Source organism: Scyliorhinus canicula, chromosome 15 (genome assembly GCF_902713615.1).
Source record: "Scyliorhinus canicula chromosome 15, sScyCan1.1, whole genome shotgun sequence".
NCBI lineage: Eukaryota > Metazoa > Chordata > Chondrichthyes > Carcharhiniformes > Scyliorhinidae > Scyliorhinus > Scyliorhinus canicula.
The window spans coordinates 36,743,803-36,815,891 of record NC_052160.1 but is presented as its reverse complement, the minus strand read 5'-3'; the positions used below and the strand labels follow the sequence as shown (position 1 = coordinate 36,815,891).

The 72,089-nt window shown below is 44.1% G+C and overlaps 1 protein-coding gene across 1 annotated transcript; it reads right to left on the bottom strand.

Moving 5' to 3' along the window:
- Positions 1 to 30,459: 30,459 nt before the first annotated feature.
- drg2 (developmentally regulated GTP binding protein 2) lies at positions 30,460 to 70,184 on the bottom strand. The gene is made up of 13 exons (XM_038820911.1): positions 70,178 to 70,184; positions 66,821 to 66,981; positions 57,745 to 57,834; positions 54,613 to 54,673; positions 54,006 to 54,096; positions 48,762 to 48,834; positions 44,698 to 44,788; positions 40,151 to 40,248; positions 38,895 to 38,971; positions 36,502 to 36,590; positions 36,358 to 36,416; positions 32,768 to 32,821; positions 30,460 to 32,657 (listed from the first exon to the last, which is right to left on the bottom strand). The coding sequence occupies exons 1-13, from the start codon at positions 70,182 to 70,184 to the stop codon at positions 32,571 to 32,573; spliced, it is 1,038 nt and encodes a 345-aa protein (XP_038676839.1). The 3' UTR covers positions 30,460 to 32,570.
- Between the last annotated feature and the right edge of the window lie 1,905 nt (positions 70,185 to 72,089).

Genomic DNA, 72,089 nt, shown 5'->3' with positions numbered 1-72,089 from the left:
TCATTGGGAAGGAAATCAGCTGTCCTTACCTCGTCTGGCTTAAATGTGACTCCAGACACACGGCAATGCAGTTGCCTCTTAATTGCCCTCTGAAATGGCCCAGCAAACCACTCAGTTCAAGGGAAATTAGGGATGGGAAACGAATGCTGTTTTTTCCAGTGAGTGAATTTTTAAAAAAACCTTCTCTAGAGGAAGCAAGGTGAATCACAAAGAGAGGTAGAGCAAAGTAATTAGGAAAGCTAATAGAGTTATTGTTCTAAAGTGATGGGAAATTATTACAAAAGTAGGGAATTTGTGACAAAAGTAGGGATCTCATGCTTCAGTAGTACAGGCCATTGGTGGGATTTTGTACAGTATTGGTCACCTCTTTCATGGAAAGGTGTTTGTAAATGTGTTAGAAGCAGTTCAGAAATGGTTTACTAGACCAATACCAGGAATGGGCGAGTTGTATTAGGAGGAAGGGTTGGACAGGTTAGGATTGTATCCACTGGAACAGGAAGAGTAAGAAGCGACTTGAAAACCGTTCTAAAAATAAATTTAGAGTACCCAATTATTTTTTTTCCAATTAAGGGGCAGTTTAGCATGGCCAATCCACCTAATCTGCACATTTTTGGGTTAAACCCACGCAGACATGGGGAGAATGTGCAAACGCCACACGGACAGTGACCCAGAGCCGGGATTCGAACCCGGGTCCTCAGCGCCGCAGTCCCAGTGCTAACCACTGCACCACATGCCGCCCATGCGACTTGAAAACCTGAGGGGTATTGACAAGGTGGATGTGGAGAGGATGTGTTTCCTCTTCGGAGAGAATCTAGAACTAGGCATCACTGTTGGTGAGGGGGGGGGGGGGGGGGGGAGCATGGTAGCACAGCGGTTAGCACTGTTGCTTCATAGCGCCAGGGACCCGTATTCAATTCCTGGCTTGGGTCACTGTCTGTACGGAGTCTGCACGTTCTCCCCATGTCTGTGTGGGTTTCCTCCTGGTGCTCCGGTTTTCTCCCACATGTCCCGAAAGACGTGCAGGTTAGGTGAAATGGACATTCTGAATTCTCCCTCAATGTACCCGAGCAAGCGTCAAAGTGTGGCGACTAGGGGATTTTCAAGTAACTGAATTGCAGTGTTAATGTAAGCCTACTTGTCACACTAATAATGATTTTTATTATTTAAAAATAAGAGGTCACTCATTTAAAACAAAAATTAGGAGAAATTATTTTCTCTTACAGGGCTGTGAGCCTCTGGAACTCTCTTCCTCAAAAGGCGGTGGAAGGAGAGTTTTTGAATATTTTTAAGGCAGAGTCTATTCAACCTCAATTTGGTTCCATTCTTATCTATCCAGTTCTAGCCAGAGAATCATCTGAAATGGCATCTCTTCCTGCTCCCACGCCGTTACCTCTGGTGTCCTCACAGAATCATTGTTTGACTACCACCTACTACTTCTCATCTATGCTACTTTTCAGTGACATCAACCGAAAACACAGAGTGAATTTTCACATGTATGCCGGTGACCACCACCTCTCTCGACTCCTTTACTGTTGCCGAGTATATGATTTGTTTTTCCACTCAGGGTTGTAAGGTTAGGAATGCATTCTTAGAATTAGTGATTGAAGGAGCGGCAAAAAGGTAACATGGAAAGGTAAGATTGGCGGTTGAAGGAAAATGGAGTAAAAAGAATTAGAACAGGGCAGATACATCGAAGCTCTGCTCATGTGGAAGATAAACACCGGTACAGGCTGTCTGCATTCTGCTCGTTGGCTTGTTTCCATGTTTGTGATGCATGAACGTTCATCAACAATGGACAGGGAAAAGATCAATAGGCTGACAAAACCTGTCCCATATTGTCATAGTGTAACATCTACACCATGAACTAGACCTGCCTCCCCACGCAGGGCGCACCAGTCCCCTGGGAGGGACAGCGGTCACAAACAACACAGCTCTTATAAAGAAATTCTATTTAATTCAATATAAAGAGCATGCATTATTCATATCGCCATGTACAAGTGGCATGATGTACCGAGCCAATTTATTCCGTTGCTCTACAAAGAAGCAAAGTTTAAAAAAAACTTGTTGAAATGTATTTATTAATGAAGGCAATGTGCCTCTAATTAATAGTAATCCTATTGATATGGTGAAGCTTGATCTTAGTTACCGCTGATGTTAATTTAAGGTTTCCAGAGGAGTACAAACCCATATAAAACAGGTCTTCTGTAACATCTATCATAAAGAACCTGTTTCACACACCTTCCAGACTTTAGCTAGCTATCCCATTTCAGTGTGATACAGTCAATCTGCTTGCTTAAATATATGTTAACCTCAAAGATTCATTCAATATATTACACCCTCCATCAATAAAACTTCACGCAGAGCACAACAGGTGCCAGCCTTACTGCCTGTACACACTGTGCCATGTTGAAGCAGCCTGAGATAGCGACAATATGGCAGAGAATTGTATAATAGCTGCATTGCTGAACTCCCTACCTCGTTATCCCCTGTCACCCATTGAGGGCTCCAACATCTTGCCTGTGTTGTTTTCTGCTCTCGAGATACCTTAATGTGAAAACGACCTACATTTCCAAAGTTTCATTTTCAGTCAGCGAAGCAACGAGGAATCAGCTGAATACTTTACTCGTTCGCATTGCTCATGCCACGCAAACCATATTTGATCACTATTGTGGCAGCCTTCTGGCTCCAAATGCATATTTGATGACCATCATTATTCTCATTTTCACTCATGAATGGAAAGGGAGAACATCTAATCTCTCGCTGTCATTAACTGAACACATTAGCATTCCTTTCAACAACTTTACGACTTCACAGTAGTAGCCTGACGGACTTCCTTCTCCTTATTTGACATAATTCTTTCCATATCTTTACCATTCTGCTTTTATGCGTTAAAAACAGTTTTCCTATGTTCTAAGTGTTTTTGACATTTGCACGGTCCAGTGAGCACTCTGTTGTTAGCAACAGTCAGGAAAGGTTCATTACAAAACTCACCGTAAAGCTTTTGACTGTATTTATTCCCCAGAAGACTCATCATTTATTTATTGGTCATTCAGTTTCAATAAATGAGGCCAGAATATTGAAGGTGTTGGGAAACTCCCTGTAATATGTAAATTTGGTCTAATATAAGAATTCTTAATTTCTTCCCACCGATTGCTTCAGTTTCCAGATTGTGAAGTCATCGATAGAGGAGATATTCTGGGTAGCTTGATCTGTCAGGAGTTACAGTATGCTGTAATTTCCACAACTCTCCCCACCATCCCTTGTGATGGTGGTGATTTTAGTGGTACAGATCCAGGTCTGCTGGAATAGAATCATTGCTGATGTAGCACAGAAGGAGGCCATTCAGCCCATGCCAGCACTTTATGCATCCATCCACACACATGTACTTTCCAGCAGAACGTATTGGAAAGTAAGGATTCCCAGCTCTTTCTTCCTCACCTCCCTTACCCAGGAACAGTAGAGCCAATTGTAATAAGGGTCGTGAACTGAGAACAGACCAGGGAGTCTCCTGGGGCCTTTGCAAGGCTTGGTATTGCACCAAGTCATTGAGGCTCGGGGAGAATTCCAGCAGAAGAGTGTCCAGGAACATCCTCATGGGCTCACTCTATCAAGCACCTTTGGAGAAAGATTAGCAGAAAACCCAGATATACAGGTAAATACGTTTCTGCCAAAGTTACGACAGCAAGGGCAGCACGGTGGCCTAGTGGTTAGCACAACCGCCTCACGGCGCTGAGGTCCCAGGTTCGATCCCGGCTCTGGGTCACTGTACGTGTGGAGTTTGCACATTCTCCCCGTGTCTGTGTGGGTTTCGCCCCCACAACCCAAAAATGTGCAGAGTAGGTGGATTGGCCACGCTAAATTTCCCCTTAATTGGAAAAAATAATTGGGTAATCTAAATTTTTTAAAAAAAGTTACGACAGCTGAGCAGGAGAACACAAGGAAATTCCCAACAAAGCTGTTTTATCCTCAACACTAGTTTACGCTTGGAAACCAACTGATGACTTACCACAGATTCTGCTTGCTCCTCCACCTTGTTGCTGTGTGGCACCATTTGGAGAAAGGATATCTGAATTTATCCACACGGTTCACTGTTTCCAGTCCTGTATACGGAAACAAACAGTCAATGGGAGTTCAGAATAATAAATACACTAAAGTATTTGTGGGTTTCATCTTAAACATGATGCCAGTAATTTTAAATCTGTGCATGCATCAGAACAATAATAATAATCTTTATTGTCACAAGTAGACTTATATCAACACTGCAATTAAGTTACTGTAAAAAGCTCCTAGTCACCACATTCCAGTGCCTGGTCAGGTACACAGAGGAGAATTCCGAACGTCCAAATTACCTAACAGCACATCTTTCGAGACTTGTGGGAGGAAACCGGAGCACCCGGAGGAAACCCAAAATTGAAAGGCTGAGTAGAAATGCATGGTCTTTAATATATTATCAGTCAACCTCCAAGGTTTTGAACATAGTGACTTTGAGAATATAGTCTCTCTGTTTTTCTCTCCTAACGTCGTGTCGCTGTTCCTCTTTTCTTATCTGGTTCTGTATCTCTCTACGTTGCTTCTCTTCCATTGACACTTATTTCCGCTTCTATTTCATATTTACCTCTTTCCTCTCTGGTGGGAGGTGTTGGTGGTGTTGTGCTGTGGGTAGTTTGGTGCGTAGTGTTTAGTGTTATGTGGTTGTTAATGTTGTGTGACATGGTGGATGCTGTGGTCTAGTAGGCAGTGTGATGTGGTCTGGAGGTGTGTAGTCTGGAAGGTGCAGGAAGGAGGCAGACAGAACTGCCAGTTTCTTTTTGGGTGGGGCCAACAGGAAAATGTGGCCTTCAGAGGTTCTCCTTCCATCCTCCTCCTCCTCACTAATACTTTTCCTCATCACTGATTCCCAATTCTAATTCCTATCCTTACGCCATCACACTACCCATAGGCCTACCTATTAGAACCTTTTTTTCTGTATTTTGTCACAAACGTTTATAGGAAGTTCCAACACAGGTGGCTGGGAGAACAGGGAGGTGAGCGGGTGGTGAAGATGAACACAAACAATGCGGGAAACAAACTTCCCACCAAGCAACTATACATTTTGTCCAAATTTTCCCCTTTTTCAACCCCCCCCCCCCCCCCCCCCCCCCTCCCCGGCGCCAAACAACTCCTCAAATACGGTCATGAACATCTCCCACTTCGTCTCAAAACCCTCTGCTGAACCCCTTAACTCATATTTCATCTTTTCCAGCCAAAGAAAGTCATATGCGCCCCCCAGCCAGGCTGCTACCCCTGGTGGCATCGCTGACCTCCGCTCCCATAAAATTTGTTACCGGGCAATCAGAGAGGCGAAGGCCACAACATCAGCCTTCCTCCCCTCCATCAGCTCCGGCTTCTCCGATACCCCAAATATCGTCATTCCGGCTCAACCTCCTCCCCCGCTATCCATGTAAGTGCTGCAAACACTTCTGCCCAGAATCTCTCCAACTTTCCACAGCCTTAGAACATTTATGCATGATTCGCTGGTCCCCACCCACACTTCTCACATTCACCTGCCACCCCCGAAAGAACCCACTCATTCTTGCCCGAGTCATATTGACCCTGTGTACCACCACCAGGCTCATCCTTGCACATGAGCAGGTCGCATTTACCCTTCATGGAACCTCACTCCACACTCCCCAGTTTATCTCCTCTCCCAGCTCCACTTCCCATTTCTCCTTAATCCTCATTACCCGCTCACCTCCCTGTTCTCCCAGACACCTGATTTAGTCTCCGATTTTACCCTCACTTCCACATCCGGAAGCAGCAGTTGCTCCAGCAGTGTGTACCTCGGCAATCTGGGGAATTCCTTTCAAACCTTTCGCGTAAAGTCCCTTACTTGCAGGCACCAAAACTCACTTACTCTCGGGAGCTCTACCCTCGCCTTCAATTCCTCTATACTGGCAAACTCTTCTTCCAGGTACAAATCTCTCACCTTAATCAGCCCCACTTCCTATACATGCCATCCATCCCCACCCACAGCTCAAACCCATGATTTTCACACAACGGCGTTCACACTGACATCCCCTCTATCATAAAGTGCCTCCTCAGTTGGTTCCAGATCTTCACTGTGGACTGCACCACCGGACTCTGAGTATCATCATAGATTATCATAGAATTTACAGGGCAGCACGGTGGCCTAGTGGTTAGCACAACCGCCTCATGGCGCTGAGGTCCCAGGTTCGATCCCGGCTCTGGCTCACTGTCCGTGTGGAGTTTGCACATTCTCCCCGTGTCTGCGTGGTCTTGGCCCCCACAACCCAAAAATGTGCAGAGTAGGTGGATTGGCCATGCTAAATTGCCCCTTAATTAGAAAAAATAATTGGGTAATCTAAATTTAAAAAAAAACATTGAATTTACAGTGCAGAAGGAGGCCATTCAGCCCATCAAGTCTGCACCGGCTCCTGGAAAAAGCACCCTACCCAAGGTCAACACCTCTACCCTTTCCCCATAACCCAGTAACCCCACCCAATACCAAGGACAATTTTGGACACTAAGGATAATTTATCATGGCCAATCCACCTAACCTGCACATCTTTGGACCTTTGGAGTATCTGCTCACCACCATTGGCAACACTGCCATCACCATAGCCCTTAAGTTGGACCCCTTACAGGATTCCTCCTCAATCCTAACCTATTCTACCACCTCTCCTTCCCACCATCACCTCACCTCCTCCATGTTCGCCACCCAATAGTAATGAAGCAGGTTCTGCAATGCCAACTCTCCCTGCTGCCTCTGCCTCTGTAGCAGGGTCCTCTTAACCCTTGGCACCTTCCCCGGCCTTACAAAATCCAAAATAATTGTGTCCAGTTTCCGAAAGAAGGATTTCGGTATAAAGAACGGGAGTGTCTGGAAAATGAACAGGAACCTCGGCAGAATGTTCATCTTCACCACTTGGACCCTCCCCGCCAAAGTCAATTGAAATGTGTCTCACCTCTTAAGGTGCTCCCTAGCCTCCTCCACCAGCTTTGTTGAATTCGGGGTCATAATCACATTTAACAGCTTCCTTACATTGCTGGAGAGCTGCCTGCCTTTTACGAAGCCTGTTTGGTCTTCCACAACCACCCCCGGGACACAACCTTCCATCCTTCCCACCACTAACTTAGCCAGTACTTTCACGTCTGTATTTAACAGCGATATGGGCCTATACGACCGATATTCCAACGGGTCCTTCCCCTTTTTTGGTATTAATGTGATTGTTGCCTGTGTCATCGTCTCTGGTAGCTCACCCTTTTCCAACACCTCATTAAACTCCCCTAAGAGATATGGTGCCAGGTCCATCACAAACCCCTTTAAAAATTCCGCTGGATAGCCATCAGGCCCCGGAGCCTTCCCCGACTTCATACCCCTTATACTGTCCAACACCTCCCTCAGCACCAGGGGCTCCTCTAGCGCCCGCCTCTTCTCTACCTCCGGCTGTAGAAAGTCCAGTTCATCTAAGAACCATCCCATGCACCCTCCCCGGGCTCCGCCCTGTGTAGCTCCTTATATTAATCCCTAAATGCCTCATTTATCTTCCCTGGCTCCGACACCACATCCCCAGGCCCAGTCCGTATCTTCAATATTTCCCTGGACGCGGCCTGCCTCCGTAGCTGATGTGCTAACATTCGACTTGCCTTCCCCCGGTATTGGTTACTACCCCTCTTGCCCTGCGCAGCTGCCGTACCATCCTCCCTTTGTCAGCCTATCAAATTACCCTTGTAATTTTTTCCTCCTCGTCAATCGCTCCATGGTGGGCACCCTCAAGTACTTCCTATCTACCTCCACAATCTCGTTCATGGGTTGTTCATATTCCTCCCTCCTTTTCCTATTCGCATGTGCCTTGAATGGGATACCTCTCCTCGGACCACCGCCTACATCTCCTCATTTTGGTTCAATTCTACATAATCTTTAACTACAGCCCGCATTGTCACAAAACCCTCTATCTGCCAACAACCCCGAATTGAGCCTCCACCCCGGCCTCTGCTCCCCGCCCGATTGAAGCCAAATATCCAGTACCCTACCCTCTCCACCTCGACCAAAATCTCCCGGCTCACCACAAAAAAGTCAATTCTGTAAACATGGAAAAACAAGGACTACTCCCTTCCCCCTGGGTTCTTGAAGTGCCACGGGTCCACCATACTCATCTTTTCCATAACCCACCCAGTCCCTTTGCCATTTGTATCCTAACCATTGACCTGTCCACCCTCGGCTCTAGGACACAGTTAAAATCTCCTCCCATAATCAACTGGTGCGTGGCTAAGGCTGCCAGCAACCCCCTAATAAAACCTACATCATCCCAATTTGGTGCATACACATTCACCAACACCACCGGCATCCCTTCTGATGCCCCACTCACCATCCCGTATCTCCCACCCGGGTCCTTCACCTCCTTTGTGCTCACAAACCCCGCTTTCTTATTCATCAAAATCGCCAGCCCCCGTGACTTTGAATCAAACCTGGCCAGCCCACCCCTTCCTTAGCCTAACCTGGTCCTTCATGCGGAGGTGCGCCTCCTGCAGTAAGACCACCTCCGTTTACAAGTTCCTGAGGTGCGCAAAAACCTGAGATCTTTTAACCGGTCCATTGAGCCCTCGCACATTCCACATTATCAGCTTCTTCTGCCTTCATTCCTCTCTATCGTCCGCGTTCCTCCTCTTTTGGCTCTGGTCCTGTTAATTTCACCCTCTACCTGGCACATCCAAGATGTCCCCTTTCTCCGCCCCAACCATGTTTCTTCTCCACCTTGCCTCGTCACTCCACCCTCCATATTCCCCCCCCCCCCCAGCCCGCCCCCTCCCTCCAACCCTCCCCCTCCCTCCCCACTAAGGGCACCTCTCTCGGCCTTCTCCCCCACCTCAGTTCCGTTCACCAGCACTATTTGCCAGCGTGGCAGCCCCTACCCAAAGGCTTCTCCCACTGCACTCACCCTCCCCCGCCCCACCCTTACCTTTCTGCTCAGTGAAGGCGGCTCCCTGCTGACCTTACCCTCCCCCATCCAAACAAAGACTCATTTTGAATCACAGGCCATCTTCCCCAAGAACAAACAAATAGGAAAAAAAAACACAGCCCCAGGCAACAGGAGGGGGAATGGGGACAGCCATCCCCGTATACACTTTTCACCCCTGCTACACTTTGTCAACCCAGCAGTAAATAAACACAAAAAACCCCCTCCATATCGGAGGAAACAAAAGCCCCCCACTCCCTACACCCACTCTACCTGTATTCCCAATTATTTCAAAGTGCCAGCACCTCAATATCCCAGAATTGCTCAATTCAGTTCTCCCCCAGTTTATGCTCCTTGATAAAGCCATTGGCCACTTCTGGGGTCTCAAAATGGTGTTCCCGGCCTTCATGCGTCACCCATAGTTTCGGCAGTAGAGCACCCCAAACCTGACCCGCCATCAATATAGCACCGCCTTGACCTTGTTGAACCTTGCACGCCATTTTGCCAGCTCAGCTGCAACGTCCTGATATATTCGGACCTTGTTCCCCTCCCATTCGCAGTTGCGCCTCTCCCTGGTCCACTGCAGAATCTTCTCTTTCTCCACAAACCTATGGAGTCTCAGGATCACCGCCCGCGGCGGCTCCCCCGCTTGAGGCTTCTGCCTCAGAGATCTGTGTGCTCTGTCCACTTCAGGGGCCTTATCCAGCACCCCCTCCACCACCAGCATCCTCGAAACGTACATCATGGCACTCGCATCTTCCACTCCTTCAGGCAGGCCCACTATCCGCAGATTCTGCCTTCTCAAACTATTTTCCTGCTCCTCCATCTTTGATCTCAATGTCTTGCAAAGGTCTCCTAAGAGTCCCACCTCGCCTCCAATGACACCACCCGATCGCTGTGATCCTACATCACCCTCTCAATCTCTCAGACCTGTGCCTCCAAGCATTTCTCCACTCTCTCCATCGAGCCCTTCAGGGGTGTCACAGCCCCTTTTGATGGCCTTCGAGCAATCCTCCTGCATTTCCTCCCCCTGCTGGCAGAACTCTTCCTTGATGAAAGCCATCAACTGTTCCATCTGGGGCTTTCTGACTTGCACAAGCCCTATCCCATCAGCCATCCTTCCACTGGCTGCTGCGCCACAGGTCCTTTCCAACTCATTGGCCAGGTCTTTCACCTTCTTCTGCCAGGTCTGGTAACCAGCAGACATACCATTCCTGGAGGGGAATACTCCTCTGACCCTCAACTGCAGCTTTTTTTTTAAGACATAGAATTTACAGTGCAGAAGGAGGCCATTCGGCCCATCGAGTCTGCAATAGGCTCCTGGAAAGAGCTCCCTACCCAAGCTTAACACCTCCACCCTATCCCCATAACCCAGTAACCCCATAACCCAGTAACCCCATAACCCAGTAACCCCACCCAACACTAAGGGCAATTTTGGACACTAAGGGCAATTTATCATGGCCAATCCACCTAACCTGCACATCTTTGGACTGTGGGAGGAAACCAGAGCACCCGGAGGAAACCCACGCACACACGGGGAGGATGTGCAGACTCCGCACAGACAGTGACCCAAGCCGGAATCGAACCTGGGACCCTGGAGCTGTGAAGCGATTGTGCTGTCCACAATGCTACCGTGCTGCCAACTTTCTGTCGAAGTTGCACTTAATTTGGGTAAAAAGAGCTCTTTTCTATGCCTTCTAGCAGGAGCTGCCCTGTGTGTGACACACCATGGCCACCACCGGAAGTCAGAATTGTAGCTACTTAGTCCTGCATCACAAACCAGCTGTCCAGCCAACTGAGCTAAAGCAGCCCCCAATATAGCTGATGGAAAGATCCTGGTGAATCCTGGAAAGGTGTTCAGGACAATTCCAAATGTAGTTCTCAGTCAAAAATATAAATTCCACACCCAGTCTTTCAGGAGAGGCTGAGGCTTTCAAGTAATGAATACTTTAAAATATTAAAACCAATGGATAGATGCAATCATTGTCTTGTGAAATATAGTGTTATAGTTTTATATTTTAGACAATAGACATTTCTGTTCCGAAAACGGAATAGGAGCTTATAAATAAATTTGAGAAAATATTTTCAGAGATTTATGGGACCCCTGCGCCACATTGTGAAATCCAGTGGCCAGATGTAAAGTGAATGTTCACATAGATGTTTTCCATTATAAATGTGTACAGGGGAATTTAGAATCGAAACTACAGAACATAAGGCACGAATCAAACTTCAGAGCAAGTGCCTGCAGAAGTAAGATTTTTAACACACTATAATCTCTCCAATCTGGAAATGTAATGATCGGAAACATCAGTTATCGGAAATATTTTCAGAAGATCCAAGAATCTGAAGGGGCTTGCCAATAAACTGTTTAGGTTCAGTACCTTGGAAGCAGAAACACTGGAGATACAGTATTTGGATAAGTAAGACTACATTGCAATGTTTCATCACTGTTTTATGTCTCAGGTGTGGTATTTTCCAGTTCTCACAGTTGTGCTTGGGCTCTCTAATGTCATCGTACAATCCAGAAAATTCCAAATTCCAAAAGTGACTTGGTCGCAAGCATTTTGGACTGGAGAGGTTACAGTGTATATTGTAGACATATTTATATAAACATACTAGTGAGTTGTGTGGCATTAATCAACGGCATAGGATGTGCTGCTTTATAGCAGAAGACAGGGTAGGGCAGCACGGTGGAGCAGTGGGTTAGCCCTTATGCCTCACGGTGCTGAGGTCCCAGGTTCGATCCCGGCTCTGGGTCAATGCCTGTGTGCAGTTTGCATATTCTCCCCGTGTTTGTGTGGGTCTCGCCCCCACAACCCAAAGATGTGCAGAGTAGGTGGATTGGTCACGCTAAATTGCCCCTTAATTGGAAAAAATGAATTGGATACTCTAAAATTTAAAAAAAAAAGAAAAAAGGCAGGGGAACCTTCCTAGGTTCCACAAGAGGTTGTGGAATTCACAGGTGTAGTGGTTGAGACAGATACAACCAACATACAAGATTAGATTGGAGTAGCAGTAGGCCACTAACTCCTTTGAGCATGATGCAGAGATGCTGGCGTTGGACTGGGGTGAGCACAGTAAGAAGTCTTACAACACCAGGTTAAAGTCCAACAGGTTTGTTTCAAATCACTAGCTTTCGGAGCACAGCTCCTTCCTCAGGTGAGGAAGGAGATGCGCTCCGAAAGCTAGTGATTTGAAACAAACCTGTTGGACTTTAACCTGGTGTTGTAAGACTTCTTACTGTCCTTTGAGCATGTTACACCTTTCAATCTTCTACCTCAATCCACCTTCCTGCACTATCCTCATATTCCTCGATTCCCTCAGTATCCAAAATATATTGATCTCTATCCAGAATATACTTAATGACTAGGTATTCACAGCCTTCTTTGGTAGAACTTTAAAATGTTCACACTCATTTGAATGAAGAATTTTCTAATTTCAGTCTTAAATGGCCAACCCCCGTTCCCAAGACTGTGACCCCCTTGTTCTAGACTCCCGAGCCAGGGAAACAGGGTGTGATTTGGACGATATGATTTTGTGGAGGTTAAATACGAATATGTTAGAGCTGAATGATCTGTTTCTTTATTGTAGCTTCTAAGAATTTCAGTGTGCATCACGTCTGCCTTCCACACTTGCCAGCCCCCTTATTGGGCAAATGGCATGCAGCATTTCCATGATTATAGGATTCAATTATAGAGGGGCTGCTTACAAAATACTAAGCATGCCAGGTATTTTGGGCAGTTCTTAAGACCATAAGAAATAGGAACAGGAGTAGGCCATTCAGCCCATCAAGTCTGCTCCACTATGTAATAAGATCATGGCTGATCTTAACACTCACCAAGTCCATTTTGCTGCCATATCTCCACAACTCTCAATTCCCCTGCTGATTAAAAACATATCGATCTCAGCCTTGAAATTGTTCAAGGACTCGGCCTCTACAGCTTCCTGGGAAGAATGCCAAAGATTCACCACTCTTTCAGAGAAGAAATTCTTCCTCAAATCCATCTTAAATCCCCTTATTCTGCGACTACGCCCTCTGGTCCTACACTCTTCCATGTCATTGCACTTGTACTGTGTACCTACTGATTTCCAATCTCAGCTGATCTCAAACAAACTCGGGTCTTCAAGAAGCATCAATCAGCTTTTAGCACCACGTTAAAGTGTAATGAATTTAGTGGTGAGATTCTTAGTATTGGTATTGACTTGAATGTAGTTGCTAATAATTATGAGAGACGGTTGAAAAATGAAGATTCTGTATCAAATATGAAATCCAGATGCAATGCTTCCACAATGTGCAGGACAGAATAGCCAGGCCAGTCTCTCAGTGGAATTGCGCTGCTGGTTCCATTAGACCAAGGTATGCTGTTACACTATTGCAACATATTACCATCCACCTATAGTGGGAAAATCAAATTAACATGTGTGCGCCCACTACAACTGGTGCGGATTACAGACTGACGGAACAATGTAAACAGAATGAAGCTGTGTTCTTTTGAGGTAGGAGGTTGAATTACTCTCTATATTACTCTCTATTCTTGAGATGAATAGTTGATCAGGTTGTAGATGAGAACGCTGGGTTTAATTGACTAAGAATTAGCACAAGTGGATACACTATGACTTCACAGCGCCAGGGTCCCAGGTTCGATTCCCCGCTGGGTCACTGTCTGTGCGGAGTCTGCACGTTCTCCCCATGTCTGTGTGGGTTTCCTCCCACAGTCCAAAGACGTGCAGGTCTCTCACCGCTGCCTTTAACGCCTTTCTTACCGTAGCTGCCAAGACCTCCCCGTATCATTTATCTCCACATAATGGCATCCCTCACCCACACACACACCTCCTCCTCCGCTAATAGCCCTACATCTAACCTGGCCCCCTCGTTACTCACCCGTAAGTACACCCAGCACGGGGCATGATCCGACACTATCGGCGAGTACTCAACACTCCATCACCCTGCCAACAACGTCCGATCTATAATGGAAAAGTCAATCCGGGAGTGCACTTTGTGTACACGAGTACTCTTTCGCTCTCGGCCGCCCAAGCAGATCTATCCGCACCCCCCTCCCCCAACACCCCCAATCTGTTCCATAAACCCCCTTAGCTCCTTCACAGCCGCCAACACCTTCCCTATCCTCAAACTCGACCGATCCAGCTTTGGATCGCTAACCGTATTAAAGATCCCCCCACAATCAGCCGTCGCGAGTCCAGATCAGGGTTCTTCCCCAATATCTGCCTCATGAACTCTACATCATCCCAGTTCAGTGCATTGATGTTCACCAGCACCACCGGCATCCCCTCCAATTTCCCGCTCACCATAATGTATCTTCCCCCCACTATACTTCCCACTTCAAATGACACCCGCTTATTAATCAGAATCACCACTCCCCTTGTTTTGGAACCTAGCACCGAAAGGAGCACCTGCCCGACCCACCCCTTCCTCAGCCTAGTCTGATCCACCGTCCTCAGGTATGTCTCCTGTATCATTGCCACATCCGCTTTTAAGCTTTTCAGATGTGCGAACACATGGGCCCTCTTGACTGGCCCGTTCAGCCCTCTCACATTCCATGTGATCAGCTTGGCCGGGGACACACCACCCCTTCCCCCCCACCTGTTGATCAACCATAGCCCGTCCTGGGCCAGCCTCCAGCCCGTGCCCCGCACCTCCTCAGGCTTGCCCTCAGGCACCCACCGTCAGCGACCCTTGCCATGTCACCCTTCAACAGTCCCTCACTTGTCAGACTTTGACCCCCCTCCCTCCCCCACCCCATAACAAAATAACAAGCCCAACCCCCATCAACACACTAACTACCTGCTCACTCCCCACTGCGCTTCTGTGAGGTACCTCGCATAGCTAGCCTGGTAGCCCCCCCACCCATGGCACCTAGCATCTTACCCTGATACCCTCCCCCACCCCCCAACCATCCTTCCAGTGCAAACTTTACAATCCCCACCACTGGGCCAGCAAGCTCAGACCCTGACCCTCCGCCATCTTCCCCTATGTCGCAGGCTCCACACCAGCTTTCAACAATTGTTCCCTCCTTTTTCGACCACTTCTGGTCCTTGATTCCATACACCGGTGGGATACTCTCTTCTTCCACCTCTCCTGCACCTTTTACAATCACTCAGCTCCAAAGTTAGCCGGGGAAAAGGTCCAAAAGGTTACCACAAACTTTGGGGCAGGCATCGATTTCCCTGTTACTTAAGAAAGAGAAGGATCCGACGGAGTGTGGGTCGTGTAGGCCCATATCACTTTAAAACGTGGACGCAAAGATATTGGCGAAGGTACTGGCAGGTAGGCTGGAGGAGTGCCTCCCGAAGGTGATAGGTGAAGATCAGATGGGGTTCATGAAAGGGAGGCAGCTCTTTTCGAACATTAGGAGGGTATTGAATGTCGTTATGGTATCGGCGGAGGGGAAGGAAACAGAGGTGGTTGTGGCATTGGACGCTGAGAAAGCGTTTGACCGTGTAGAATGAGGGTACCTGATGGCGGTTCTAGAGCGGTTTGGGATTGGACTCAGATTTGTGGACTGGGTAAAGCTGCTATATAAGGAGCCGAGGGCGAGTGTCCGCACAAATAACATCAGTTCGAGGTACTTCCCTCTCCACCGTGGGACTAGGCAGGGGTGTCCTATGTCCCCCCTGCTGTTTGCACTCGCGATTGAGCCATTGGCCAGTTTGGGGGTATTGAAAGAGAGAGTGGGGGGTGGGGGATAGAGTATAGGGTGTCCTTATATGCCGATGACTTGTTATTATACTTGTCAGAACCCAGTGTGTCAATAGGGGGAATACAGGAGCTGCTTTGGGTGTTTGGGTCTCTCTCAGGGTACAAATTAAATCTAGACAAGAATGAATATTTTGTGGTGTCACGGCCAGGGGTGGGGGCCATTCCGTAGGGCAGGGACACACTTTAGGTACTTGGGGGTGCAGGTTGTTCGAGACTGGGGAGGGGGGCTCCGTAGGTGCAACATTTCTAGTTTGTTGGGGAGGGTGAAAGTGGATCTGGCAAGGTGGGATGGTCTCCCTCTGTCACTAGCGGGTCGGGCACAGGAGGTTAAAATGAACGTGTTCCCACGATTCCTGTTTATTTTTCAATGCCTGCCGATTTTCCTGCCAAAGGCATTTTTTAGAGAGACTGAGGGAAGGATTACGTCGTTCATATGGGGAGGGAAGGTGACCAGAATGAAAAAGGTGTTACTACAGAGAGGAAGGCAGGCAGGGGGTTTGGGTCTCCCGAACCTGATATATTATTACTGGGCGGCGAATGTGGAGATGATACGGAGCTGGATCAGGGGGGTTGACTCCCAATGGGTCAGAATGGAGGAGAGTTTGGGTAGGGGGTCGGGATTGATTGCGCTAGCGACAGCACCGCTCCCGACGGCCCTCGGGGAGATACTCCGGGAGTAATAGCTTCGTTGAGAATTTGGGGGCAGTTTCGACAGCACTTTGGGCTGGGGGCAGGGTCAAGGGAAATGCCGATTCGGGGGAACCATAGATTTGAGCCAGGGAAGTGGGATGGAAATTTTCGGAGATGGGAGGAGAAAGGAATTAGGACATTAAAAGATTTGTTTCTTGGGGGTCGTTTTGCGGGACTGAAGGAGCTGGGAGCGAAGTATGGGCTGGAGCAGGGGGAAATATTTAGTAACATGCAGTTTCGAGACTTTGCCTGAAAGGAGATACAGAGCTTCCCAGTAGAGCCGGCTTCCACATTGCAGGAGGAGGTGCTGACAACAGGGGCACTGGAGAAGCAGGTCGTCTCGGTGGTTTACGGGGCTATTTTGGAGGAGAAGGCGTCGCTAGAAGGGATCAAGGCAAAGTGGGAGGAAGAGTTGGGAGAGGGTATGGAGGAGAGGTTCTGGTGTGAGGTGCTCCGGACCTGCTGGAATTCTTGACGTTTGAAAAGGTCACATTTGAACTGAGGGGAAGGATGGAGGGGTTCTACAATTCATGGGCGTTATTCATTATGCACTTTCGAGAATTGGATCACATCGAACATTAGGGGGTTTGGGAGCTGGGAGGGTTGGGGGGAGAAGGACAGTGTGTGTTAAAGGTGATTATGGGTGATTCCTGATTCCTTTTTGACATTTATTTATGTTAACATGCGGGGTTTGGTGGGAGGATGGGATCGTTGTTATTGATATGGGGATTGACATTACATTTGTTACTGATTATTGGGTGTAAATCTGGGAGAAAATGTGAAAAAGGAGAAAGGTCTAATTGACTAAATAAGGGGCTACAAGCTTAACAACTTCTGTTGACCTCAAGTAAGTGCTACATTGTTGGAGTTACTGCCCTGAGGACAAAGCCCATCCACCATGATTCAGGTAGGTGTTACAAATTCCAAAACACTACATTTGACGATGAGCAGGGGGTTTCTTTTAATCTACTGACCATAATTCTACCTGCAATCATTGCCAAAGTTAGATTATCATTCATCACATTGCTGTTTGAGATTTAGCTGGATTTGCAGCATGGTAACATAGTGGTTAGCACGGTTGCTTCATAGTTCCAGGGTCCCAGGTTCGATTCCAGGCTTGGGTCCCTGTCTGTGCGGAGTCGGCACATTCTCCCTGTGTCTGCGTTGGTTTCCTCCGACAGTCCAAAGATGTGCAGGTTCGGTGGATTGGCCATGCTAAATTGTCCTTCGGTTGGATGGGGTTACGGGGAAAGGGTGGACTTAAGTAGCGTTCTTTTCAAGAGCCGGTGCAGACGCGATGGGCTGAATAGCCTCCTTCTGCACTGTAAATTCTATGAAAACCTGCTGCCATCAGCTACATAACACCGTGTACTTGAAATTAATTTGTTACTGTGGTGTGTTCTGGGACCATTTTGACATGTTTCTAAGGTGCTGGAGAAACCCACTCTGTATTTTCTTTTATTGTTTTCAGCTACTTTACGCAGGGAGGTTTTCAGTGGAGGGAACGTTGTCACTAACTCACTGCTCCATGTTTCCTGACAAGCGATGTTTGGGACACTGGGAGTATGTGGGGCATGGAAATTCTCAAATGTACAAAAGGCATGAGTGAGGAAGTCTAGAAGAATAATTGAACAATCAGAAAGAACTGAAACTGGACTATTGCAGATTTTCTTCCATAATCATTGTGCAGTCATTTACATCTTTCATTTTCGTTGAGCTTACTGCCCAGTTTAAACATTGTTTCAGCCAGTTTCATTGTGCAAATTGTAACTCTGCTTCTGCCCAAACTGCAGAAGTACCGCTTTTACATAATGTAAAACCCGGCAAACAAAATTAATAACTACTGCAACAATTGGTTTGTGGTTTCAGAAGCATTCTGCAGTTCATCCAAATGTTGATAAAGTTGTCTGTCTATTCAAATCCACCCCTTCCTTATCATACACATTCAACCCAATCAGTAATTGAAATTCACAACATATCTAAATCCATACCCCCGAATTCAGTGGCTAGTCTTAACTAACCAGCTCTGAACTCAGTGGCTTTTCTCAATTAACCGAGTGCTTTGATATAAAACAAAATCAAAATAGCCTTCAATATGTATCAAATATTCAAGCCTCTCTGAATTTTATCATTTTAACTGATATTTTATTCAGTGTTCAAATAATCTCCAACATCAACAAACTATAGATTGATGTTCCCAGTGGCTGAATAATCAAGAATTTGAAATCCCAACAGATTATACAATTTCTTTCAGTTTATTCAACATTTCTTGTTGATTTTTTCGTTTGTACCCTACTTCCCTGAGGATTATGAATTAACAATCAGAAAGAAAACATGCTCAATCGGATTTCATTCTGAACAGTATTGGTGGACTTAAGCCTCCTGCCAGGAGTGTGCAATGTCTGAGCTTCCTACTTATTTAGCAAGAGTCCGAAACTTTATGCAGGAATGTTTTTTAAACAAATGAATCTCAGCTGAGCCAGCACTCAGGCTGCCATGAGAAATACAGTAAGAAGTCTGACAACACCAGCTTAAAAGTCCAACAGGTTTGTTTCAAATCACTCGCTTTTGGAGCACTGCTCCTTCCTCAGGTGAGGAAGTGCATTCACCTGAGGAAGGAGCAGTGCTCCGAAAGCTAGTGATTTGAAACAAACCTGTTGGACTTTAACCTGGTGTTGTAAGACTTCTTACTGTGATCACCCCAGTCCAACGCCGGGATCTCCGCATCCTGAGAATACAAGCCATGGTTCCCATTCCTGATCACTGTGCAGCAACCATGATCCAGTGTGTAAATAAATACAATGTAGGACAGAATCAGGATCAACTATGATGGCTCTCAGTGGTTGTTGTTTTAATGGATACTTGAATAAAGTCAGAGGTCTGACAATACCCGTGGACCTGTATCCCAGAAGTGTCAGTATCTCTGGAACTGTAACCCAGAAGTGGCAGAAAATGTAGACTGTACCCGCAAAGCGTAATTTTTGTAAAATATTTTTATTGACCATTTTAAATATATAAATACAAAAATACAAACCAAATAAAAACAACCCCCCCCCCCCCCACCAACCCAACCCCCTAGCTTTTGACACTGACCAGTTCTTAGAAATACATGACAAATAGCTGCCACCTTATGTTAAACTTCCCAATCAAACATCTCAACGTGTATTTATTTTTTTCATGATACAAAAACTGCAAAGGCACTGGGTGAGAAAGTGGACCTCCACATCAACAGAACCTGCCTGCGAGCAATCAGCAAAGCAAAGGCTAAAACTTATCCCCTGGCGCCGGTCTGCAGCTCCGGCAGGCCTGAGCTGCAGACCGAAACTCTGCCAGCTCAGGACAGGCCCAAAATATATGCACGTGATTCGCTGGGCCCTTCCACATGGCTCACACCCATCCTCTGCCCCCTCAAAGACTCAACTCCCAGCCCTTGTTAAGTGTGCCCGATGTACCACCTTTAATTGCATGAGACCGAGCCTTGTACACGGCGAGGTGGGATTCACCCTCCGCAGGGCTTCACACCACAGCCCCTCCTCCACTTCGCCCCCTAGCTGTTCCTCCCACTTGGCCTTAATCCCCTCGTGTTGCTATGTCCTCTGCCAGAATCCTCCCAAAAATTCCTGAAGTACTCCCCTCCTCCACCCCGCCAATGACAGTACCCTCTCCACCAACAACAATGGCGACCGGGAAGGTCAGAAAAATCCTCCAAGCAAAATTCCAAAACTCCAAGAATCTGAACACCTCCAACTGCACAAACCCGTACTTCTCCGCTAACTAACCCAGACTCCCAAAAGTCCCCTCCAGGAATAAATTCCCCCATTACTGCCACCTCCTTGTCTTCCCAACCCGTAAACCTAGCCTCCAATCTAGCTGGTTCAAACATGTGATTGTCCCGAATCGGGGTCACCTTTGACCCCCCCCCCCCCCCGCGCCTTAAAATGTTGCTGTAATTGCCTCCATAATTTCAATGTGGCCACCACCATCAGATTCACTGAATATTTCCCTGGAGCAAACGGAAGCAGAGCCATCACTAACGCCTGCAGACCTGTCCCCTTGCACAACCTGGCCTCCATCTTCGCTCAGACGGCCTCTTGATTGCCAACTAGTTATAGCACATCAGGTTCGGCAGCGCCATACCCCCAGACCCCTGGTCCCTCTGTCAGGCTCTTTTCCGAAACCTCACCACCTTACTCGCCCATATAATAATAATCTTTATTGTCACAAGTAGGCTTACATTTATACGACAATGAAGGTCCTGTGAAAAGCTCCTAGTCGCCACATTCCGGCGCCTGCTCAGGTACACAGAGAAAGAATTCAGAATATCCAATTCACCCAACAGCACGTCTTTCGAGACTTGTGGGAGGAAACTGGAGCACCCGGAGGAAACCCACGCAGACTAGGGGAGAACATGCAGACTCCGCACAGACAGGGACCCAAACTGAGAATCGATCCTGGGACCCGGGAGCTGTGAAGCAACAGCGCTACTCACTTTGCTACCATGCCAGCGAGATCAATCCTTCCACACCAACAAAAAATATCTTTGGTAGAAACACTGGTAGGCATTGGAATAAAAACAAAATCGGGGTAAAATATTCATCTTTACTGATTGCACTCGCCCAGCAAAAGACAGAGGGTGACTGTCCCACCTCTGTAAATCCACCTTAACCGTACTATCTAAATTCATCAAATTTAACTTTCGGAGCCGTGCCCAATCTCAAACCACTTGCACACCTAAGTATCTAAAATGGTAGCTCAACAAACAAAACGGCAAGAACCCCAAGCTAACCTCCTTCCCGGCAGAGCAAGCAGAAAACACTCGTTTTCTTCCCCAACCATCTGCGGGAGACACCCCTCCAATCTGAACGGCAGCACCTTCACCAAAATCTTTGCATCCACATTTAACAATGAGACAACCCACACACCACCGGGTCCTTGTCCTTTTTCAATAAAAGTGAAAAGGACACCTGACTGATCAAGGACCATCGAGTCATCAAATGCCTCCACCAATAACGGCACCAATCGGTCTGCAAACATTTTATAAATTTCCACCGGAAACCCATTTGGCCTCGGTGCCTTTCCTGACTGCATACTCCCTAATTCCTTTCGAACTTCCTCCACCCCCAACAGCTCCTCCACTTCTCGATCTTCCTCCTCCACCCTGGAACACTCCAAAACCTCCACCATGTTCGAATCATCCTCCGGCTGCTCCGAACTATACAACTTCTTATAATATGCTTCAAACACTCTGTTCACCTTCTCTGGCTGACACAAGCCACCTCCCTCACTCTCGCACCTGGATAATTTCCCGGGGAGTCGCTGCCACCTCGCCTGGCACACCAGAAAACGTCTGGCCTTCTACCCCAAAGTGTTAGCAAATGTGGAACTGTAACCTAGAAGTGTCATCTGTGAAACTGTACACCAGAAGGGGGCTGGTTTAGCTCACTTGGCTAGACAGCCGGTTCGTGATGCACAGCAAGGACAGCAGCGCGGGTTCAATTCCCATACCAGTTGAAGCTATTCATGAAGGCCTTGCCCCACGCCCGAGGTGTGTCAGGTCAAATCACCATCAGTCAGCTCTCTCCTTCAAAGGGGAAAACAGCCTCTGGTCATCTGGGACTATGGACTTTGCCTAGAAGTAGCAGCAAGTGTGGAACTGTATCCCAGAAGTGTTAGCAAATGTGAAACTGTACCCCAACAAGTGGCAACATTGAAGGACTTGTACCACAGCAAATGTCTGCACCTGTGGAGCTGCATCCCAACAAGTGGGAGCAGCTGTGGAAGTGTATCCTAGTAAATGTCTGCACCTGTGGAACTATACCCCAGCAAGTGGCAGTATCTCAGGAGAAAAGATAAACTGGAGGAAAACACTTAAGTTTGATATTGTCCCACAAAATAAAAATAACACTAAAACAGGTGGTTTAATTACTATGGTTTAAGAAAAACTTAATATCCTACCTGTGTCAGAAGAACGCAGTTGTTGTTTAATGATCATACGAAACAAAAATGTGCCTGGGTGTTTGTGTAGGGAGGTACCACATGTGAGGAAAAGAGCATATTTAAACATTCATCTAAACAATGCAATGCTATCTGTTTGAAATAGTAGAGGCCTCGGAATAAAAAGCAAATCTGGTTATCAATGTGTCAGCGCTTTCATACATATGCAGTGTGCTGAAGACTTGTCACCTTATCAAGCTGAAAAGCAGCATATCCTGTTCCCAGATATGTACACTAGTTCTGTGTGTTCTCACCCTTCATTAATGGCTAAGTACATAAAAGCAACACACGGTGTAGTACTTAAACCTATAGAGGTTTCTAGGTTAACTTCCTCCTTTACTCCATTCATTTCATAATAAATTGGAGCAAGAATAGGCCCTTCAAGCCTGTTGCATTATTCAATAAAATCACGGTTGATTCTGCCCAATCATCATATCTCAATTCCCTTTTACCCAAAAATCTATTAATCTCTTTCTTGATTATACTGAACAACTGAGCGTCTACAGCTTTCTGGGCCAGGGATTTCCATCGAGCACAATACTTTGAGTGAAGACATTCCTCCTTGTTGCACTTCTAAGAGGCCAAATTCTTATTTGGAGACTGTGGCCTCATGTCGACTCCCAAGTCAGGAAAAACATCCTTCCAGCATTTATACGATCAAGTCTCTTAAAAGTTTACATGTTTCAATTAGATCACCTCTCATAATTCTAGGGATTGGAAATTTGTATCAACAAAAAAATTGGATACATTGTATTCAGTCTTTTCATCTATGTCATTGGCCCAAACACTGATACTTGAGGGACTCTTCTAAATATAGCTTGGTGACCCAAAAATTGATTTGTTTATTCCTACTCTTCCTTTGTGTCCATTAACCAATCCTCAATGCAGTTAATATATTACCCAATCCCAAGCGTCCTAAACTTGTGCAATAACCTTGTGTTATTAGAGGTGATTTCCACCTATCTATCCTGTCAGTTATGCCAAAAATTTCATAACAGATGTCAAACATTATTTCATTATAAATCCATGACTCTGCCTAATCATGTTATAATTCTCTAAGTGCTCTGTTACAATGCCCCCAATAATAGATCTTAGGTTAGGTGGATTGGCCATGCTAAAGTGCCCGTAGTGTCCTAATAAAAGTAAGGTTAAGGGGGGGGGGGGGTTGTTGGGTTACGGGTATAGGGTGGATACGTGGGTTTGAGTAGGGTGATCATGGCTCGGCACAACATTGAGGGCCGAAGGGCCTGTTCTGTGCTGTACTGTTCTATGTTCTATTAGCCTGTTTTCTACTACTGATATCAGACTAACTAGCTTAACATCCCCCATTTTCTCTTTATCTTCCTTATTCAATAGTAGGCAGGATGGCAGCATGGTAGCACAGTGGTCAGCACAGTTGCTTCACAGAACCAGGGTCCCAGGTTCAATTCCCGGCTTGGGTCTCTGTCTATGCGAAGTCTGCATGTTTTTCCCATGTCTGTGTGGGTTTCCTCCCACAAGTCCCGAAAGACACGCTGGAATTTAGAGAGGCAAGGACTGATTAAGGACAGTCAGCATAACTTTGTGAATGGAAAGCCATATCTCACGAATTTGATTTTCATAGTAACTCCATTGCAGTGTTAATGTAAGCCTACTTGTGACAATAAAGATTATTATAATATAATATATACAGGAATGATGTTTCCCTTGGCTGGAGGCCATGGAGAACCAGGGCGCATGGTCTCAGACTAAGGGGCAGGCCATTTAGGACTGAGCTGAGGAAGGATTTCTTCATTCAGAGAATGGTGAATCGAGGAATTCTCTTCCCCAGAGGCAGCTGTGGCAAGCTCCGTTGTTGAGTATGCTGAAGACAGAAATCAATAGATTTCTACATCTTAAAAACAGATAATACAGGAAAATGGTGTTGAAATGTCATCCGTGAGCTCATTGAATGGTGGGGCAGGCTCCAATGGCTGGATGGCCTACTCCTGCTCCTATTTCTCATGTTCTTATGCTCTTGTGTTCTCAGGATTATATTTACTATCTTCCAATCGAAGAACTGTTCTCGAGTTGAGGGAATTCTGATCAACGACAGTGCATCCATTATTTCTGTAACTAACTCTTTGACATAGGCCATCAGGTCCACTGAAATTGTAAATTTTTCATGCTATTAATTTTTCCAGTAATATTTCTTCATTGATACCAACTTCTTTAAGTTCCTCACTTTCACTAGATCTTTGGTTCCCCATTATTTCCAGAATGTTTTTTGAATTTTCTGCAATAAGATGTAAATTATTTGTTTCACGTCTCTGCCATTTCCTTATTCTCCATTATAATTTCTCCTGTCCTCGTCTCCAATAGGTCCACAAGTACCTTTGCTAATTTCTTTCTGTTTACATATCTATACCGTTCACAGGCCTTGTCAATTACTTATTTACTCTCATAATCTCTATCAATTTCTTGAATTCAAAAATGATCCCAAACCTCTGGCTTACTCTTTTGGGCAATGATTTTTATTGACGTTTTCCATTTTATCAATTAACCCAACAGAACCATAGGAATGGTACAGTACCAATGGTACAGTATAGTAAACATGTCTCAACATACATAGGGAGGAATGCCCGGATTAACCAAAGAACATCAGACACAGACCATCACTGTACACCATTACAAAGAGGATATTAGGAGACAAAGCAGCACTGCCTCGACAGTGACAAAAACACTACCTCCCATGGAAGACTCAACTACAATGAGGGAACTCAGGAAGCCACTATATAAGACCACTTGGAGGAGGGTGCCTGTCTCCCCCGTCTAGCCTACCCTCAAACCTAAGTAGGGCTCCAACAATGCAGATCAACGGCATACACTCTCACTGGACTGCACAGTAGCAGTTGTTAGCATTGTTGCTTCACAGCGCCAGGGTCCCCAGGTTCGATTCCTGCTTGGGTCACTGTCTGTGCACAGTTTGCACATTCTCCCAGTGTCTGCGTAGGTTTCCTCCGGGTACTCCGGTTTCTTCCTACAAGTCCTGAAAGATGTGCTTTTTAGATGAATTGGACATTCTGAATTCTCCCTCTATGTACCCAAGCAGACGTTGGAGTGTGGCGACTAGGGGATTTTCACAGTAACTTCATTGCAGTGTTAATATCAGCCTACTAGTGACAATAATAAAGATTATTATTACAAATTGAGCAAAGAACAACCGACCACACCCAGGCGCATGCACCCACACCTGTCCCCATCTCTATCCAACAACTGTAGCCACCTGGGGTGGCCACTGCCCAACACAAAATGGAAGATTGCAAGGAATGCAGGGAAAATGGACATGTTGTAAAGCAAGCAGCTTGCAAAGTGCTTGGATATTGGGACGGCTGCAGAAACCAGTTTTGACTGCTGCAGAAACCAGACAGCACTGTGAAAAGAAACCAGTTAACATACTAATGAGGCGATACCGGGCGATCCCCAGATACAATGGAAACAAGTTAAACACAGATCGATACATTGAATGGAAGGCCAGACCTTTCGGCACCAGAGAAGCCCAAACCAATAAGTCCCAAGAACCGCCCCAGTGACCGAGGAACTGCCCCATGATTGGGGGGTTCAAACATATCGATTGGGAAGAGACCCAATCGATTCCAAGCAGGTAAGGGAGTCCGCCCAAAGGGGCGCGGATCCCCTGGGACCTATAAAAGACAGGTCCCACACATGGTTCAGTCTTCTGATCCAGCCCTTCTCTCTCTTTGACCAACACTCCTCCGTGGACCAGCTTTTGCCAAGAAGATCTTGAACGAGAGAGAGAAGAGGGTTCGGACAGCAGCCACCAACAAGTGCCTCACAACGATCGCTACCAGAGATAGGCATTCCTGACCCCTTTTTAACTTATACCAACCTGAAGTCTGCAGACCAGAGCAGAGCAAGAGGCCTTGTTCCCTGACCCAGCAGTTCCTTCGAGATAAGTATTAGTTTTAGCGGTAGGAATAAGTTTAATCCTTTTAGCGTGTGCATGGGTAGTTATTATAATTGTATTATAATAAACTCAGTTGTTTGGACTTACTAATTGGTGTATGGTTTTATTGCTTTGAACTTCACCTTGAAGCTTGTGGCTGTCTCTTAACGACACCTGGCGACTCCAGAGCTTAGAAAAGAAACAGAGCCAAATTGAGTGTTAAGCACACTCACCCAGAACGACCAACACAACTCCAATCACAAAAAGGAATCATAGAAATTTGTAGATTCTCAAGCCTCAAAGTAACAAAAATACAAAATAAAAACCCAATACAGATATCTCTAACTGGGGTTACTCCTCAATCCAAGTGAGGACTAACCTAACCGTACCACCACACAAACCATCCACCCACCACCCCATTGTGGCTCCATTCATATTTTTTTATAAACCAGGTGAGGAGTGTCAAAAATGCACTTGCTCGTTGTAAATGCAGGGGTTACAGCACAGTCTATGCACAAACCATATGTCACATTACCAACTCAAGTATGGCTTTTGCTGAAGCAAGAGAACAGGCGACCCTCTCCTCTGTGCTCATATACTATACACCCTTGTCAGTAAAAATACAATTACATGAAATCAACAGCTAAATCACAAGGGAATAAACTTCAAGATCATTGATGAACTGCAGGAAAACACCAGCTTGGAAAGGCCAAAGCCAATGCAGGATAATTGAGCAACATTCAGGATCCCTTCAAAGTCCCATTGAACAAAGCATCTTCACCTCAGCCATGCCGTCGCCCCACTGCCCAGGTAGCAATGAGCCTAGGCTCCGGCAGGAGGGGACGACTCGACACATCCAGCCACCTCCAAGCCCTCATGACGAGCAGGGGACAAGACAACATCAGACCAGTGGTTGGGCTCCCTGACGGACCCCAGGCTTTTAGCTCACTGGGCTAAATCGCTGGCTTTGAAAGCAGACCAAGGCAAGCCAGCAGCACGGTTCGATTCCTGTAACAGCCACCCCGAACAGGCGCCGGAATGTGGCGACTAGGGGCTTTTCACTCTTCATTCGAAGCCTACTCGCTACAATAAGCGATTTTCATTCATTTGAAGATCAGATACAAGTGCTTCGTTGAACCCAAAACAAACTGAGACCTAACCATTGCTTTCTGCAAGTTCATCATAACCTTTTTGCATTCGTACGCTACATGTTTATAAAACCCAAAATATACTGGCCTTTTGTTTTTGCTTTCATCCACACTCTCAATTTTAGAAAACTACTATTTGACATGAACAAAATACTATGGATCCTGAAAATCAAGAAATTAAAACAGAAAACATTGCGACATAACATACTTAGCAGGTCACTGGACAGAAAAATAGAGTTAACATTTCAGGTGAATGACAGTATGTCAGTGAATCTTTAAAGATCTCAGTTCGTGCACATTTCTCAGCACTTCTCCACTCAGCATATAGAAGAGTTGGTTGGACGACTGCCTTGTACACAAGGATCTTGGTATCAGCACGGATGCCGCGGTCATCGAATACTCTTGTCCTTAGGCGTCGCTTGTGGATTGGATACAATGTTAGATCTCCGCATCCAAGTCAGCCATAGATGAGAGGTGATCCCCAGGTTGGGAAAATGTTCCACATCTGGGAGGGTTTCTCTGTAGATGTTGATTAAGGATACATAGGATCTTGCCCTGGGGTGGATTGGCAAAGGTCCAAATAATCTTTAGGTTGAGACCGATTCTTCGGTTTGCGTCCGCAAGGCATCAAGCATAGTTTGGAGATTCTCCTCTGAGACCGCAGAAATGGTATTGTCGCCCGCATACTGAAGTTCCATGAGCGATGTCAGTGTCGTTTTCTTCTTGGATTTCAACAGTTGAGGTGGATTTTCCATCCATCTTGTAGACGATGCCCACTCCACTGGGAAGCGTGCCCATGGCAAGGTGAAGGATGGAGCTGAAGGTGGAGGAAAGGGTGGGGGCGATGACACATACCTGCTTGACCTCAAACGTTTGTCTTATTTCTGTTGATGAGGACTGTCAGCAACATTTTGTCGAAAAGGAGTTGGAGGATGTTGATGAATTTCTCTGGACAGCTGGCCTTTGACAGGGTCTTCCATAGCACTTCACGACTGACTGATTGATGAATGCCATGTGGAGTGGTTGATGTTGCTCCTGGCATTTCTCTTGGAAGTTGCCGATCAGTAAAAAATTAACCGTTGTTCCAGTTTGGTTGGAAGCCATACTGGCTTTCCAGAAGGATTTCTTCAAAGACTGGGACAAGGCAGCTAGCAGGGATTCAGGACATGATCTTCCTGGTGATGGAGAGAGTTCCTTGGTAGTTCCTACAGTATGCTTTGTCTCCTTTCTTGAAGATGGTGGCAATGGCAGCATTCTGGAGGAGGATTTCTTCTCTGTCCCAGAGTTTCAGAAGCAGCTGATAAGACTACGTAGATACCATTTAAAGGCCCTGGGTGAGATGGATTCTGCACATCTGTTGAGAAGACAACAAACATCAGCATCCTTGAAGGAGTCATGAGCACCAGCATTGAGGCCATGATTATCCAAAACCAACTCCACTGAGCCAACCACATGCTTAGGGTGCCAGAGGTCTGACCGTCAAAGCATATCTTCTTTGCCCAGCTCAAGGAAGGCTCCAAAGCAAGAGCACAAAGGAAGCACTTTAGACACTTAGGCCTACATCAAGAAATGCAGCATAAACCTCAACGCTTTGGATTTGCTTGCTCAGAAGAGACATACTTGGAGAAAACTCCTGATTGAAGGGACACAATTCTGCAAGCATACCTGATGGCAAGAGTGTCCAGAAAAGTCTGAAAAAGGAATACCAGTGATCTGGACTCCAACGATCAATGCCGCCTCCTGAAATTACTTGTTTGAGTTAGTAGCAGGGGCAGACGGCTTCAGTGTTCCCAATATTTAACTGAAGAAAACACAATAACTTGCATACACACCATGGGCTGGGTATTCATCTTCAAGCAGGAATTGGCAATTGGGAGAATTCCAGGCGCGGCCCACTTGCCTCATACACATGCCAGGAGAGAGTGCATTTTCATTCCTGGAGTAGAGGGGGAAGGGTTGGGTGTGGGCTGCAGTCAAGCCAACTGGATCAGGAAGACGTTCAGACGGTGAGGCTGGCGGTTTAAAAGGCTCCATTGGTGCTTGGGAATTTATCCCAGTTATAATGGAATCAGTAAGGCCCTCTAGTCCTAACAACCCCTCATGACCCATCCATGCTACATCAAGCCCCCCACCTAACCCCCCTTCCCCCCCCCCATTATGCCATGCAATGGTCTCAATGTTCATTAACCCACTAGACACTATATAGAAACAATGAACTCCATGACAGTAGGGTGGTTAGAAAAGCTACTCATTGCTATCTTTTCTCTTCAAGAAACTCCTTTTTTAATAGGACAATAAAAATGTGACCAGAAATTGCAAGCACTTGAAACCTCTATAGTGTAAACTAAAATTGTACAATTGACAGAGGAGATCAGAGAGCCAGAGCTGTCAATCAATTTCCCCGGGACTCAGTTGTTTTAACAATCTGGGCATCCAGCCAAACCACACTATTCATCTTTGGCCGAGAGCCCAGAAATCCATTACAATATGTAAACACCTGAGCCCCAGAGAAAATACTTAGTTTGCCAGCTCTGGCTCTCTGGTATTTCCACTGCATGTTTATCCTTTGTCGTTCAACACAACAAATTGCCCTCTCACTCATCCTTGGAACACAGTGCCATCTATAAATAATCCTATAAACATTTTAATTTTGAAAGAGAAATTCTGATGGATGGTGATACTTACAGATACCTCGCAAGCTGCATTCATAGCTCAACCAACAATATCATGTCCTCCTGATGTGGAAATTCTTTGCTACATGTCCCTAAATCACAGCGGTGACTAAATATCAAAAGTACTTCACTGACTATGAAGCACTCTTGCGTGTATCACAAAAGGCACTGTAAAAATGTAACTTTGCTTTTAAAAGATGATCGGTCAATATAACAATATTTTACAATCTTGAAGATGTCTATCAGATCACCCCTTAAGTTTTCTTAGCTCCAGTAGAATTATCCTTGCTTCTAAAATTGCTCCATGTCTGGATTGCCTTACTACATGCCACAGACTCTTACACAAACCGGTCCACAGAGATACAAACACAATTTAATCAACACCACAATAAAACAAACCACTTTCATCTGGTCAAAAAAATAAGACCGTCTACTTTTTAATAGACAGAAACAAGCAATTCAAACTTTGTTACATTCAGGTCCTGATATAAATCAATTTAATTCGTAACAAGATTCAAACATCTTTTTGAAAGTTGATTGACTCATGAACTGCTCAAATCATACTTGGGTACGCTGATTTTGCAGACGTCTTCTAGTTTAAATATCCAATTTACATCAACTTTATCTATGCTTCTGATTTGCATAAGGTCTCTTCTCAATATTTTCTCCAGTGAATATGTTTTGTTTCTGTCAGCTTCTCTTCAAAATACAGTTCAATCTCCCGGATCATCAATTTTAGAACCCTCGTCAATACAATAACCATTTGACAATAGAATTCCCATAATTCCACAGCAAGTCCAATATATTGTACAATGTTTTTCATTACAAAATTGGAATAATGTGATTTCAAACATATCAAATATTTTTGAGAAGCGGAGTTTAGTTGATTTAGTTAGCGTCAAACACCGCTGCTCATTTATATTGAGACCATGCAGCAGGCAAGCCATGATAGAAGCCCCAAACCACTCAGCACAGCACTCTATTTTTCTCCTTTGACCAGCTGTCAAACCTATGGAGCTTTTAAACTGACGCTAGAGCACCAAGTGAGTGGCACTCAAACCATGTTCCTGGTGGTTATCCAGTGACTTCCTGGAAAGTGCAGTGCAAGTCTCTTGTGAGGATAAGTTTAGGCTTGGCAATAAAATCCTCCACGGCTGAACATCCTGTTGACATTCACTGCTTCGCCTCACAATTAATGTCTAAAGTACCAAAGTGCCAGTGTCAACAACTTTGACAGGAAAGAAAGAAAATTGGGAATTACTTTATTTTGTAAACTACTGTGGGGGAAATAAAACACTAAGAAACAGAAAGGGACTTGCTGGGCAATTTTTTTCCCCGGAACTAGTATAGGAAGATGTATGCTCTGCTGTGCAAAACATGAGAAGCAAGGAGAACATTAAGCTAATTAAAGCAATTGGTTAATGCCTTGCACATAGAATTGGATCTCATCTTCATTCGAACATATACGTATTTGAATTATTGTAAATCACACATTAATTGGATATTTTTGCTCAGTTATATAAGGAAACAGGTCTATGCTTTGAAAGTTGATAACGGGCTAATGTGGAAAGTACTATCACATAGAGTCCTTTATGATGTGGAAACATCTTGGCCTGTAATTTCCTCAGAGTGGCAATCTCCGGTGGATTGCCACTCTGGATGGACTTATCCTCGCTGAAATTCCAGAGTTTCTGTCTCACCCAACCTTCGTCAGTAAGGCTCGGTGAGACATGAGCAGTGAAGCACACCCCTGGCTGCATCAGTGAGGAGTAACTAGGGCGTAGGAACGCCTTTTTTTTACAGCACTAGCTGCCATAATGAAGTTGTTTAAAGAGACAATTTAAAGAGAGAGTTTTGAAGGTAAGTGGTTGAGACAATTGGTTCGGGGGATGGGGTGTCCTGTGCGAGGCTCGGTCTGGCCAAATAGTTATTCTGCAGTTAGAAGTGATTCTTTTTTCTTCTAACTCTTTCAGAGTATCCATCAGGGTAAAAATGGCAGAACCATCCAAAGTTAGTGATTTAAATCGCTTCGGTCAGATGGTCCCAGCCCAGCGCAATTGTCAAGGGGAAGTTAGCACTTCTGGACAATTTCCGGGTAGACGCTGACGTGGGAACTTCCTAGAGAGATTCCCCAGCGTATCATTGGGGTAGTATCGCACTGCGACGCTGGGGAACCAGGAGTTATGGGCCCTTGGCAATAAAATAAGAAGTGTTGCAAATGAAGGGGTGCCACTGTTTGAGCATGTAGTGGGCACATGCTTCCATTTTAACAATCGCCTTACTACAGAATACCAAAGTCGTGTTACATGTGATACTAAAGGGCTGCCACAGCAAACCATTTCCATTGGCTGTTTAACAATTCTTTCATTACAATTTCCAAATAGTCTGTTTTCACATTGCCTGTCATGCGAGGGCAAGAGAAGGCTGGTGATACACTGCAAGTACTGTGCAACATTTCTTTCTTTTTTATTTCTTGACGATTTGGATGACGTCCTCATGCTCCATTATGTGAGTCAGTCCCACTCGCTGAGGACTATACTTTGTACTTGTTCCCTAGAATTAAAAAAAGTGATATTTCTCGTAAGCAGAAAATGTATTTCAGATGTGAGCAGGTCTCAAATTCTTTAAATTTGCAATTCAATGCAGAATGTCAACATACTCACCCAGACAAGAGCATATTTGAACTGGCTTGCTAAGGTTCTATGAATTCGATGGCACTATAACAGGAAGGCAAAGGCAGTATATTTTAAAATCTTTCATGCTGCCAAGTACATAACACAGATTAAATTCCTGATTCAACTTGAATCCTGCTAATTTAAAATCAAGCAGGACAGTTCAAAATATAACGGTCAATATTTGTCAACTATAATCTCTGCCTAAATGAAAAACTCAAATAAGAACGTTATCAAAAAAGGGTAGCTGCCAAAGTCTTCTTCCTAAATAAGTAACAGGATGATTTAACTCTCGCTAAAATGTCACTAATTCACAAGAATACAGCAGAAATTGTGTGGCAGAATTGTGCATAAAATTTCCCTTTCTTCCACTGAACGATAATGAGGCTCCTAAACCGTCAACCTTAATGGTAGTAATCTCACCTCTGAAGGCTGTGATTTTAAGCCCCACTTCAAAACTCAAGATATAATCTAGACTGACACTTCTGAGTACTAAGGCAATAGTCAGTAGTACCATCTTTCCAACGAGATGGTGAACTGATTTCCGCCTGTTCAAGTAAATATTAAAGATTATCTCACACCACCAAAAAAAGAGGCAGGATAGTCACTCAGTGCCCTGGTCAACATTTATTGACATCAAAGATGCCCATTTATTGTCATTTGTGAGACACTGTCATGTGCAAACTGCCTGCTCGGTCTTGACTATAGAGGTAAAAAGTAACATTCCAGAAATAGCTGTAAATTGGGAAATGGAACGAAGGGAGGAACTCAGGAAAATTATGAGGGAAGTGGTACAGGGCAAATTGCTGGAGCTGCAGGCTGGCAAGTCCCTGGGCCCTGTTGGGCTTCGCCGTAGCATCTTACAAGAAATGGCTAAGGAGATGGCTGATTCTTTTGGTTTTAATTTTCCAAAATTCCCTAGATTTGGTGAAAGTTCCATTAGATTGGAAAATACCGAATGTTATTCCTTTATTCAAAAAGGGAGGTAGACTGAAGCAGTAAACTACAGACCGGTTAGCTTAACATCGACCACAAGGAAAATGTTAGGAGCTATTATTAAAGATGCTATTGCGGGACACTTGGAAAAATTCAAAGTAATCACGCAGAATCAATATGGTTTTGTGAAAGTGAAATCATGTACAACCAATTTATTGGAGTACTTTGAAGAATTAATATATGCTGTGGATAAAGGGGAACTAATGGATGTGCTGTAATTAAAAACTCATGGCGTAGGGGTATCATGTTGGCATGGATAGAAGATTGGCTAGCTAACAGGAAACAGTTGCTATAAAAGAGCCTTTTTCTAGCAGTGCTACAAGGACTAGTGCTGGTGGCTCAATGTCTTACAATTTATATAAATGACTCGGATGAAGGGACCAAAGGTATGGTTGATGAGGGATATCGAGGATGTTTCCTCTTATGGGAGAATCTGGAGCTAGGCGACACTCCTTAAAAATAAGGGGGTCACCCTATTAAAGAAAGAGGTGAGAAATTTTTTCTCCCAGAGGATCTTGAGTCTTTGGAGCTCTCTTCCTCAAAATGCGGTCGAGGCAGAGTCTTTGAATATGTTTCAGGCAGAGCTAGATAGATCCTTGATTAACAAGGGGGTGAAAGGGAATAAGTGCGAATGTGGAATTGAGGTTACAATCAGATAAGCCATGATCTTATTGAATGGTGAAGCAGGCTTGAGGGGCTGAGTGGCCTACTCCTCTGTTCACATAATCATAACAATTGTGACTATGCTTCAAAAGGTAATTAATTGCTGTGCAGCAATTTGGGCACCGAGGGGGATGAAAGGTGTGATAACATTTTCTAGTATAAACAAAGGGTGCTTCACTATCAAATCCCATTTTAAAAATCAAGTATCTAGCAAGCTGCAGAAGATCACAGTTGTTGGTATCACTAGTTCTAATTGAAATGAAAATCACTTATTGTCACAAGTAGGCTTCAATGAAGTTACTGTGAAAAGTCCCTAGTCGCCACAATCCGGCGCCTGTTCAGGGAGGCTGGTACAGGAATTGAACCGTGCTGCTGGCCTGCTTTCAAAGCCAGCGATTTAGACCAGTGTGCTAAATTAGCCCCTAATTAACCCACCTTCTTGAAAACATTTGAAAAGAGTGTTTTGTATCTGCAGCAAAGCCTAAGGTTTGGAATGGGAGACCTATCTTGATTTCAAATTGTAGATGCCAAAACATGTTTGGGAAGCCTTTTGATTTATTCATTCACAGGATGTGGGAGTCACCAGCTAGACCAGTACTTGTTCATCCCTAATTACCCTCGAGAAGGTAGTGGCGAGCCACCTTCTAGAATCACTATAGTCCAAGTGGTGTAGGTACACCCACAATGCTGTTAGGAAAGGAGATTTTTTTTTTTGATCCAGCGATAGTGAAGGAATGACAATATAGTTCCAAGGCAGGATGGTATGTGGCTTGATGGGGAGCTTTCAGGTTGTGATATTCTCATGCAGCTGCTGCCCTTGTTTTTCGAGGTGGCATTGGTTGCAGGTTTGGAAGGTGCTGTCGAAGGAGTCCTGGTGAGTTGCTGAAGTGCATATAGAGATGGTATATATTGCTGCCAATTTGTGTCAGTAGTGAAGGGGGTGGATGGGGTGCCAATCAAGCAGACTGCCTTTCCCTGGATGGCCATGACCTTCTGGAGTGTTGTTGGAGCTGCACTCATCCAAGCAAGTGGAGAGTCTTCCATCAAACTCCTGACTTGTGCCTTGTGGACAGGCTTTTGGGAAGTGGTGGTGTGGTTAGGGGAGATACTCACCATGAGATTTCTAGCCTCTGACCTGCTCTTGTAGCCACATTATATATGGTTCTTCCAATTCAGTTTGAACATCCCAGGATGTTGACCGTGGGAGATTCAACAATAGTAAAACTATTGAATGTCAAGGGGTGATTAGAGTGATTCTCCCTCGTTGGAGATGGTATTTGCCTGGCACTTGTGTAACATGAATGTTACTTGCCACTTATCAGCCAAGTCTAGATACTGTGCAGGTCTCGCTGCATTTGGACATGGAGTATTTCAGTATCTGTGGATTCACGAATGGCGTTGAACATTATGCAGTCAACAGCTAACATCCCCACTTCTGACTTTATGATGGAAGAAAGTTCATTGGTGAAGCAGCTGAAGATGGTTGAGTCTTGGACAACTCTGAGGAACTCCTGTAGTGATGCCCTGGGCCTGAGATGAATGACAACTGCAACCATCTTTCTTTAGTGCTCGGTATGACTTCAACCAATGGGGAGGTTTTGCCGATTTCCATTGACTTCAGTTTCATGCGGCAGGTGAAACTGAATGTGAAGTAATACAATACAGTAGGAAGAATGAGGAGAGGCAATATAAAACCTGGGGCTACGTGTGCACATGTTAAAAGTGGCAGGACAGGTTGAGAAAGTTTATAAAGGCAAGGTGCCAAGTGGGTAAAGAAAGTGAGTAGCCCATTCATTATGCCCACAAAAATAACACACTCAATCTGTGTTCTGTGCTGAGTTAGCTAATTTTAAGTAGAGTGACAGTAGAGTGCTACAACCCAAATTGAGGTGAAAGGTGGCCAGAAAGATGCTTTATCTTACCACATGTTCAACCGAGGCTGATCTTCTCATAATTATAGCACCCGAAAAATCTGGTCTTTCTGTTCAAAACAAAATTTGCACTACATTGTTTATGTGCACACAAATTTAAAATATGAGGCAATTCAGTGTTGGATTTTCTCCTACCTCCTCTCTTTTTGGTGTAGATGCAGATTAACGCAAGGTATTCCCACAACATTTCAAGCAGATAGTCCAAATTCAGTTTCATTTCACAGCTGGAGAGATGGGCACATTAGATATAGATGACAAACATCCTGGCAAGCTCAAAAATTCAAAATCAGGGAAGATTTCATCGGGATCTTGCATCTACAAACTGACTAAGATGCTGAAAGTAACGGTAAACTAGCAAAAGCTTGTTAGCATCACAGAGAACTGGAAGTGATGGAACAAGAGAATCCAGTAAAATACACTTTTAAGTGTGTTATACTATATAATAATAAAAACAGAAAATGCCGGATAAATTTAGCAGGTCTGGCAACATCTGCGGAGAGAGAAACAGAATTAACATTTCAGCCTCCACTGTATTTTGCTTTTATTTAAGTGTTATACCATTGGGAAAACCACATGGCAAATGAAATTTCATACTGATAAATAAATATTTCTAAGATGCCAAAAATATTGATGATTAAGGTGCATCAGTACAGGAATAGGCCATTCAGCCTCTCAAATCTGTTTGGTCAAGGGCAGCACGGTGGTGCAGTGGTTAGCATTGCTGCCTCACGGCGCTGAGGTCCCCGGTTCGATCCCGGCTCTGGGTCACTGTCCGTGTGGAGTTTGCACATTCTCCCCATGTTTGCGTGGGTTTCGCCCCCACAGCCCAAAGATGTGCAGGGTAGGTGGATTGGCCACGCTAAATTGCCCTTTAATTGGACAAAATGAATTGGGTTCTCAAATCTGTTCGGTCAGGTCACTGCTGATTAGTATCTTTTTTTTTTATATAATTTTTATTGGAATTTTTTACAGAAAATATAAAACATAACGACAAACAATGAAATGCAACAAAATAACCCATAATAACTGTGACACCCCCAGACCGTATCGGCGCATGTATCACATCCCCCCACCCCCCCAACCCTAATGAACAACAAAAGAACTTAAAAAATATTAAAATTAAATAAACAAACATAGTCATTGTCGGCCCCCCCCCTTTTCCCTCCCCGGGTTGCTGCTGCTGCTGTCCCCGTACCCTATCGTTGAGCCAGAAAGTCGAGAAAAGGCCGCCACCGCCTAAAGAACCCTTGTACCGACCCTCTCAGGGCGAATTTGACCTTCTCTAGCTTAATGAAACCCGCCATGTCATTGATCCAGGTCTCCACGCTTGGGGGCCTCGCATCCTTCCATTGTAGCAAGATCCTTCGCGGGGCTACTAGGGACGCAAAGGCCAGCACACCAGCCTCTTTCGCCTCCTGCACTCCCGGCTCTGCTGATTAGTATCTTATCCTGTACTCAGAGGTATAATATAGGCCTGCTTCAATTGTACAATTAATGAGCAGGAGAAGACAGAAAGGGACCTGGGATTATTTGTAGGCCCTTTGTTTTCAATACCTAATGTGGTGAAGTAATTTAAAAAGAAAATTAGATGTCAAACTGTGCATTATACAACGACTGAGTATTAAATGGATCGTCCACTGCCATCGCTATAAACTGTCCCTACCATAAAACAGATCTTCCTCTCATGGCATTCTGAAGGAATAATTCCCTGTGTGCCTCTCTGGTCCATTCTTCCATCACCCTTAATGCTGCTTTATTTCCACTGGCACTTGCTTAAGCAAACAAAGGCTTCCCTATCCCCCCTTCCCAGGGCCTGAAACACTCCATTCAGGTCAATGATTTACTTATACTTATTCCAAAATAGTCATGCGTTGCTTGCAATGCAGTCTCTTGTCTGTCGGGGAGACTAAACACAGATTGAGTGCCCGCTTTACTGAACATTCATATCTCATTCGTTCACATGACTCTGAGCTTCCAGTCACCTGTCGCTTTAATTCTCCTTCCCACTCTTAGGATTCTGACCAGAGATCACTGTATTGACAGCATTCCTCTTTTTATTTCAGATTTCTAGCATCAATGTTTTTTTTTTACCCTTTGTTTAAAGGCAGTGAAATATCAGCCAAACCCATGCTACTAATTGCTACACTGTGATTTCTGAAGTAGCCCTATTATACCTGTGAGGACAGGATTGAAGCAGTCCCTTGTGGCGATCCTCCACAATCAAATAGCCTGCTAACACTTCACCCAAGTTCACAACAAAATAGTGGCCAATTGCCAACAATATCAATGGATGAAAAGGACCCATAGAAATACACAGAGTTAATGATTTCCGAGCAGGAGAAAATGAGCAGGAGGTGGAGTCATATTTCATAATTTCTTTCACCAGTTTAGTGGCATACTCAGTACTTTCATTCCATTCAGCAGCCGAGTAAAAATGGGCTTTTAATTTTCGTACAGCATGCTGTATACATTTGAAATGAGGAACAGCAATATTTTACAGCACAGGTAACTTTGTATAAAAAGCTTACCTAATGACTACACTGTGCAGCTGCCTGGCCAATCGGTCCACTTCCTCCAAGGAAATCTGATCAATTTTATTATAAACCTTTTTTAAAAGGCAAAACGAAAACAAAATACTAAATACTGTGATTGAAAACATGGAAAAACATTAAGCATTTACAGACAAATCACAGTATTAGTTATATAAGAAGTGCAAAGTCTTTTTTGCACAGAAATTCTGTAATTCTGCAGGGCTGGGATTTAGTATTTATGAAATATGAATAAAACCCGCATAAGCAGCATTTTGATGATAAACAAGACACATTAAACAAAATCTTCTCTCATCGATAGAACTCTCATCTTTCCAGAGCAAATTTGCTGCCTCTTTACTGGAGGCAGCTACACCTGTTGGGATATAGAAACCAGGCAAAAAGAGAAGCCCTCTAGCCCTTTATCAGCATGTTGGTACGTTAGTCACCACAGAGGGCATCACAACCTTGTCCTTGCCTGATATTTGTACATATACATTTTTTAGCAGAGATCAAAAGCGAGATGCAACTTGAAGTTATATTGGGTTTCACTGCCACAATGAACGTATGGTTGACAATACCTATCGCACAAACTCTACGGGCCAATAAAATGCTAAGAACAGTAAAATATTACGAAATCATGCTAGATGACATTTTTAATGCAAAGTTGAAGTTTATGGTTGGTAATATTCTACAAATTTGTCGTCAAGTGACAATCTGGTGGCTTTACAATTGGCGCATAATTTACCAATGCATTCTACCTTTTAAAATATGCTGCTCCTGATTAATTTTGCTTTGAAAAAGATAATGGTAGTGTAGAAAGTTCAAAGAGCAGCACGGATTCTACCATTCAAATATATCAGACAGATTATTTTCATGATGAAAAGACAACGATATATGATCTAAGGCAGGCTTCACGTGAATTAGGATATTTACCCTCCAGAGACTAGAGTCCCTTTATGTTGTTTTTCCCACGTTAGGTACATGGTTCACAGTTGCCTTGGAGACATGCCCTGTAACTGGCCCCACGGTGAAGGGCTTGGCCTCACTACATGTAAACAAAAGTACTTAGCCTCTGTTCTCTACCTCTTCAGAGACAGATTCATCTTCCGCAGAGGCATTGGAGCACCTTTTCCTTAAAAATCATTATTTTCATATCACCTTTCTAGTTCACATTCGTGGCTGAACAATTTTTTTTTTTTTTTTTTAAAGTACTTCATGAAAAATTGTCCATCTGAAAACAGAGTCTGACTTACATAAAGACAAGGCATGTGCACACGGTTTCCAACTACCACATCTATAAATTGATCCGGAGTTGCATCTTCCCTGAAGAGAATTTCCGCATTAAAGATTTCTGAATTGGAAATATTAAGGATCAAAATATAACCTTGATTCTTCAAATTAATACTACAGTTGAGACAATTTTCAATTGCTGCCCACCTGCTTAGTGCTGGAAAACAGGACAAGGCAGTTGAATGTGAATAATATAAAATAAATTCCTCCTCCTTGGTTACCGTGAGGCAATCTTCAGGCAAGCCTGAAAATGGGAAGCCACTGGTACCACACAAATCAGGCGGGAGCGGACATAAATATGCTAATTGGAGCCACTGCCAATTTTTCCACATAGACGTGGGGGCTGGAGGAATTACCTGCAGCCAATCATTCTGTGGATCGCCCCCTGGAGTTCCTTCTCCATATATTGAAACTAGCACAGTAGATAGGGGGGAAACCAGTGAACATTGTGTATTTGGACTTGCAAAAAGCATTCAAGAAGATGCCATGCCACACAAAAAAAAATCACAGGAAAAAAAAGACTCATTTGAGAATTGTTCAGGGACTACAAGAATGAGGGTTGGGCCTTAGCTGTTTACAATCTATATCAATGACCTAGATGAAGGGACAAATGTATCCAAACTTGCTGACAATACAAATTTTGACAGAAAAATAAGCCATTAAGAAATGCAGAGACTGCAGACTGATATAGATAGGTTAAGTGACTGGGAGAGAATATTGCAGATGGAACCCACTTTGGAAGGAAAAATAGAAAGCAGAATTTTCCTGAAATGTCGAGAGGCTGGGAAATGTTGGCATTCAGAGGCACTTGGGTGCCCTTGTACCTATCACAGAAACGTAACATGCAGGTACAGCAAACAATTGGTAAAGCAAATGGTGTATTAGCCTTTATTACAAATAGGAAGTGGAGAGATCTTACTGCAATTGTGTAAAACCTTGGTGAGACCACAGCTGGGGAGTATTATGTACAATTCTGACCTTCTTACCAAAGAAAGGATATATTAGTCTTGGAGGGAGCGCAACAAAGGTTCACTGGACTGATCCCTGGAATTAGGGGCTTGTTTTATGCGGACAGATAAAGTAGATTAGGCCTATAATCTGGGGAGTTTAGAAGATTGAGAGGTGATCGAATTGAAGAGTATAAAATTCTTATGGGATTTTTTAGAGTGGATGCTGGGAGGATGGTTCCCAGGTTGGGGAGTCTACAACTAGGAGTCAGCCATTAATCTGAGGAGGAGGAGAAATCTGTTCATTCAAAGGGTTGTTGTGTCTTCCAAATTGGGTTATGGAAGATAAGTCGACAAATATATTGAAGACCTAGATCGACAGATTTTGGATACTAAAAGAAATGAAGGACATAGGGATAGTGTAGAAGATGTAGTCAAGGTAGGTGATCAACTATGAATGCAGTAAATGATGGGACAGGCAAGGGCTGAATGTTCCTATTTCTTCCGTACAGAATTAATCTCTTCTGGCTTGGCTCCGTTAAGGAGCTGCTAGACTTCTGTCTTGGACTGTTGAGCTGCCACTCAGTGCTTTGTGCATTGTGTTAACCCAATGCAAACAATGCCCCAATTCATATTATAAGACAGATATTAGTTACGAAATGGGATTGTTCTGACCATCTGATATAAGAAAACATTGAAAAACGTCCCATTTTCTACATTACAACAGTGTCCATACCTTCATTGCTGTAAAGGGCTTTGGAATATCTAGAGATTGTCATAGAGGTTTACAGCATGGAAACAGAGCCTTAGGCCCAACTTGCCCAGTTTATACTAGCTAGTCCCAAATTGCCTGCATTTGGCCCAAATCCCTCCATACCCATATAACCGCCTAAACACTTTTTTTTAAAAAAATGCATTTTATTAAACATGTATCAAAACTGGTTACAACACCTAAACACCCTGGGAAACATACTTCCCAGCAATCAATGATTTGGATGAGAATTTAGGAGGCATAGTTAGTAAGTTTGCTGATGACATCAAGATTGATGGCATAGTGGACATGAATAAGTTTATCTAGGATTGTAACGGGATCTTGATCAACTGGTCCAGTGGCCGATGAATGGCAGATGGAGTTTAATTCAGATAAATATAATGAAACCAAGCATGCCAAATGCCTTCTTCACCAACCTGTCCACCTGTGACTCCACTTTCAAGAAGCTATGAACCTGTGCTCCTAGATCTCTGTTCAATAACTCTCCGCAACACCCTACCATTAACTGAATATATTGTGCCCCAATTCGATTTACCAAAATGCATCATCTTATATTTATCTGAATTAAACTCCATCTGCCATTCATCGGCCACTGGACCAGTTGATCAAGATCCCGTTACAATCCTAGATAAACTTATTCATGTCCACTATGCCATCAATCTTGATGTCATCAGCAAACTTACTAACTATGCCTCCTAAATTCTCATCCAAATCATTAATATAAATAACAAATAACAGTGGACCCAGCACTGATCCCTGAGACACACCGCTGGTCAAAGACCTCCAGTTTGTAAAACAACCCTCTACAACCACCCTTTGTCTTTCGTCATCAAGCCAATTTTGTACCCAATTGGCGATCCCACCCTGGATCCCATGAGATTTAACATTCTACAACAACCTGCCATGCGGTACCTTGTCAAAGGCCTTGCTAAAGTACATGTAGACAACGTCGACTGCACTGCCCTCATCTTCCTTCTTGGTTACCGCTTCAAATATCTCAATAATAATAATAATCTTTATTAGTGTCACAAGTAGGCTTACATTAACTTTGCAATGAAGTTACTATGAAAATCAAATTCGTGAGACATGATTTTCCACTCACAAAGTCATGCTGACTGTCCTTAATCAGTCCATGCATCTCTAAATGCCTCTAGATCCTGTCTCTTAGAATACCTTCTAACAACTTACCCACCAGAGGTTAGACTCACCGGTCTGTAGCTCCCAGGCTTTTCCCTGCGGCTCTTCTTAAACAAAGGCACAACGTTTACTATCCCCAAGGTCCCAGGTTCAATTCTGGACTCAGGTCACTGTCTGTGTGGAGTTTGCACTTTCTCCCTATGTCTGCTTGGGTTTCCTCCGGGTGCTCCGGTTTCCTCCCACAAGCCAAAGATGTGCAGGCTAGGTGGATTGGCCATGCTAAATTGTCCCTTAGTTTCCAAAAGGTTAGGTGGGGTTACGGGGATAGGGTGGAGGCATAGGGATTTCTTTCCAAGGGCCAGTACAGACCCGATGAGCCGAATAGCCTCCTTCTGCACTGTAAATTCTACAATTCACACTTTTGTGAAAGCCTCCCACTTACCAGCCGTCCCTTTGCCTGCCAACAGACTCCCCCAATCAACCTTTGAAGGTTCCGGTCTAATACCATCAAAATAATAATATTATCCTTATTAGTGTCACAAGTAGGCTCACATTAACATTACAATGAAATTACTGTGAAAATCCCCTAGTCGTCACACTAGGGTGCCAGTTCGGGTACACAGAGGGAAAATTCAGAATGTCCACATCTTTCGGGACTTGCGGGAGGAAACCAGAGCACCTGGAGGAAACCCACGCAGACAAAGGCAGAACGTGCAGACTCCGCACAGATAGTGACCCAAGTTGGGAATCAAACTCGGGACTCTGTCTGTGAAGCAACAGTGCTAACCACTGTGCTACCATGCCTGCTCATTGGCCTTGCCCCAATTTAGAATTTTTACATTTGGGTCAGACCTATCATTCTCCATAGCTATCTTAAAAGTAATGGAATTATGGTCACTGGTCCCAAAGTGTTCCCTCACGAACACTTCTGTCACCTGCCCTTCCTTATTTCCCAAGAGGTCAAGTTTGGCCCCCTCTCTCGTCAGGCCATCCACATACTGAATGAAAAATTCTTCCTGAATGCACTTAACAAATTTCTCTCCATCCAAGCCCAATGCTACGGCTGTCCCAGTCAATGTTGGGAAAGTTAAAGCCTCCAACTATTACCATCCTATTTTTCTTGCAGCGATCTATAATCTCCTTACACTTGCTCCTCAATTTCCCTCTTGTAAACATCACTATATAAATACATGTCTTTCTGAGCAAAAGCGTTCGTGGCAATAATTAAAAATTCACATCATGATGTTTAAAGCTGTACCTGGCCCCATCTCACTTATCCTATCATCTTTCTCAATGCTCTAAACTGGTCCTTCCTTACCTTCCACCTTGAGCATCTCCTCTTCTGGCTGCTCCACCATTTGCAGTTCTGCCATCAACTGACTAATCCAAACAATGAAATCCCTCCAAAAACCTCACCACTTCTTTTTGGATCGTCCTAAAAATGCACTTCTTTCAGACTATACTTCTAATAGTTTCTTCTTTGACTTGGTGCCCATTGTTTTCAGTTGTAAAGTGTCTTGGTATGTTTTTCCAAACTAAAAGGTGCAACTGGCGTTATTTCTTACACATCCACAGTCCAGAGACATCAAGGAGAAACTTTACTCCAAAGCTCTAGATTTTGAATCTGCATTTCTTTCCGTACAACAAAGGATACTGTACTCGTGTAAGATGAGCTGCACTAATTTTTCAGAACATTGTGTCAATGAAACTGTTGAGTTGAAAGAGATCCCGCCACCTTTCTTTGGCTGAAAAGGAAGTCAAATAAAGTTCAGAGCCATAACCTGAAAATACATAACAATTTAAAAAAAACTATTAATGATACTGTTCTCGTACAAAATTAATTTTAGTCCAGGTTAAGAATGTAATCCGTTAGAATGAGTGTCCAACAAAACATTCTTGCTGCAATCCAGCCAGCAGGCTCCTTTCAGTTTCAAATGGAACTAATCAGAGTTGTCATTAGCTATATACGAATGGGAGAAGTAACTGGGGTCAGTAACTTTTAAACTTCCTGTGGCCAGATAATGTAACAAGGTTGCTCCCTGATTGGCAGCAAGAAACCAATCAGGGAACAGTTTTTCTGATCAATCTTCCAGTTTCCTGGATGTTTTATAACTGGAGGCAGTCACACCCGCTTAGGATAGGGTATTCTGATTTGGTCAGTGGGCAGGAACAGGAGGGTGTGACTGTGAGTGAGGCATGTAAGGGGACCCAGAGGGTAGGGGCCCCAGCCTTTGCAATTGTCCAATAGCTCTGAGGTTCTCTCAGATTGTTCGGATAAGAGTAGGTGTTACAGGGTGCATGAGCAAACTGACCATGACACAGAAAGTCGGGGGAGCAAAAAGGAATGTCGTGGTAGTAGGAGATATAGTGAGGGAGATTGACACTTCTCTGCAGGAAAGAGCGAGAGACCAGATGATTGTGTTGCCTGCTCCAGGGCTGGAGATGAACTTGCAATGGGAGGGGAAGGATCCAGTTGTCATGGTTTAGTAGGTACTAATGGCATAGATAGAACTAGGAAAGAGGTTCTGCATAGAGTACCAGGAGCTAGGCAGTAAAAGAAGAGCCTCAAAGGTAATGATCTCCTGATTACCTGAGGTGCGTGCAAATTAGCATAGGACAAATAAGATTAGAAATATTAATGTGTGGCTCAAAGACTGGTGTGGGAGAAGTGGGTTCTGGTTTATGGTGGACTGGCATCAGTGCTAGGGAAAGTTGGGCCAAACCATTGGGACGGTCTGCACCTGAACCGTGCTGAGCCCGATGTTCTAGTGAGCCGCATAACTAGGGAAGTAGAGAGGGCTTTAAACTAAATAGTGGGATCAAATTTAGGAAGATGTGGTAAATCAAGGAGTACAGAAAGGGCAAGCGAGAAAGGTTTAATGTGGAAATGATAAAAGGGACAGAGAGTACAAGGAGTACTAATCTAAGAATAAATCAGCAGATAAGACTAAAAGTTACAAAAATAATAAAAGAACAAAAATAAGTCTAAGCTTCTGAATGCAAGTCAAATTCCAAATAAAATAGATAAACTGAGAGTGCAAATTGAAATAAAGATTAGAGACATGGCTGAAGGATGCCACAGATTGGTGCCTGAAAATTGAAGACATTTAGGAAGTACAAGAAGCTAGGAAAAGGTGGAAGGGGTGGCTCTGTTAATTAATGATGGTGTTCACATGTTAGAGAGGCGTGACCTTCAGGAAACCAGGATGTAGAAACGGTTTGAGTAGAGATGTGAAATGATAAAGGCAAGAAGTCATCCCGCTAACAGTAATCATATAGTAGAGCGTGATATAAAGGAAGAAATAATGGGAGCTTGTCAGGAAGACTATAATCATACAAAAATTTTATTTGCATATAGACTGGAAAAATAGATGGGTAAAGATAGCCCATATGAGGAATTCATAGAATTTTTTGAGATAGTTTCTCAGAAAGCATGTTCTGGCATCAACCAGGAAGCAAGCTATCCTATAGACCTGCTATTGTGCAATGAGACAGGGTTAATTAATGGCCTCACAGTGATGAAACCCCAGTGGCAGAGATCAGAAAATTATTGAATTTTACATTCTGTTTGAGGGATGGAAGAGTGGGTCCAACACTTGCATTTTAAACTTAAATAAGTGAAATTATGAGAGCATGAAAACACAACCTAATCTGCCAGTTCACTTTAGATTGTTAAGGGATAGGTCAATAGAGTCATGGACATTTTATGGATATCGCAGAATACACAGGATACATTCCAATGAGAAAGAAAAATTTGAAGGGGAGGATCCAACACCCATGGTTAGCTAAAATAATTAAATATCGTATGAAACTTAGACAGAAAAAGTATATAATTGCACAAGTGGTAGATCAGGAGATTGGACAAAGTATAAAAGCAGCAAATAATGATCAGAAGATTGTTAAGGAAGGGAAAAATTGGAGTATGAGAAAACGTTAGCAAGAAATATAAAGAATTAATTGTGGTAAATATGGAGAAGGCAGATGAATTTAACTGGTATTTTACATCAATCTTCACTACAGAGGATACAGGTAATATCCTAGAAATACCTGTACATCAAAAAATTAAAGGCAGGGAGGAACTCAGGAAAATCATAATTACCAAGGAAGTGGTACTGAGCAAACAGTTGGAGCAGCGAGCTGACAAAACCCAGTCCCTGATGGACTTCAACCTAGGGTCTTATAAGAAGTGGCTGGGGAGATAGTTGAATGGTTTAAGGTTCCATTAGATTGTAAAATAGCAAATGTAACTCCTTTATTCAAAAACAAAGGAAGACAGAAAGCAGGAAACTACAGGCCAGTTAGCTCAACACCTATCATACGGAAAACGTTAGAAGCTATTAAAGATGTTATGGCTGGACATTTGGAAAAATTCAGGTTGATCAGGCCGAGTCAACATGATTGTGATTTTGTGAAAGGAAAATCATGTTTAACCAAATTATTGGGAGTTCTTTGAAGAACTAACATATGCTGTGGATAAAGGGGAACCAGTGGTTGCACTGTATTTAGATTTATAGAAAGCATTTGATATGGTGCCACATCAAAGGTTATTGCAAAAATATTAAATTGCTCATGGTGTAAGTGGTAACATACTGGCATGGATAGAAGATTGTCTAGCTAGGGCTTTCACAGTAACTTCATACTTGTGACAATAAATTATTATTATTCTATTATTATTAATAGGAAACAGAGGGGATGCATAATAGGGCTGAGAAAATGCAATGAGTGATGTGTCATTGGGATCAGTGCTCAGACCTCAACATTTTACAATTTCTGCAAATGACTTGGATGAAGGGATCGAGAGCACAGTTGCTAAATTTGCTGACTCAAAGATTGGTAGGAATGTAAGATGTTAAGAGGGGACAAAAGCGGGCTACAAGAGGATATAGATAACTTAAGTGAGTGGACAAAGATCTGGCAAATGGAGTATAATGTGGGAAGTATGAACGGTGGTGAAAGATTATGGGGGTAGGCAGGAATTTGGCGTTAAGGTTACAATGATCTCATTGAATGGCGTTGCAGGCTCGAAGCAATGAGATGTATATATTTTTACCATTGGAGCCATCATAATGAACAAGAGCCTGAAGAGGAGGCGAGAGCGACGAGCCTGAAGGACAGCAAGGGAGCCAAGGGTCTGAAGGGGAAATGAGAGTGAGCAGGTGACATGCCTTAAGAGGGGATGGGAGCAAGCGAGTGTCGGGTCTGAAGGTGAGAGTGTACTCTTTTGGAGGGAAAATGACAAACTCAAACCTGATTTCCAACTGCAGGAGTACTCGCCTCTCCCTTTCAGGCCCTTGGCGCTGTTGCTCTCATCTCCACTTACATCCATGGCCATCACATCACCTTCAGGACCATCACTTGCTCACTCTATTTTAACTATCTATTTTTCTTAGAGATTCCTGGAAGATGAGAATCTGCTAACTACAAGTCTGCTTGTCCTTTAGGATGCCAAGAGGAATAAACAATTTCTATTTATATTGCACATTTAACATAATAAAATTACCTGCAACACTTCACAAAAAGCAGAAAATGGAGTGAGGGGAGATAACAAACTAGTTTGTTAAATCATACAATTGAGAAAAACATTAGCAACCCTCAAAAACACAATCAGAGAACAGAAATCATTTACAGGATTTGAAGTTGAACACTCAAATTGATTAGCTTGAAGTCGTCAATGGCAGTTCAACTTCAGAAAAAAATAACTAAAACTACAGCCCTCACCTTGAAGTAAATATTGGGTTTAGGCTTGTTTAATCGGATTCCTACGGACTCCAACTCCTTTTCCAGTAAATTTCTAGAGTGAGAACAGGAAGCACTGTTTCAGTTTATGCTTCAACATCTGGGATCAGTTTAAAGGAAGTTCAACTCTTTGTATCAATACAGAAATTAACCAATTTGATTCTAAATAACCAACGGTAGTCAAAAGCATGGGATCCTTTCTCTCCTTCACCAGCTGAGAGAGAAAGAAAAAATGCTTTCATATTGTGTCTTCTACAACCTAAGGATGTCGCAAAGTACTTTTGAAGTATAGTCACTTTTGTAATGCAGATAGGCAATAGGGAAACAGTTCCCAGCTGATTAATCTATTCAACTGTAGATCAATTTCAACCCAAATTCTTTTTGGCGGGAATTCAGCTGTTGGAGTGGGCGGAGCTACAGAGTTGAGCAGTGAGTATTTCAACTAGCTGCTTCGCGGATTTGAGTCTTTTCGGCGGGAATTCAGCTGTTGGAGTGGGTGGAGCTAGAGTCGAGCAGTGAGTATTTAAACTAGCTGCTTCGCGGATTCGAGTCTTTTCGGCGGGAATTCAGCTGTTGGAGTGGGCGGAGCTACAGAGTCGAGCAGTGAGTATTTAAACTAGCTGCTTCGCTGCTTAAACAGCGGCCACAGGCTCTTTGGGGATAAATTTGAAGAGTGATATCACAGCAAAGCAGTGACCTGATTGGCTGGTAAGGAAAGTGCTCCAATTAGCAGTAGCTGGGAGAAATTTAACTCTTCGTGTGTTGGTAAGTATTGTGATTGGTAAGTAAAATCTTTATTCCTTTCACTTATTCATTATTTGATATTATATTTGTAATCAGTTAAGGTAAAGTGTAAAAATGGCAGGAGATCCCAGATCCGTGTTATGCTCCTCGTGCTCAATGTGGGAGTTCAGGGACACGGCCGATGCTCCTGACTCCTTCATGTGCGGGAAGTGTGTCCAGCTGCAGCTCCTGTTAGACCGCATGACAGCTCTGGAGCTGCGGATGGACTCACTTTGGAGCATCCGCAATGCTGATGAGGTCGTGGATAGCATGTTCAGTGAGTTGGTCACACCGCAGATTAGGATTGGTGAGGAAGACAGGGAATGGGTGACCAAAAGGCAGAGAAAGAGCAGGAAGGCAGTGCAGGTCATCTCCCTCCAAAACAGGTATAACGTTTTGGATACTGTTGGGGGAGATGACTCATCTGGGGAAGGCAGTCGTAGCCAGGCTCATGGTACCGTGGCTGGCTCTGCTGAACAGAAGGGCAGGAAAAAGACTGGCAGGGCTTTAGTCATAGGGGATTCAATCGTAAGGGGAGTAGACAGGCGTTTCTGTGGTCGAAAACGAGACTCCCGAATGGTATGTTGCCTCCCGGGTGCACGGGTCAGGGATGTCTCAGATCGGCTGCAGGATATACTGAAGGGGGAGGGTGAACAGCCAGTTGTCGTGGTGCATATAGGCACCAACGATATAGGTAAAAAACGGGATGAGGTCCTACAATCAGAATTTAGGGAGTTAGGAGATAAGTTAAAAAGTAGGACCTCAAAAGGTAGAAATGTCAGGATTGCTACCAGTGCCACGAGACAGTCAGAGTAGAAATTCAAGAATAGTCAGAATGAATACATGGCTTGAGAGATGGTGCAGGAGGGAGGGGTTCAGATTTTTGGGACATTGAAACCGGTTCTGGGGGCGATGGGACCATTACAAACCGGATGGTCTGCACCTGGGCAGGACTGGAACCAATGTCCTAGGGGGTGCTTTTGCTAACACTGTTGGAGAGGTTTTAAACTAATGTGGCAGGGGGATGGGAACCAGATTAGGAAGTCAGAGGTCAGTAAAGAGGCAGCAACGAAAGCCAGTAAGGTACTAGATAATAAACTCCTTGTGACTAAGGGGAAGAGTAGACAGGGAAGAGATGATGAACGCAAACGGACAGGTGCATTTGTTTTAATGCAAGAAGTGTAGCAGATAAGGCAGATGAACTTAGGGCTTGGATTAGTACCTGGAAATATGATGTTATTGGTATTACTGAGACTTGGTTGAGGGAAGGGCAAAATTGGCAACTAAATATCCCAGGGTAGAGATGCTTCAGGAGGGATAGAGAGAGGGAGGTAAAAGGGGTGGAGGAGTTGCATTACTGGTCAGAGATGATAGCACAGCTGTGATTAAGGAGGGCACTATGGAGGATTCGAGCACTGAGGTAATATGGGTAGAGCTAAGAAATAGGAAGGGTGCAGGAACATTGTTGGGACTTTACTACAGGCCTCTCAAAAGCGAGCATGAAGTAGAGGTACAAATATGTAGACAGATTATGGAAAAATGTAGGAGCAACAGGGTGGTTGTGATAGGAGATTTTAACTTCCCCAACATTGAATGGGACTCATGTAGTGTTGGAGGCGTAGATGGAGCAGAATTTGTAAGGAGCATCCAGGAGAGTCTTTTACAGCAGTATGTAAACAGTCCAACTCGGGAAGAGGTCATACTGGACCTGGTATTGGGGAATGATCCCGGCCAGGTGATTGAAGTTTCAGTCGATGATTACTTTGCGAATAGCGAACACAATTCCGTAAGTTTTAGAATACTCATGGACAAAGATGAGAGTGGTCCTAAAGGAAGAGTGCTAAATTGGGGAAAGGCCAAGTATAACAAAATTCGGCAGGAGCTATTGAATGTGGATTAGGAGCAGCTGTTTAAGAGTAAATCCACATTTGAAATGTGGGAGTCTTTTAAGGAAAGGTTGATTAGAGTGCAAGACAGACATGTCCCTGTGAAAATGAGGGATAGAAATGGCAAGATGAGGGAACCATGGATGGCGGGTGAAATTGTGAGACTAGCTAAGATGAAAAAGGAAGCATACATTAGATCTAGGCGACTTAAAACTGATGAAGCTTTGGAGGAATATCGGGAAAGTAGGACAAATCTCAAACGCGCAATAAAGAGGGCTAAAAGGGGTCATTAAATATTTTTGGCTAATAGGGTTAAGGAAAATCCCCAAGCCTTTTATTCGTATACAAGGAGCAAGAGGGTAACTAGAGAAAGGATTGGCCCACTCAAAGACAAAAGAGAGAATTTATGCATGGAGTCAAGAGGAAATGGGTGAGATTCTTAATGAGTACTTTGCATCGGTATTCACCAAGGAGAAGGACAAGACGGATGTTGAGGTTAGGGATGGATGTTTAAATACTCTAGGTCAAGTAAGGAAGGGGGAAGTTTTAGGTATTCTAAAAGGCATTAAGGTGGACAAGTCCCCAGGTCCGGATGGGATCTATCCCAGGTTACTGAGGGAAGCGAGGGACGAAATAGCTGGGGCCTTAACAGATATCTTTGCAGCATCCTTGAGTATGGGTGAGGTCCTGGAGGACTGGAGAATTGCTAATGTTGTCCCTTTGTTTAAGGAGGGTAGCAGGGATAATCCAGGGAATTATAGACCTGTGAGCTTGACGTCAGTGGTAGGCAAACTGTTGGAGAAGATACTGAGGGATAGGATCTATTCACATTTGGAAGAAAATATACTTATCAGTGATGGGCAGCATGAATTTGTGCAGGGAAGGTCATGTCTTACAAACCTAGTAGAATTCTTTGAGGAAGTGACAAAGTTAATTATGAGGGAAGAGCTGCAGATGTTATATACATGGACTTCAGTAAGGCGTTTGATAAAGTTTCCCATGGCAGGTTGATCGAAAAAGTGAAGTTGCATGGGGTTCAGGGTGTGCTAGCTAGATGGACAAAGAACTGGCTGGGCAACAGGAGACAGAGAGTAGTGGTGGAAGGGAGTGTCTCAAAATGGAGAAGGGTGACTAGTGGTGTTCCACATGGATCCGTGCTCGGACCACTGTTGTTTGTGATATACATAAATGATCTGGACGAAGGTATAGGTGGTCTGATTAGCAAGTTTGCAGATGATACTAAGATTGGTGGAGTTGCAGATAGTGAGGGGGACTGTCAGAGACTACAGCAAAATATAGATAGATTGGAGAGTTGGGCAGAGAAATGGCAGATGGAGTTCAATCCAGGGAAATGTGAGGTGATGCATTTTGGAAGATCCAATTCAAGAGCAGACTCTACGGTCAATGGAAGAGTCCTGGGGAAAATTGACGTACAGAGAGATCTGGGAGTTCAGGTCCATTGTACCCTGAAGGTGGCAATGCAGGTCGATAGAGTGGTCAAGAAGGCATACAGCATGCTTGCCTTCATCAGACGGGGTATTGAGTACAAGAGTCGGCAGGTCATGTTACAGTTGTATAGGACTTTGGTTAGGCCATATTTGGAATACTGCATGCAGTTCTGGTCGCCATATTACCAGAAGGATGTGGATGCTTTAGAGAGGGCGCAGAGGAGGTTCACCATGATGTTGCCTGGTATGGAGGGTACTAGCAATGAAGTAAGGTTGAGTAGATTAGGATTGTTTTCGTTGGAAAGTCGGAGGTTGAGGGGGGACCTGATTGAGGTCCACAAAATTATGAGAGGTATGGACAGGGTGGATAGCAACAAGCTTTTTCCAAGAGCGGGGGTGTCAATTACAAGGGGTCACAATTTCAAGGTGAGAGGGGGAAAGTTTAAGGGAGATGTGCGTGGAAAGTTTTTTACGCAGAGGGTGGTGGGTGCCTGGAACGCTTTGCCAGCGGAGGTGGTAGAGGCGGGCACGATAACATTATTTAAGATGCATCTAGACAGATATAGGAACGGGTGGTGAACAGAGGGAAGTAGATCCTTGGAAAATAGGCAACAGGTTCAGATAAAGGATCTGGATCGGCGCAGGTTGGGAGGGCCAAAGGGCCTGTTCCTGTGCTGTAATTTTCTTTGTTCTTTTGTTCTTTGTTCAAATTTTACTAATTACAATCTTGTTATTGGCAATGGAGTTGGGAGTAATAATGTTAAAACACAACTTCAGAGTGGTATTCAAATAGTAAATGTAATAATAGACACCTCCAACCCAAGATATATACAATAGCTATTGGATAAAGGACATTTGATATTGTGCCTTGCAGACAAAAGCTCCTGATGGTCAATCTCCAACTTGTGCTGAATTACCTGAAATTAACCAAAATGGCAGTCAGGGCGCTTTAACTGGACTCAATATCTGAACCTTTAATCTATGTTTTCACTTCCCAAATTCAACCAATATGCTAAATTTCCAGTCTACTTTTATCTTAAAATAAAAAAATTGATCATGGACATTTTTGCTGCCTCCACATGCACACACACACTCTTTTGCCCACACACCTCTGCACATCACCCTTTGTTGCATCCAGCATCATTATTACAACATCTGCTGTCCGAGCAACTGCAATCACCTGGCGACCACGGCCCTTACCTGTAACAAATTAGATAATATTTTAGCAATCTATCACTCCATTTAAGCATCAAATACAAACTTGTGTTTACTAGTTATTGTTTTTCCTGAATTTTCAATGTATTTCAATGAGAGAAGATCTCATTGGAGGAGAACACAAATTAAAATTTGCATTGATAATCACACCCCACAGTATTTCACAGATAACATAATTCTTTAAAAATAGTCATGATCCTGATGTAGGGAATGTGTAACTTCATAATACCTATATTTCCAGAAGTCAGGTCAACAAGAAGGTTCAACCAGATATGTCCATGGATACCTCAGTTTATGAAATTGCTACAGGAGCCAAACCCATCATGTGGAAAGGGTCTCTGCTCTTCCACCATTCCCATGGCTCCTCTCTCCTCCAAACCAGTGGAAGAGCGAGTGCAAAATTGGGATTGGGACTTGGAACACATTTTTCATAGGCAACTCTACACGCAAACCTTTCCGAGCAATTGCATGCATTCCAACTCAACAAAGACATATACAGACCTTGTGCTGCTCCTTCAATGATACCAGGCAGATCCAAAAGCTGAATGTTAGCTCCTTTATGCTGCAGATAAAAAAAACCAAATTTAAGCAAATAAAAATCTGCGCACAATAGCTTGAGTTTTATTTTGCGGCTCACGGATGCAAAGATTTTTAACCTTTATTTGGGAATCTAATGTCTCTATTCAGATTTCTTGATTCCAAAACTAACAGAGGTGGCAGTCACTCTGCAACACAGGAGGTCCGGTTCCAGACTGCCTAGCCACTATGTTCTATGTCTGCCTGTGCAGAAACACACGAGCAGTCCATGATGCCTCTCTTTCCAACCTCCTTTCCCACTGATGAGGAGTTCCCAGGTTCCACCTGCATCTTTCTATATGCGTTAAATCAGGAAATTAACTGTGAACCTGTGTCCTTTTCCGTGGTACAGCACACAGGAACTCTACAATACTGATTTACACAAATCCTCCTAGTCCCTCCAGCCCAACCAGCACAATGACATTTTCTTCAATTCTCTTGGCTGTTAATGCCATGTGAAGATTCAAATGAGCACTGTGGGGGCAAAGGACAGGGGCCTATGATGTCACCAAATTTGGATCACAGGACTGGAGTAACATTCAGTCCCTTGAGCCTATTTTGCTATTAAATGAGATTACAGTTGACCTAATACCATACAATACCGGGACTTGCCCCATATCTCTCAATAACCTTTTGACAGATTTTTGTTATCCAATCTCAGATTTAAAAATAACAACTGATCAATTACCATTTGTGAAAGAGAGTTCCAAACTTCTATCATTCTGTGTGTGAGGCATTTCTTAATCACACTGCTGAAAGATTGGGCTTCAATATTTAGACAATGATCCATTTCCTAACTCCCCAACCAGCAGAAATAGTTTCTCTCCATCTACCCTATTTGTTCCCCTTAACATCTTGAAAATCATGGTCAAGTTGCTTAACCTTCTAAATCCCACAGAATACAACCCTAGTTTGTGCGATCTCTTTGCATCATTTAACCCCTGGAGTCCAGGTATCAATCGGATCATTTTGGATCAAGTACTGAACTGGGCAAGAGATGAGCTGGCCTCATAAATACATTAAGTCACAAAAAAAGGCCTTGGTTAAGAAATATTTTAACAGCAGGATTGATGTCAAATAATATTTCTGAGCAGAGACATGCTATAGAACCCATAAAGTCCATACAGCACAGGAGGCAGTCATTCGGCCTGTCTGCAACACCCCTTTGAAAGAGCACCGTACCTATGCCCACACCCCGCCTTATCACCATAACCCACCTAACCTGCCCATCTTTTGACACTGAGAGACAATTTAGCATGGCCAATCCACCTAACCTGCACATCTTTGAACTGTGGGAGGAAGCCCATGCAGACACGGGGAAAATGTGCAAACTCCACAGTCACCCAAGTCTGGAATCAAACCCAGGTCCCTGGTGCTGTGAGGCAACAGTGCTAACCACTGTGCCTCACATTTAAAAAAAATATACAAATAGAAATCCCAATCAATTGTACTGCTTTTGTTTTCCTATTTAAATTATTTTTTAAAATATAAATTTAGAGTATCCAATTCTTTTTTTTTCCATTTAAGGGGTAATTTAGTATGGCCAATCCACCCACCCTACACATCTTTGGGTTGTGGTGGAGAAACCCACGCAGACATGGGGAGAATGTACAAACTCCACACGGACAGTGACCCGGGCCGGGATCGAACCCAGGTCCTTGGCGCCATGAGACAGCAGTGCTAACCACTGGGCCACCACGCTGCCTCTATTTAAATACTTGATGAAACTAAGAAGAATATTCACGTCTTTGCTTAGCTTAAACAAGTTTCAACTGGAAAGAAATTCAGTCAACATAACCTTTCTATACTTTTATGCTGCACAAATATCAACAAGTACAAAAATGAATAAATACGTGAAAGGTAAAACTGGACAAATTATTATTTATTTTTGCTAAGTAAATAAACTGCTTTAAAATTTAATACAGAACTCATCTTTTCTAATTTTAGGGAAACTGCAAAATGTCATGTGATTGAAGCACCAGGCATACATCCAATCGCAGCTGCAACCCTATGAGTGCAATATGCTCTTGATGGTTCAGTTGACAAACAACTATCAAAAAGGATCAAGCAGTCATTTATTTTATTTTTGTTTCAGGGATCCAAGCTTGTTCTTTATCGCCGAGACAGGTTCCAGATTTTCATTTCATTTTTTCAGATTCACCCAAAGATGTGCAGGGTAGGTGGATTGGCCACACTAAATTGCCAAGGCAGCTAATCTCAGCAAGGGTAACAGTACACCTAGACTAAAGGGGATGGGGAAAATCAGAGCGGGCTCTTGATTATTACCATTGACTCCACCTTGAAAGGGCATGTGTTTGGACAACGAGAGGGGTGTGTGGCATGGCCCTCGTACTCAGCTCCCCGAGTGTAGTCAATTATGCTGCGGGTTCGATCCCGGCCATGGGTCACTGTCCGTATGGAGGTTGCACATTATCCCCGTGTCTGCGTGAGCCTCGCCTCCACAACCCAAAGATGAGCAGGGTAGGCGGATTGGCCACGCTAAATTGTCTCATAATTAGAATTCTTTAAAAATACGTTTTAATCATTCAGCTTATGCTGAACTTCTAGCCTCAAAAACAGGGTCAGCGATGGGAGCCACAATCATCATGAACAAGTGCTTACATCATTGAGAAAATATCGAAGGGAGAAGATCAATGAACAATGATAGAAAACTCTTGCCATCCCGCATATGCACAACTTGCTTCGTAAGAGAGAAAGCCAAAAAGGATGCAGCAAAAACAGCACAGAATCAGGGCAGGACTGCTTGACAAAATGAAGGGAATGTTGAGGGAGCATAGTGCTCCACAATACCGAAAATTACATTTATGGCTATCTAGTTGCTTTAGAAATAAATATAGGTTTAATCACAAGCAGCTGAGTTCCACAAATAACTGATGTTTGAAGCTTCAAAAATAAGCTTGTTAGAATTCAAATGCAAATTATAATATACACTTTCCTGTTAAGACCAGGAGAAAAGCACAACAGCAACTACAGTGCAGTCTCATGGCACACAAAGATCCAGTATAGCTTAATTTTACTAAGAAGATAATTTCTTACCACTATGACACCAGGGATACAGGTAAGGGTTGTGAATTCATAAGAAGCTGCTTCACTTGCAGTGGAAGTCATCAAGCTCAGGAATGTAGACTGAAAGACAAATATTTCCGACAACTCAAGTACAAGCTCATCACAACAAAATGCTTCAATTTAAGACTAGGTAACTAGTGTTAATTTAGCCCACTTTTCAATGTTGCTATAAGCTTTTTAAAATATATATAGGTTTGATTTTTCTCCTTGCAGTCCAGGTTCCCTGGAGTTTAGAGATGGTTTTGCTTGTAAGCAGAGGTGACCTGGGCTCTTCCCATGTATCAAGCAACCTATATTTATATAGCACTTATTGAAATCTCAAATATTTCAAAGGACTTAAGGTGCAACAAATTATTTTGCAAATTCTTTAACAACATCACAGAGATTTTAATGCCCATTTCAACCATTGAAAATGGGGGGGGGGGGGATTGTAAAATACAGGCAGAATACCTCAAAATTGGCAACAAAAAACCAATGGTGCCCAAACACCGGACATCTTTTTCCTGTACTCCAGCGAACCTTGATTAATAATAATAATCTTTATCGTCACAAGAAGGCTCACATTAACACTGCAATGGAGTTACTGTGAAAAGCCCCTTCTGGCGCCTGTTCGGATTTACAGAAGAATTCAGAACGTCCAATTCACCCAACATCATGTCTTTTGCGACTTGTGGGAGGAAACCGGAGCACCCGGAGCAAACCCGTGTAGACACGGGGAGAACGTGCAACCTCCGCACAGACAGTGACCCAAGCCGGGAATTGAACCTGGGACCCTGACGCTGTGAAGCAATATTGCTAACCACTGTGCGATGGTGCCGCCCAACCCAGCTTGGAAACGTTTGGCAAGTTGCTGAATACTAATTGGCTTTGTGCACCTGATTTCTTGTGTTCTAACGAACCTTGACCCCACACGATCTAGTACAGATGCAGCTGAGACGGTTGAACACACCCAAAAAGAACAAAAGACTCTTGCCAAATCCAACGAGGTACAATATTTAGCTATGTATTGTACTTGGGTACAGGACATATGCCTATCCTTGCTGCAGTATTGAATTTTGATGCCATTAAGACCCCCATAGAAGCCTATAGGCTTAAATTCAAACATTACACTTAATTCGCAAAGGCCTAAAATCTAATACAGAATGCATGTCATCTAATTCTAGGAAAACTGCAAAATGTCATGTGATTGAAGCACCAGGCTTATGTCCAATCAGAGCTGTAACCCTATGAGTAGACATTCTCCTGATGTATCAGTCAGCAAACTTGTTACCTTCGCTGGTCCAAGTCAGTTCAGAGTTATTGAATCTTGCATGAATAAAAAACAAATAGTTTTCATTTATAACAAAGAGGTATTTTTAAACATCATTTCAGTTTGATTGATCTTTTCTGATTTTAAACATAGTGAATCGATGTGGGGAAGACACGATAGTTTTAAATCCAATGTCTCAGAAGTTAATATCAGCAACATAGCCATTAACTTAAAGTGCTTTGCAATCATATCACTTGGCTTGCCTGTGAGCCCTATTCACTAAATTAAGGTGCTTTGATTCTTCTCCTCCCCCCCCCCCCCCCCCCCCCCCAAACCGGCAGGTTTTGAAATCCAGCACAGACCCAGTCCCAAGGTTGACAGATTTGAGGTACTCTGCCTGTAGTGCTTTATCTGAATGAATGATACAAGCTCTGATAATAATGAGAAGCACCTCATTTGTGGATCTCAACACTCCATGTTGAGTCAACAGTGCTACCAAGTATGCAAAGTATACAAATATATGCGTACAATATTTTATCACGACTAAGAACAAACAAGTTCAATGGCGGTCATAGTTTACATTGCAATGGCTAAAGCATATACTGCCAAATTTTCACAGAATCCTGAATATATCTGGGCATTTATTGGTGACTCTCAGCCTTCCTTTATTGTTGTGCTTTTCAAATTCATAGTCACTTGTAGCAAACATTATGTGTAGTGCCCGCTCTTCACTGAGATGATACCCTTGTGGAACACTGCACAAAATGACCACTGCCTCACTGATTCCAGCAAGTGCCCAGGAACGGGGCACAAGAAAAAAACAGAAAGTATAGACATATCCAGATATATTTAGGTTCATGTGGCCTTAAAACATGTCCACTTCCAAAGTGAAATGCCAGATCACTGCTGTATCACGACACCCTTTGCTTGTGCGCGGTCAATCCCAGCTCCACTTGACCGTAGTTGCAACACAAGTGAAATTAGATGTTATTTTAAAATACCCGAGGTTCTTGGCTGGGCCCAATTAACTGCAGCCACCAGGTTTGTAAATTTGACACAAATAGCCTTTTATTATTTAACGATAATCTAATGAAACTGACAACAAGCATAACTGACTGCCTAATACCCCTTACCACAGGGGTTTTCAAAGTAGAGCTGCGACCCGCGAGTGGGTCACAGGCGGGTCGCAGAGTGATAGTTCGCGGTGTTCCCGATCGTGACCGTCTTTTAAAAATACCGGCCCCGATCAGCTTTCAAAGAATGCTGGCCGTCCCGAGCATGCGTGCCCCCTCAGGTGGATCCAACAGTGCGCAGGCCCGGAGCCCAGCGGGGCAGACCACCTCCTCCTGATGTCAGCGCGCTGCCTCAGTACCGCCTCCTCCTGACGCCAGTGCTCTGTCTCAGGACTAAATTTATTTTTTAAAACAATGGAGTCTTCCAGGCAAAAGCGGCAGCAGAGAGCAGGTCACACGCCCGGCACTTATGCTGACGTCATGTCCCTGCACATCCGTGCTTTGGGCCCAAAATCACGGAGCAGATATTCCTCCATTTTGTAGCTGCCAGTAAGCAAGCAAAAGGACGGTGACGAGCTGAAGATGGATCATTTTGTAATCAGAAAGAGAGGGTCAGAGACACAAACAGGCCAGGACCTCACAACTGAATCTGCTGGAGAACACTGCTCAGCAGAGTCCGTGGCAGGACAAAGCAGTCCTGGCGTGAGCTGTACACAGAACTCCAGGGCCTCTGGTGAACTTCCCATTAAGAAGAAACTGAAATCAGGAACAAAGCAGTAAAAAGATGATTTTTGGAGGTATGGCATCGTTAATTGTGTCAAGCAAATCAGGATGCAAAGTCCATGTGTGTTATATGTAGGGAAGTACTGACAAATCAGAGTTGGATGCTAACTATATCTTACCTTGCAGACAGCTTTTTAATTCTAAATGAACTGAACCTCAAGTTGCAAGGAGAGTATGATGATTGCTTTTGGCTGTGAAGAAATAGATGCTTTCCAAAAATAATTGAAAATATGGCAATTGTGAGTACAAGGCCAAAACTACTAACTGTTCCCCACACTGCTACAACACATCAAAGTAAACAAAATGTTAGTAAGGGAACTGTCAATGGATTGGAGTCCCATCTGGCCGCGCTGATCAACAGTTTTTGTCGCTACTTTCCAGAGGAGAAGTTTCAGATTTTGAAAGAGAAGAAATGGGTGAAAAATCCTTTTGAGTTTAAGATCCTAGAATCAATTATTAACTTACAGCTGACTCCAAATGAAGAGACAGAACTTCTGTGCCTCATCTGTGACAGCACATACAAAGTTCATGAGTCTGTTGGCATCCTAGAGTTGCGTCTCCAAGAAGTATCCAGTGCTGAGTAAAATAAGCGTTTTGTTACTATTGCCCTTCACAATGACCTACATGTGCGAGGTTGGAATTTCAGTCCTCACAAAGATGAAGGCAGCACAAGGAACAGGCTGAACTCTGTACTTGATATCTCTTCTCCTGTGAACCTGATTGGAGTGAGATTGTGAGGACCAAGCAGGCTTACCTGTCTCATTAAAGGTAATTGAAAATGGTGAGTTGCGAAGGTCAGCTGTCATAGGTTGCAAAGGTCTGTTCGGGTAGGTCACGAAGGTCGGGCAATTGGCAAAAATGGGTCCTGGGAGACAAGGTTTGAAAAACACTGCCTTACCGAAACCCTGGTGAGCTGCCTTCTTGAACTGCTGCAATCCCTGAGGTGTAGGCCCATTCTCAGTGCTGTTTGGATGGGAGTTTCAGGATTGAACGATCAACAATGAAGGACTGGTGATATATTTCCAAGTTATAAGCCATAAGACATTGGAGCAGAATGAGGTCATTTGGCACATTGAGTCTGCTCCGCCATTCAATCATGGCGGATATGTTTCTCAGCCCCATCTCTTGCCTGCTCCCCATAACCCCAATGCCCTTATTAATCAAGAATCTTTCAGGCAGCATGGTAGTGGAGTTCGCACATTCTCCCAGTGTCTGCGTGGGTTTTGCCCCCACAACCCAAAGATGTGCAGGGTAGGTGGATTGGCCAAGCTAAATTGCCCCTTAATTGGAAAAAAATGAATTTGGTACTCAAAATTTATGTTTAAATAAATTTGAAAAATTAATCAAGAACCTTTCCATCTCTGCCTAAAGACACTCAGTGATTTGGCCTCCACAGCCTTCTACGTCAATGAGTTCCACAGATTCACCACCCTCTGGCTGAAGAAATTCTCCTCACCTTGGTTTTAAAGGATCATCCCTTCAGTCTGAGTTTGTAACCTCCGGTTTTAGTTTCTCCTACTAGTGGAAACATCCTCTCCACATTCGCTATCTAGGTGTGTCAGGTCGATAATACAAGTGAGAGCCATGCTGAATATAGAAAGGTCCGAGGACTCCAAAATTACACATGCTACACCCTTGTTCAAAACAATTTGTATAGATAAGTTGAGGTGTCGAGTGACTTGGAGGGGAGCTTCCAGGTGGTGGTGTTCCCAGGTATCTACTGCTCATGTCCTTCTAGATGGTAGTGGTTATGGGGTCCGAAGGCTCTGCCCAAGGAACCTTGGCGAGTTACTGCATTACATCTTGTTCGTCAGTGGTGGAGGGATTAGATGTTTGTGGAAGCAGTAGCAATCAAGTGGGTTGCTTTGTCCTGGATGGTGTCAAGCTTTTTGAGTATTGTTGGACCTGCACTCATCTAGGCAAGTAGAGAGTATTCCATTACACGCCTGACTCGTGCCTTGTAGATGGACCTGCTCTGGTAGCCACAATATTAATATGGCTAGTCCAGTTCAGATTCTGATCAATCATAACCTCAGTATGTTAATTGTGGGGGATTCAGCGATGGTAATGCCATTGAAGTCAAGGAGCAATGGTTATATCATCTCTTGTAGGAGATGATCATTGCCTGGCACTCATGTGGTGTGAATGTAACTTTCAGCTTGTCAGCCAAGCCTGGATATTGTCCAGGTCTTGTTGCATTTGGACATGGACTGCTTCATTAACTGAGGAGTCACGAATAGCGCTGAACATTCTGCAGTCATCTGTGAGCATCCCCACTTCTGACCTTATGATGGAAGGGAGGTCATTGATGAAGCAACTGAAGATGGTTAGGCCAAGGACACTACCATGAGGAACTTTTGCAGTTATGTCCAGGAGCTGAGATGATTGAGATCCAACCACCACAACCATCTTCCTTTGTACCAAATATGACTCCAACCAGTGGAGAGTTTCCGATTCCCATTGACTCCAGTTTAGCTATTACTCCTTGATGCCATACTCAATCAAATGTTGCCTTGATGTCAAGGGCAGTCATTCTCACCCCACTCTGGCATTCAGCTCTTGTCTGTTTGAACCAAGGCTGTAGTGAGGTCAGGAGCTGAGTGACCCTGGCAGAACCCAAACTGAGCGTCCTTGAGCAGCTTATTACAGAGTAAGTGCTGCTTGATAGCACTGTTGAGGACTCCTTCCATCACTTTGCTGATGATGGAGAATAGACTGATAGGGTGGCAATTGGCTGGGGCTGATTTGTCCTGTTTCTTGTGTACAGGCCACTCCTGGGCAATTTTGCACATTGCCGGGTAGATGCCAGTGCAGTAGCTGTACTGCAACACTTCCTGGAACATTACCAAACACTTCCTCAGCATTATCCTCATCCTCGAGGACGGTTTCAAGTTTTCTACCATACCTTTGTGGTCTGCTTTAATCCCTGGTGATACACTTTGTTTCGCCATTGCCCTGGTCACCAAACACGACGGAAAAATATCTGGAAACTGTTCCTGTAACTGTAATGTCTCCTTACCTACCCTCGGACTCTGGTAATTATGGATGAATTCCTGCCAACTCATTCCCCAAAAGTAAGTCCACTCCGTCTACTGGTATCATCTTAATCACTCTGACAACTACTGGACCTGATAATTAATTACACTCCAATTGTACTTTATACAATGGAACTGGGATAAAATCTCCGCATATCCCATTCACTAACATCTTAGTTTTCACAAACTCTCTGGAGGGAAAACCAAATTATTCTTCAGTCAGAGAGTTTGCATAGCACCCGTGTCCCTTAAACAGTTCTGGGTTTGGCTACATTTGATGAAAATGGGGCGATCATCCCTTTCACTCTCCCTCTTCCTATCCTTTTCAAAACTATCTGGGCGACGGAACAAAGGTTTAAATTTATCGATCAGCTCATAATCATCAGCCAATATTATTGTTTGCCTAGCGGTCTTCAACATGGATTCTTATCACAGAAAGTAGTGAATTCTTAAATTCTTCCAAGAGAATGACTTCTCTCAAAGCCTCATAGGTAGTTTAAACTCCCAATGCTCGTATCCACATATTAAAATTGTTATGCTTAACCCTTTCAAATGCAACACAAGTCTGTTCCAGATTTTTCCTTAAATTCCTCAACTTTTGCCTATATGCCTCCGGAACTAATTCCTGTGCATCTAGAATAGTCGTTTTCACCTTGTTTAGTCCTTAGACACCTCTCTGACAATGAAGCATAAACTTCTTGGCCAGCCCCATCAATTTACTTAGCATGGGTAATGCCCATTTTTCCTTCGGCCACTCTATTTGGTTCGCTATATTCTCAAATGCCATGAAGAATACCTCTATGTTATTTTCCTCAAATTGTGGTTGCTGTATAAATCTAAGCATTTCCCGACTGGATTCTGTCTTGGGTTTAGGTTCCCTTCTAGCTCTTGGCAGTTCTCTTTTATTTTCCAGCACTTTTAAAATTGAAATTCTCTCTCTCTTTCCAACATCTCCATTCCTTTTAATTAATTCTCATTCTAGAACCGCAACTGAATTCGCTCCAGATCTCTTTCCCCACCAGAAAGTACTTCTGATGCTAAATTACCTGGACTACTAGCGTGTGAGCTTTCCTGTATTTCTAACAGCCCCAAGCACTCAACCAATACATCATATATCTCTGCCTTCCTATCTTTAGTCGATAACTTTATTTTTAATTCATTTGCCAATTTGTCATTTTGAAGCCCTTGCAAATAAACCAAAGACAGGTCCTCCACCTGAAGAAAGGTTTTAGCACCTTGCAGAGCCAACCAGTTATGCTATTACAAACCTGGTGCCACTTTATTATATATTGCACCCAAAATTGTTGCTGTGTACCGTTCCAAAGATCAGGACGAGCCCCCAAATTATGCCACGGCCATTCGGGCTAGTGTGCGGTTAATTCCAGCCCCACTTGATCCAACACAAGTGAAATTAGATGTTATTTTAAAATACCCGAGGACCCTGGCTGAGCCCAATAAACTGCAGCCACCAGGTTTGTAAATTTAACACAAATATCTTTTATTATTCAACATTAATATAATTAAACTGCCAAAACTGTAACTGACTACCTAATACACCTTACCCAACTACCCTTTCGATATATATATTATAGATACACACACATACACAACAGAGGGAAAGGATGGTGGAGAAGGAAGAAAAATTATGATAAAGTAAAATGGATAAAAGATCTTCAATGCTTTCACTTAAAGGTCTTTCAGCAGTTGGAGAGTCTTCTCTGGCAAGGTAGTCTACTTTCTTTGTAGATTCAAGATCATTTCAACTGTATCGTAAAGATGTGTCAGGCACTCACTGGTTTTAGCATTAAGCAGTCCTTTACTTCATCAGAGAGAGGACTCCTACTTCTTACTAGGTCTAATCACTTCTGAGCAGCTGTTAGAAGCATTCCGCAGGAACCAATTACTGACTGTTGTCAGCTAGAACACTGTCCCTGGACAACCCACAGGTTCCCAGCCAGCCAATCAAACCAACCTTCTCCAAAGCTGATTCTTAAGATTCCCTCAATGCCGACAAGTCTGTATTCTCCTCTCCAAAAAACAAATCCTGAAACACATTGTCCTAGCCAGCAGGCTGCCTTAGCATAGCCGAAGTCCACTGCTTAAAAGGCATATTCCGATTCAGGGTCCACTGACCAAAAATAATAAGTTACAACAAAAGAAATGGGAACAAAGGGAAATCAAAAGGATGGTCACTCTAACAATAGGAATTAATGCCGTTTTGGTGGCCAATGTTTTCATTGATGATATCCAAGCTCCTTTACAGTGGGAGCAATGGAAACTGAGCAGGGAACAGAAGAAAGACTATTGAAGTTGACTGAAGCCATTGCCAAAGACGGAGACATGTGACAAGGCAGAATATTTTTTGAAGAATTGAGAGTGCAGGGAATGTTTCCCATCTATATCCGACTCGCAGCATGACATGTTGACATTCTCGAAGCCCATGGAATTGGACCCAGGAAAGAGACACGTGGATCCAAACTGGGAGAACACTTTGAAGTCCAGTTAAAATGTAACTGCAGCTGTTATCTTTGTAGCAGATGGGGAAATAAATCCTTGAACAAATCCTTAAGCTCCTATATTATCCAGCGGAAGTTGCATGCGGTTTTCTTTTGTAGCTGGAGCCGAAAATTGCTCATTTCATAGCCAAGGCCATGACACGAGAATATATTAAGGACGAGAGGTAATGTTTAAACTTGCACACCTAGGAAAAGAATTGAAAGGAAAATAGGAAATACACAGCAAAAAGTCATCAACTTGTGGAGAATGGCAAGTTAAATTTTGGGTGTGATCCCAAAAGAATACAACCTATTCTCTGTATATTTCAGGTGCTGACTGAACAGCTGTGTATTTTCACTATTTACTCTAGTTTGTTCCACTAATCCTTTACAGCTCATGCTTGTCAAGCGGCTAGTATGATTAATGTGAAGAGAATGAGAACTATTAATGTCAACTTAATTTGTTCTTACCTTACCCACAGAAGGGAATCCAATCAATGCTACCCTGGCATCTCCCGATTTCATCACATCAAAGCCCTCTCCTTTTGAAGCTGCAGATTTTGAGGGTTCTAACAGCTGAGCTCTGTACTTTGCAAGCTTGGCCTTCAACAAGCCCAGATGGTATTCAGTGGCTGTAAATCACCAATCATATTATTGTGAGACTTAACAGTTGTGTTGTCAAAGGACAGATATCAATATACCATTGAGGAAAAAAAAGAACTCCAAGATAATATAAATTGTGTACAATATTCTCAAATCCTCCCCTCAAAAGATTCCACTATTAGACAGACCTGTAAAAACCATATTTCACCAGCATTTGTTCTTTTTTATAAATGTTTTTATTGGGTTTTTGAACAAAGTACATTTACCGCTATGTATACAGAATAAGAAATATATACACACACATAGATAGAGAAGAGAAAGGCACACCCATACCAAAAAAAAGTAATCGTAAAAAAATAAATAAACAAACAATAAAACAGAACAACTGGTAGGGTATTGTGCACCAGCTCAACATCAGCAACTCTATACAACTAGCAAAATTATTTCCACAGAAGTAGCGTGTGTGTGTGTGTGGGGGGGGGGGGGGGGGGGGGCAATACTCGAACGGGCTTGGTGTTGGTGGTCGTCACTTGCTTCTCCCGGATGGATCACCTCCGCTTCAGCCGTTCCTCCTGTCTTTCGCCTGTATTCTGCTTGTTCTCTGTTGCTGTAGATGCCGAGTTTGTTATCGTATCCTGTGTCCCCCCTTCCGGCTGTCATTTCTCTGCCTACCTCCCTGGTTCTCCTCTCTTGTTCCCTGTTCGTTCCTTCCCTCTCCATCTCCCCCCCCCCCCCCCCCCCCACTTCTGCCCCCTACACCCCCTCCTGTGGTTCGTCTTTCTTTCCTCTTAGGTTTAGCTGTCCCCCCCTCCTGGTCTATCGTTCCTTCTCATGCTTTGGCTACTTTCCCCTGATTCATGGCTACCTGGCTATTCTTCTGCTTGTTCGTTGGCCACGAACAGGTCCCGGAACAATTGGGTGAACGGCTCCCATGTTCTGTGGAAGCTGTCATCTGATCCTCGGATGGCGAATTTGATTTTCTCCATTTCGAGAGTTTCTGAGAGGTCGGACAGCCAGTCTGCAGCTTTGGGCGGTGCTGCTGACCGCCAGCCGAACAGGATTCTACGGCGGGCAATCATGGAGGTAAAGGCAAGGGCGTCCGCCCTCCTCCCCAGGAACAGATCTGGCTGGTCTGAAACCCCGAAGACCGCCACTTTCGGGCATGGCTCCACCCTCATCCCCATCACTTTGGACATTGTCTCAAAGAAGGCTGTCCAGTACCCCACAAGTCTGGGGCAAGACCAGAACATGTGGGCGTGGTTGGCCAGGCCTCCTTGGCACCGTTCACATCTATCCTCCACCTCCGGGAAGAACCTACTCATACATGTTCGTGTTAAGTGGGCTCTATGTACCACTTTTAGCTGCGTCAGGCTGAGCCTTGCGTGGAGGTGGTGTTGACCCCGTGCAGTGCTTCGCTCCAGAGTCTCCACCCTATTTCAATCCGCAGATCCTCCTCCCATTTCTTTCTTGTTGCGTCCAGAACGGTGTCGGCCCTTTCTACAGGTCGGTTATACAGGTCGCTAGTTTCCTTTATCTGGTATGCTTTTTTTTTTCTAAAAGAGGAGGTCACCAATTACTGCAAGTTGTTATTCGATAGAACAAACCCACCCAACCCAGAATCAGGTTGACCAACACAAGCAGCTCCATTATCTGTACACACCTCCTCCTCCTCTGTCAGACTTTGGATACAAAACCATCGGCAATTACAATCACACCGAGCTTGTAGGTTCCACTGTACGAGTTTACTATGGGCATCGAGTTAAAACTTTCATGGAATATCTTGTGCCCATTGCATGAACCAGTATTGATTCACTGTCAGAATATACTGGGATGAATATGGGTTAGTTATTATACCCCAGGTCAGATTTAAGCACAGTACCACATAAAAGGTACCTCCTTGCCCATTGACTGGGGATTTTATCTGGTATGCTTGTGTCCAGTAATTTCTGTCGTGGCGGGTGTGGGTATGTCCTTGTCTCCTTTCGTGGGAAGTTTTTGAGTTGTCGATACCGTAGCTCATTCCCCCTGGCTAGCTGGAATTTCTCTGTCAGTTCGTCCAGTGTTGCGATCCTGCCGTCCGTGTATAGGTGCCTGACTGTCAGTGTCCCTCCGTCCTGTCTCCACCTTTTGAAGGTGGCGTCAGTCAGCACTGGTGTGAACCTATGGTTGTTGCAGATGGGAGCTTTGTCTGACATTTTGGCCAGGCCAAATTGCTGCCGTAGTTGGTTCCAGAATTGGAGGGTGGCTATCACCACCGGGCTGCTGGAGTGTTTTTTGGGTGAGGATGGGAGTGCTGGGCGAGGGTTTATGAGCATTTTATGCTCAAAAGGTTAACTCCAGGTGCAAGCCAAGATTAGAATGAAAAAACCCACAGTCAACACCATCACCTGCAAGTCACACACTTTCATGACTTGGACATATAACGCTGTTAGATACACACTTCATTCATGGCAATGTATAAATAGATACAGCATATAGAATCGAGTAGTGCATCGAGTATATTATATACAATTTACATGAATATGTAGGATTGTTTACATGCTATCTGGTATTCAGGATCTATTACAAGCTGTGTATGACCAGGTATATATTATGCCAATTTACTGTATCGTATATATGATGTCCAACCTCCTCCAGCCTCAGACTCCTGTTTAATTGTATATTTGTATAATTAGATGCAGGAAGGCAGCATGGTAGCACAGTGGTTAGCACAGTTGCTTCACAGCTCCAGGGTCCCAGGTTCGATTCCTGACTTGGGTCACTGTCTGTGCGGAGTCTGCACGTTCTCCCCGTGTGCGCGTGGATTTTCTCCGGGTGCTCCGGTTTCCTCCCATAGTCCAAAGATGTGCAGGTTAGGTGGATTGGCCATGATAAATTGCCCTCAAGTGTCCAAAAAGGTTGGGTGGGGTTACAGGGATAGGGTGGAGACGTGGGCTTAAGTGGGGTGCTCTTTCCAACGGCCGGTGCAGACTCGATGGGCCGAATGGCCTCCTTCTGCACTGTAAATTCTCTGATTAATTGGGGTTTCACTCGAACACATATGAAGAGACGTACTGAAACTGTGACGGGGTTGTAAGGAAGGGTACGCTTGTATTGTTTAATTTTGTAAATAAATACAAGACTAAGTAAATATTGGTTCCAGCATCATCCTTCAAAACTGGCTTTCTGGAATGGAACAATCCTGACATAACTGATGGGAATGTGAAACTTGAAACAGAAACATACCAGCCATGATCTTATGAATAGTGAAGCAGGCTCAAGGGGCCAAATGGCTGACTTCTGCTCTTAATTTGTTTATTAGTATGGATCTGAACTGCCCTGTGAAATAGTCTAGTAAGTCATTTGGGTATGTCAAACTGCTTGCTTAAAGCCATGGCTTACCACCACTTTCTCACAGGCTATTAAGCAATGCCAGCTGTAACAAATGTTGGCTTTCCCAATGACACCTACATCCTGAGAATGATGTAAGGGAAGCACAGTATCACAACAGTTAGCACTTCTGCCTCACAACCCCAGGGATTCAGGTTCAATTCCGGCCTCGGGTGACTGCCCATGTGAAGTGTGCATGTTTTCCCTGTGTCTAATCGGGTTTCCTCTCACAGTTCAAAGATTTTTAAAAAATTTTTTAAAATAAATTTAGAGTAGTCAATTATTTTTTCCAATTAAGGGGCAATTTAGAGTGGCCAATCTACCTATCCTGCACATCTTTGGGTTGTGGGGGTGAAACCCACACAGACACGGGGAGAATGTGCAAACTCCACATGGACAGTGACCCAGGGCCGGGATTCGAACCCGGGTCCTCAGCGCCGTAGGCAGCAATGCTAACCACTGCGCCACCGTGCTGCCCTCTCACAGTCCAAAGATGATTGGCCATAATAAATTGCCCCTCAGCATCCAAAAGATAGTTTTTTTTAAGAAAATATTTTATTGAGGCATTTATAATTTTGCGTCCAAAAGATTTGGGGGAAAGGGTAGAGGCGTGGGCTTAAGGAGGGTGCTCTTTAAAAGGAGCTGGTGCAGTCGATAGGCTGAATGGCCTTCTGCACTGTAAATTCTATGAGAAAATATCTCCATTAACCACAGAATATTAAAAGATATTGGTCAGAGCTTTGCTCAGAAATTTAGGGCGCAATTCTCTGCTTCCCAAGCCGGGTGGGGGGGGGGGGGGAATCACGGGAAGGCCCCCGACTAATTTCGCGACACCCTGCCGCCACCCCCGCTCGGAAGAATCGGCGCTCGTCGTTTTTCACGGCGACCGGCGATTCTTCGACCCAGATGTGCCGAGCGGCGTGCCGTTCGCGACCGTTTCACGCGGCGGCAACCACACCTGGTCGCTGCCGTCGTGAAATCGCCGTGAGTTACCCGTTTTGGGGCTTTTAGGGGGCCTGGTGGGGAACGAGCACGCCTGTGCTCGGGAGGGGACAGGCCCGCGATCGGCGCCCACCGATCGTCGGGCCGGCGTCTCAATCGGACGCACTATTTCCCCTCCGCCGCCCCGCAAGATCAAGCCGCCACGTCTTGCGGGGCGGCTGAGGGGAAGGCGGCCACCGCGCATGCGCGGGTTTGAGCTGTCAGCCGTCGTGACGTCAGCCGGCCAACCTGCGCATGCGCGGCTGACGGCACATAGGCGCCGCCGTTGCGCCACTCTCGGCCCGCCGCCCGTCGGCCGAGAGTTACGGAGCGCCGCTCCTAGCCCCGCCGGGAGGGGAGAATAGGGGGCGAGGAGCGGCCTCCGAGGATGTCGTGAAACTCGGCCAAGTTCACGACGGCCCTTCCAATTTTTCCCGGGAGCGGAGAATTCCGCCCTTAGGATTTATCCCATTTGGATTGGGTTGGGTGAGTGATGCAAATCTTTTAAAACATCTTTCCTATCTACTTTTATCCTATTGAATTTCTCTATTACCCTCTCTGCTCAACGATCTTCACCCTCTTCTTTTGTGAAGATAGATGAATAGTACTTCAAAAAGGTTTCTAGATTCCCCTTTATGGGACCAGCAGATACTTTTTTGCCCATTTAATACTATTTTAATTTCCCTTGCAGTCTCTCTATATTTGCCCACATTGATTAGTCTATACCCACCACGAATCGTAAACTTTGTCATCCAGGGGGCTCAAGATTTACATCTTCCATAATTCC

What these genes read in the sequence shown, in the direction of transcription:
- drg2 (XM_038820911.1), bottom strand. An exon ending in GTATCCCTGGTGTCATAGTG is followed by an intron (nt 54,674 to 57,744) that starts GTAAGAAATTAT and finishes TTTTATCTGCAG; the next exon opens with CATAAAGGAGCTAACATTCA. An exon ending in CTGCACAGTGTAGTCATTAG is followed by an intron (nt 36,591 to 38,894) that starts GTAAGCTTTTTA and finishes CCATCTCTCCAG; the next exon opens with CTGTGAAATGAAACTGAATT.